The sequence below is a fragment of the Ochotona curzoniae genome, unplaced genomic scaffold (genome assembly GCF_017591425.1).
Source record: "Ochotona curzoniae isolate NIBS_2020 unplaced genomic scaffold, NIBS_Ocur_1.0 contig_1014, whole genome shotgun sequence".
In the NCBI taxonomy this organism is placed as follows: domain Eukaryota; kingdom Metazoa; phylum Chordata; class Mammalia; order Lagomorpha; family Ochotonidae; genus Ochotona; species Ochotona curzoniae.
In genome coordinates, this window is record NW_024464920.1 from 12,134,609 (window position 1) to 12,206,697 (window position 72,089).

At 41.9% G+C, this 72,089-nt stretch overlaps 1 protein-coding gene and 1 pseudogene across 1 annotated transcript; both read right to left on the bottom strand.

Annotated features, from left to right (window-relative positions):
• Positions 1–280: 280 nt before the first annotated feature.
• On the bottom strand, positions 281–46,369 carry PLEKHG7 (pleckstrin homology and RhoGEF domain containing G7). Its single transcript, XM_040978057.1, has 16 exons — positions 45,704–46,369; positions 36,448–36,452; positions 30,198–30,352; positions 27,424–27,464; positions 22,705–22,800; positions 21,805–21,948; positions 18,364–18,459; positions 17,771–17,872; positions 13,544–13,657; positions 8,776–8,950; positions 8,230–8,345; positions 7,805–7,898; positions 6,421–6,500; positions 4,632–4,785; positions 1,350–1,447; positions 281–388 (listed from the first exon to the last, which is right to left on the bottom strand). Exons 1-16 carry the CDS (start codon positions 46,367–46,369, stop codon positions 281–283), a joined length of 2,244 nt encoding a protein of 747 aa, XP_040833991.1.
• A 19,222-nt stretch (positions 46,370–65,591) lies between these two features.
• On the bottom strand, positions 65,592–66,430 carry LOC121154924 (annotated as a pseudogene).
• Between the last annotated feature and the right edge of the window lie 5,659 nt (positions 66,431–72,089).

Below are 72,089 nucleotides of genomic sequence, written 5' to 3' on the forward strand. Positions count from 1 at the left end.
TTGGTTGAATTTATGGATGCAGAACCCATTGGTGCGCAAGGCCACCAATGGGTCTTTGTTAAGAAATTTCTCAAAGTTCATATTTGTTGCAGCCATCATTCCTCTACCATGAGGACTTCCTAAACATTCCTAAACTTTCTAAACCAGATCCTCACATTCTGAAACTGCTTTAAAATGCACATTCCCTTATAGGTTGACACTAAGTGAGTGTTAATAGAAGCGTGAATGAAGCTAAAACATAAGCCCTATTCCGAAGAGGCTTGTTACTTGTGTTTAGTCTTTAAATTTCAGAAGATTCTGAAGGCGACGTGAAGAGGGACACTTTCCTGGTTTCCTGACTCTTGGTGAAACAGGAGATTGCTGCTGCTATTTGTGCCATCCACATTTTCTGTTGAAATAAAAAAAGGAATATGTATATATGTTAGAATACTAAACAATTTCTCATATTTAGATTGATATTTTCCATTATATTATTGAATTGTTCCCTAAAATTGAAGGCTAATAAAACATTTGAATATGTTTCCCATTTTCTCTCTTGCATATAATATAAATACCTCTAATCATATAGGAAAGTGAAAATGGATTAAATGTGGGAGACAGTTGAATAATCAGACGTGAGTAATCAGGGAACCATAACGATGACTAATTAGCAAAAGGTACTGAGAACATTGACAGTCGGAAAGTTGAAGTTCTTCAATATTCACTTTGGGTGCAAACAGAAGTTCTTAACTAATAGAATGATTAGGAAAAAAGAAACAGCCTCAGAGGAAGGTAACCCTGGAAACTGAATTCAGAATGCAGTACTGTATTGATTGTCTTGCCAGGTTTTTTTGGATAGGATGAAAGCCTACCAAGGGAAAGGCAAAAATAGACACTTGCGAGGCAGAGAAGCCAGTCAGGCAGCTGCTCTGTCAACTCCTTCACTGTCAAAACATCAGCTCGTTTCTCAGTGTTGAAGGGCAGACTTGGCAGGACTCATTACGGCACGGGCCCTCACTTGGACTGATATCACATGATTTACACTTTGGAAATTGACTAGAGTATCTTAAAAGTTAATCATGCAATCAAAAGCAGTTCTCCCTCATTTCCTCCAAAACTGTAGAACTCAGAGGTGACTAGAGCGTGACAGGCTCCAGGGACCTGGCCCGCAGGAGGATGCTGTGAACACCGAGGTTTGGGAGCATGGTATGGACCTGGTATCACCTACTGTCCAACTCCTGCCCTTCCCAGAGCAGGTCAGGGAAACACACAAGGCTTTCTAATTCACTGCAACTCTAGAAATGTGGGGGCAAGATTTCTCCATATTTAAACTCTGAAGAATCAAAGACATACCAAATGAAAATACATACTTTGATATTTTCTGTTTGGGCTTGTAATAAGAACGCTGCAACACACTGGTGGTATCTGTTTTCATGTTGGATAAGAAAAGCATTTCTCAGTCCAAAAACTAGAAAAGAGGTGACAAAGACAAAAAAGCCGAATGACTTAATACGAAATCCAATTTCTTCATGTAGGAGCCTGAGGATCGTTTTGGGTTTTACGAGGGTGGAAGGATTGTATAGCTGAGAAAAAGAAAATGTAATTGCAAAGCCAAGACTTAATTACTGTGTCCAAAAGGGGCCTGCTTCAATATGAAAATACTTTGTTTTTTAACTAATGACTTCCGGGACTGGATGACTGGTAATTATAGCTTGCGTGAGGAGAAAAATAGGCTCAGTAGGTCAAAACAGAGAAAAACTATAGATAATAAAAACATGAAAATGAGTACAAAGTTTTTGTTCGTCACACCTTGCCTATGCGTTTAAAGTGAAGCAACATGAAAATAAGGTTTAGAAACCATCATGACAGGGCGACAGTACAAAAGTTCCTCAGTGCCCCCATGAGATTAGGAGTGAACAGCTGACAAATCAGATGGGCCATCCACAGCAGCCGAGGGGAAGTGCCAAACGAAGCAAGAGGGCACACTGGCCTGGTTTCTGTTCTGACCTTTCCCTGCTCGGAGAGAAATGGCAGGAGATGCTGAGAGATAACGTCATGTTTCTAGTAAAGCAGGGATTCTTGAAAAAGCCTCTTTCCTCAATGATAGATACAACACAGGGAATGAAATTTTGCAGGGTACACAGTCTTCTTAGATTAAACCCTCCGCCCTGACTCCTGTTGGGCTGACGCGTCTCCCCTGACATGGTTCTCTGCTGAGGTCTGTGAGTTGGACTCTCACTTGTTTCAGGCAGGCTTCCTCTCAGAATCACAGCAAACGCCAGACGTCCATCTTCTCAACTGCAAGAACTATTCCAGTGCCACAGATTATAGTCATAACAGTTGAAACCTCATAATTCATAAGTCCTATGTATTAAATACAGTCTCTTAAGGTCATGTCATGAAATTCTGCCTAGCTTCTTGGAGATGAAAGAACTTGAATTAAAATTGCTTTCTGGGAAATACATCTGGCTGTGTTGGTTTAACTTCCTGACTTTTTTCCCCATGAATCCTCTGTGGTGAGGCAGTTGTTCTTGGCTAGTTTTGAAAGTATCCTCTGAAAGCTGAGCTGCAGTGCTCAGTTATTCAAGGTCTCCCTTGATATAACTTGGTTACATCCCTTGGTCTGTAATATGGGCAGAAGAACTTTATAAGCAAAGGACTCATAAGGCCAGGCTTATAAAATACAATAAGAAGATATTACATGGGCAGGCACAGTTCTTTATTCCCCTGACATTCTAGGATAACAACTGACACGTTATAAGACAGGTTAGCTAATCAGGAGATATTCACCTGTACAAGGTCATATAGCTTGTCGAAATCTAGCTCAGACCTGAAATAGAGTTCAATGCTCAGTTCTCTTGTTTGGTCTCCATTTACTCTTTTCTCTACAGCTATTTTGTTTCATGTACTATATCTGAGGAATCAAAATTCTAGAGGAATGAGAAAAATGCAAAGAGAAGAGAAGAAACACAGCAGTTTTGAGTCAGAGAGCAAAAAGTGGAAGTACCAGTAAGCATTTTCAAAGGTTTTGTTTTGCTTATTTTAAAAAAGGCAGCATAGAGAACAATCATGTTTTTCCCTAAGCAATTCAGGGATGTCATATTTTTCATAAAATCCAGTTCTCAAAGCTTGCAGGGCCATGACTACACTGAGTCCTCAATGGAGCTGCTCTGTCCTTCCTCCTGGGAGCTGCAGATCCTCCTCCACATGAGTTCATACGTTGTGCCAGAATCTTTGGCCGTTCTAGTCAGACAATAAATTCCTAGCATGGTCTCTTCCGTCACTGTGGTCTCTTTCCCCATGAAAAAGTAGGTGGAATAGAGAAATTTCATCGAAGTGACATCTGGGCCCTGGCTGAAGCTCTGCCGTATCTCCTTGCAGCCCCTGGACGTGGGGGAAGCTTCTGGTGGAGGGAGGTGTACTCCCCAGTGAGGTCTTGCATCCACAGGTACTCCCTTTTACACTTGTTCCAGCACACTCTCTGGCATATGCAGACTGTGGCCTTTAAAGAAGGAAGCGTGTGAGCCAAATTGAATACAAGAGGCCATAAGTCCTGTCCATGTCACCTGTCAGCAAATCTTACTGAAGGAAGGCAGGAGGCAGAAAGCAGCATTTCTGCATTTGGGTTTCCATTAGTGGATCTGTGCTATTGTGGCGATGGCTTGCATCCACTGACAAATTTATGTATGTAAAGCATGTAAGCATACCAATTATACAGTGCTGCTATTGTTTACTTGTGTAGTCATTCAGTCATTGATTCATTCATTCATTATTTAAGGTTATTTGACTATGCACAGCTGCATCCTGTGTTAGTCATCCAAGCCCTGAGCCTCCTCTTTCCTTACTGCTGCTGGGGGACAGGAAGGCAGTCCCTGCCAGCCTCCTGCCTGGCCTCAGCTAGTCCATGAGTCACCACAGCAGGTAAAGAGACCACTGCATAATACTTTCCCACCCACTCGCCATGAGAAGAATGAACTACCCTTTGCCCCTCTGAGGCCCAAAGCTTTCTTTCCTGTTTCTAAGAGCTCCCCTAAGGCCAGCACTGTTTCTTATTCATCTTTGGACCTTCAGGGTCTGCTGAGTACCTAGCTCTCAAGAGACATTCAAGAAATGACTGAGGGCCTTGCGTGGTAGTTTAGTGGCTAAAGTCCTCGCCTTGAACGCACCAGGATCCCACATGGGAGCCGGTTCTAATCCTGGTGGTCCCACTTTCCATCCAGCTCCCTGCTTGTGGCCTGGGAAAGTAGTCAAGGATGGCCCAAAGCCTGGGGAGCCTGCACCCACGTGGGAGACCTGGAAGGGCTCCTGGCTCCTGGCTTCAGATCAGCTCAGCACAGGTTCATTGCAGCCACACGGGGGGTAAATCAGTGGACAGAAGATCTTCTGTGTGTCTCCCCCTCTCTGTATATCTGACTTTCCAATAAAAATATATAAATCTTAAAAAAAGAAAATGGAAGGGCCTTGCTGAAGGCTATGTGTCTAGCAAGTGGCAGAACTGAGTCAGGCAGGTATTGGATTGCAGAGTGAATGCTATACAGACACGTGGGAACACAGTATTGTCTCCAATGGAGACTTAAACTGACTTCTCATCCTGCTACCAATATAAAACACAGCGACGGCAAACAGAGGAGTTGAAGGATGAAAATACATACCTGACATGTGGAGTGGATCAATACTTTTGACTACCAATCGATCTAGTGGAATGGGCTGATCAAGTACTGTACATGAGACACCTTCTTTCACAACTGCCTGCAGTTCAGGAGTGAGTGAAGGACATACTAAGCCAGTGTCCAAGCCTCCAAGTTTCTGAAAGTCAAGGGGAAATTAAAACAACATACAGGTAATAAATATGTGCACATACCTAAAGTGCACCTTTAGGTAAACAGATTCTCAGGAACAAATGCTTGTCTGGATCTGGAAAAGCGTCTCCCTAGGATTTGAACCAGGGAATTCTGATCTCCAAGTACGATGATCATTACCAATGCCAGCTCATGTTTTATTTGGAAAGCATTCTGATTACCATAACATTAACAGGACTGTCTTTATTCCCTGTATCTTCTTCTCCATACAGAGTTAAGAATGAGAAAAGGAAAAACTTATTCTGGCTACCTCTGCACAGGGTCTAATACTACACACTACTAAATACATTGCATGCCATTGAATTTGGAAACAAATTATCTTATACATGTAAGATGTTGAATTTGCAAGGTACTTGTTATATGCAAAACAGCACAGAAGACTGTAAACTGACACCATTCCTTATTTTGGAATCAACCCTGAAGCATGAAGCCAGAACATTGCTGAATGCTGTAATCAATATGGGCTGTCACTAACTCATCTGTTCAGATTTATAGCATGATTTGAACTTGACTCATGCAGACATGCTAATCTGATTAGTTTAAAATAGGAGGCCATACAGATTTGAAAGCTGTGACTCAAGAGTGTCTTGAATACTCACTACCTTGCCAACCACTAACCAGCTAATCACAGACTGATTAATGGGTATCTATTTTATTCAGCTCAAATAACCAGCATGCCATTAGGAATATTTGTTTATTAAAAGATATCAGCTATCTTGCTTTGTGATCTCCTTATCTGGGTGAGTCTAATCATTTGGCAAAGACATGTGTTGAACACCACATTAGACGTCTCTGATGGCTTACACCATTATAGCATAAGGGCAGGTGTCTGCAAGTCTTAGAGGAGCTTCCTTCCTGGATATGACTTGTATACCATTCAGGGAACACTCTATGAAGCAGAGGATTAGACAGGAAGCCTTTTGTAAACCATCAGATCAATAGTTTAATGGTAGCAGAAACACCAGCACAACAGCAGTAAGAGTAGCCCATGGTGCTTAGTGGAAAAAAGTCTCAATGCTCTACAGAAACCTCGTGGCTCTAGCCCCTTATTGATCCATTTGATGTTGACACCAGCTCTCCATTTACTTGACATTTCAAGTCTTAGACAGACAGTGAAACAGCAGGTTTCTCTCCCAGTGCTAGAATCATTGTTTCCCAGGAATGATGTGAGCCTCAGATTGGAATAGGCAGTGGATGCCACCATGGTACATGGCACAAACTGTGACGGGAGGGCCTCTATCAGACTCTGGCAGCTTTCCTGTGGTGGCCAGTTTGGAAGAGGGAAGGGTCAATAATGACAATTGTTTGTGTTTCCTTGACCTAGACAATTCAGGCATCCTTTAAAGTGTGCAGACTTACTTGTTCTAAAACATACATCTTACCTTTGACATTCTTCAGAAACGTAATTTATTTCTGATTTTGTTTTAAATTTAGTAGTAGGATTTCAATACAGTATTTTAAAATGCCTTATTTTTTTAAGATGGCAAACTCCAATTTGATATTAAGAATCCTTTAGCGCAGCTTACCTGGAACCCTCTTCGAACATTTAGATACTTGCAAATACTTGTTACCAGCATTTTACCTTTTTGTTGCGTTTTGGTTTTGTAACTAAGAGGAAATCATCAAAGAGAAACAGATAAACATCCAGGAATCTTGTGCTTTCTGAGGAAAGAAAGAGAAGGTGAGAGGGAGATTTGAAATAGTAACTGGAATGAGAAACAGCTCTAATTGTCTCAGGAGTTCATCCATGTCACCTGGTTTCTCTTAATTACTTTCTTACTCCAAATATAACCACAGTTAGGGGTGTTGGTGGTGGTGGCTAAGGCTTGGATGTGCAAAATGTGGCAGCACACAATTTAGTCCAGTGCATCCTTTAACACCTGTTAAATTTGTTTCCCCCATTCTCCGTTCATATATGAATAGTGTGAAGGTCATCATCTAACTGAAATAGTTTTGTTTTCTCCTTCTAGTTCGAAGTGTTTTATTCTAACAAGCATCAATTCGTTTTATATCCTAGAATTTATTATAAAAAATGGTTATTGAGCCCTTCAATAAATGTGTTCCACTAAACGGTCCAGAAACATGGGTACTGAATATGTACTGCACATCAATGAACAAGGCACAATTCATGCCTTCTAGTTCTCTTATTTCTATTGGGAGCAGATACATGATAAGTATGTAAAGAACATTTAAATTAAGATTAGTTCTGAACTTATTTTGTGGTTTGGACAATAATTTTGGAGTCGTCCCAAAGCCCCATATATTGAAGGCATGATCCTCAATATCTTATGATAATGGTTAATGGATTAACATTAGTAGATTAACATAGAGTCTTTTTATAATTATGGCCTCTTGGAGATTCTAGTAGGAGATCGTTCTAATTTTTTTTTATTAATTACATTGCAGTATGTGACAGAGTTTCATAGGCTCGGGATTCCCCCAACCCCTCCACATACCCTCTGCCCATGGTGGATTCCTCCACCTTATTGCAGTATTACAGTTCAAATTCAGTCAAGATTCTTTCATTGCAAGCATATACCAACCTAATTTATTTTTATTTATTTTGTTTTTTATTGTATTTGAAAGGCAGAGTTACACAGAGAGAAAGAGAGAGGAAGAGAGAAGAAGGGACAGATCTTGGATCTGCTGGTCTACTCCCCAAATGGCTGCAATGGCCAGGTCTGTGCTGGGCTAAAGCCAGCACCCAGAGCACCTGTGCAGGGGGCATCCTCTGCTCTCTTCCCAGGTGTACCAGCAGGGCGAGGCATTAGAAGTGGAGCAAGTGTCTCAGTTTGTGGAGAGAAAATAGATGAAACCTAGCTAGTTACATCATAAGGTCTTTGTTCATGCCAGGTATTTCCTGATCCACATTTTCCAGCACCCGGGACATAAGCAAACATAGTCCCTCTTGCCACGTAACGACAATCCACCAAACTGCTGGGATTTTAAAGCAAACTATGCCTTACCTGCAAGAGTTAATTTTCCTTCATAGATGAGGTGTCTATTGGTTGGTGACAAGATGGTTTCTGCCATGTGCTCTTTAAAAATGTGTTTCAAACACTTGCAAAACAAGGGAGAAAAAGAGAAGTTGTTACTGACATGAAGCAAAAATGTTAAGGAGCTGTGGTAGTCGGTTATGTCTAGAAATGTCAGGATATTTAGAAACTCTAGGGTATGCAAAAGGGATGGGAAGGGACTGGAACACCTCTCAGAACGCGCACCCAGACATGGCAAACTGCCACTAGTGCTGGACCACAGAGACTTTACTCCTGGCTTAACAATTAGAGTTAGTCTTTGAGTGGACAGTTGGTACTTTGATTGTTAAATTTCTACCTGAATGACAAACTCCTGGAATGGGAAAATACAAATCAAAACCCAAATCTTTTTCTACCTCTGGAATGAAAAATCTTTTATCTCTCTCCCAAAGTGGAGGCCACACTATGATGTCCTGCAGATGCTTAAATTTTTGGTAATTGTCAAGCCACTTCACCTTCCCTTCAAGATCTCCTGAAAGACAAAGACAAGGACAACTTTATGTTTAGATGTACTTGACATTGCAGCAGAAACTTTAACCTATGTCCACAGTTATCACTTTGTAACACCCACTGGCTCTGAAACCAAATTATATTTTAGGTTCATTTAACATGTGAAGGTACTTGGAAAAGTATTTTTCTGTATAAGCTTGGTGCTGGAGTTCTCTCAGGGGTCACCAGGATGTGACTGGGCTTATTGTGTGTGTGTGTGTGTGTGTGTGTGTGTGTGTGTGTGTGTGTGTGTGTGTGTGTGTGTGTGTGTGATTTACAGTGTACTCACACACTGGTATCTATGCCTTCAAGGGTCATGATCTTCAGTCAATGGAATCACCTTCTAGGATGGAGACCCAGGTCGCTCTTGGGATTCACAGGGTCCCACTCTTTAATTCACCTTAAGGACTTACTGATGGACTTTTCCACCTTTTCCTTGATGGAGTAGATCATGATTTTCTCAGTAGGATCCGTGCTTCTCTTCCAGATATTCTTCAGCAACAAGGGATACCGAGTCAGCCTGTGTAGTGGAGCTACCAGCAGCTCAGTCAGGTGCAGCCTTCTGCAGTGTTCGTTTTGCTCACACCACTGTGGGAGGCAGAGGGTGGGGGCATCAGAATACCACTTTTGTGCTGTGAAGGCACTAAGAGGCCTGGACACAAGTTCTTAGAAACGTCATTCAGTAATAACGGGATGCATCCGTGAGCTTGCCAGGAAAACTTAACAAGCCATCGGCTGGCCTTTAATTTTAAGAACTGTCTATCAAGCATCTCTCTCTCTGGGCAATATTCAGGGTATGGTAGTGGGGTTTTAGATGTGATTAAGAAATATTAAGAAAAACTTTCATTATGCCTTCAAAAATGGTGATGAAGTCAGAAACTAAGAGCATCATCTATACAAAGGATCTTCAAAAAGTTCATGGAAAATGCATACAAAGAAAAAACACTGCATGAAGATTCATAGTATGCATGAATTTCAAATTTTCTATACCAAAAATAAACATAGCTTTTAATTCCATTCGCACAAACTTCTTGAAATATCCTTATATAACTCCACCACTCAGTCCTTCTAAATGGGGAAATTTAACAAGATCTGCATTCATGGGGAAAGGTTTAAAACTCATGAGTCCTCTATCTCTAAATGCACACTACATTCACATTAAAGCGATTGTCAAGACAGTAAGGTACAGGGCCCAGCATGATAGCCTAGTGGCTAAATGCTCGCCTTGTATGTGTCCAGGTGAGACCATCCAGGCCTGCTGAGATCTTGGAAACACCTGCAGGTGGACGGCACCAGCACTGCCCACCCATTTCCTAACTGATTAAGAGACCACCAATGGGGAGCATCTTACCTGTAGGCTCCCCGCCCAACAAGGAGGGGTCGGGGAATGCTTAAAATCCCAAGACCCTTCCTCAAACCTTTGGGTGTCTCCCCCTCCCCTTTCGAGAGGCACCCCACCTCCCGGCTTTCTCCCAGGCGGTGCTTTCCCCCTCCCTCTCCCTTCCCTGCTCACCTGGTCCCTTCGCAAATAAACTTTTCTGTCTGCAACAGATTCCCGGATTTTTATTTCTGTAATAAGCTGAGGAAAGAACCCACTGGGCATTTCTGTTAACAGGGATCCCATACTGGCATTGGCTGCTGTCCTGGCTGTTCCACCTCCCACCCAACTCCCTGCAGAAGAGGATGGCCCAAAGCCTTAGGCCCCTGCACCTGCTTGGGAGACCAGGAAGATCCTTGCTTTTACACAGGTGCCCTAAAACATGGAAGCAGGGTCTGGTTTCTCTGTGGACTGCCATGTCAAGAAGAGTCAATGAAGGCTCTTCCTCTTCTATGATCCCACCTGCTCATACCAAAGTGATCCTAGAGTCAGCCATTCAAGTTATGAAAGGATCTTAATGTATCTCCATACAACTCACCTGTCAAAATCCTAACCCTCACTGGGCTCCTACCAAAGATGGAGCCTTGGGAAGGTGACAGCTCACAGGACAGAACCTTCATAAATGGGTTTGTACCCTGGTGAAGGAAACTGCAGTAAACTCTCTAGCTCTCTGCCATTGTTCCTCCTGAACAGCATGGGTCAAATACAACTTGATAGTTGATTCCTATTTTAGTTTCTAGTGTAAACCTAATTTATGCCAGATGTTTTGCAAGTCTATATCTGTTTTCCTGAAAATTCTGGGTCAGAACACTCAAATATACAACCCACAAGACCACCCTGTGATTTTGATGGTTCCAATTTCTCTTTTGCAAAGAGAAAGCTCTTTGTCACTCTTCCTGTTTGTAAAACCAAGAACAACAAAACAATAACAAAACATAACAAAAACCCTGCCTTTTATCTCCTAGATTCCTGCTTAGCAATTTGTACTTGCCTCTCATAGCTTGATCATGTATTTTGGTGGAAAAATCACCCACCACATTAGTAAACTTATCAGACCATTTGTTTGGGAAGTATCCAGGGCTCTTTTTAAAGGATTATTGAGGATTACATCCCCTCTCTCTGCCCTGCAGTGACAGGGTATGCCATGAAAGTGAGCATGGGGTACAGGATGCATGGGGTGCCAGGAGCCAGGACCTCCTTCCCATCTCTGGATCTCAGAGTCATCCTCTGTGAGTTGGTGGAGGGCACAGGATAGTCTCCAAGTTCTCCTACAGCTCCAGATGACTGTATTCCTCACGAGGGTTAGGAGGAGTCAGGAAACAGGGGCTCAAGATGTGAAAGGGTGGGAGTGGGAGTAAGTGGGATAAAGGAGAGGGAAGCAGGGCTGTGCAACGCTCTAGTGCTGATTTCCAGCCCGACTCTCCATGGCTACCTGCGGGTCTCCTTGGGTAGCCTGGGAGTTTCAGTACCTGATTTGTCAGCAGCAGTTAGGGATCCCTTCAGAATACCCATCCACAGTTGTTATCCCCCACTGCCATGCCATGGAAGCATGCTCTAGCTGTAGGCATCACCCAATATCCTTCACATTTTCATCAGGTAAGATCCTCAGCAGTGAATAATGGAGACAAAGTTCCAGGCAACTATAGGAGAAGCTTTAAGATTTTGAGAAGTCTCAGAAAAGAAAAAAAAAAAACAGTTGACTGATAATCATAAAAGTAAAGCTCTAAGCTTTTCTTTGATTTCTCTATTGGCTTTTCAGATTCATTTTTTCCCCCAGATCTATTGAGGAAAGCAAAGACCATCTTTATCATAAAAGGACATAAAAGGCCTTTGCATGAATGAATCTCGATCAATGGAGGCTCCTGTTGTATGATAAGGATTATCTGATGTGTTTATCAGAGGTTCAAATACAATTGTTTTAAGAAATCTCTGTTGGTGCGCTGCATCATGGCGCTAGAGAACAGAATTCCTGGGACTTCAGAAAATGTATGTATCTCTTTTAAACCTCGCCTGTGAAAAGTGCCTCATGGTGTTGGTGAGTGGTTTTAATGAGAACAATGTCTATCAGAACTTGCTGACATTGTTAGCAAGTGTTGGTTGAACCAGCTAAAGTCCCCAGTCCACATCATTTGAATTTGTTTCTAAAATATTGGGAAGCATTCGCCTCCCATCCAGGTACACCAGGGTAAGATAAACACATTCCAAAAGCCCACCCTCACGTGGTAGGGAGGGTGAACTCATGCCAGTATATCCATTGGCCAATTTCATGCAACCCATATTGGGCACAGACTTAATTTCTCCAAGAACACTACAGAGCAGAGCAACAGAGGAGAGCGGATACCAGCTGTCTGCAGGTCTGGATTCAAATTCTTTTGCCCCAGACACCACATCTCCCAACAAGTTGCCCAACTTGTCTGAGCACATAATACTACGTTTTGTAGACTAAGCGTGTAGACAAAGAGATTACAGACGGCCAGCACACAGCACAGTGCTTAGCCCACAGCTGAAACACCAGCCACCTTCAGTGTCTGAGAATCCTTGCAGTCAGACTACGGGCTAGAGAAGGAAGATTCACTCTCAACTCCAGGAGTCTCTCAGGCAGAGTCTCTCTGACCTCTCAGCTTTGTTTATTGTGATGCAAAACAGTCCTGAGGACTTGAAAATAGAGCTGGTAGAAAAAGCTCTAGGCTTTTTTTGCCCAGAGCCATTTGTATGGCTAAGTGATCTTGTGGCAGTCACTGTGGCCAGGGAAAGCAGTGGAGAATGGCTAAAGTCCTTGTGCTCCAGTACCCAGGGGGCGATATGGAAGAAGCTTCTGGCTGCAGCTCAGCTCTGGCCACTGCAATCATTTGGGGAGTGAACTAGCAGACAGAAGATCGCTCTCTCAGTCTCTCTGTCTGCTTCTCTCTCTCTTTCTGTAACTGACTTTCAAGAAAAACAAACAAATCTTAAAAAAAAATCTTTGCATCTCTAGATCTCTTTAGATGATACACGTACTTCACACATCCCCGTAATCTACTTTCCCATATCACAGTTGATAGGGGATTTCCATAATGACTCCTGGAGGTTTTAAGTTAATCTCTCCCCTATTTTGGAAGGGAACAGAAACAGACTTGCATCCTCCCACTTTGGGAACTTAATCAAGAATCTCTTCCCCAGCAACCAGGTAAACACATTCCCAAAGCAGCATGACCATTTCCACACAAGTAAGTCCACACGACTCTGTTTTTGATCAAGCAGTATAAAAAAGGCTGAACTCCCAAACCAGGGTCAAATCTCTTCTCCAAGCTCATTCATGTGTCCTTGTCCAGGCTTCCTGGCCGCTCAGAGCCAAGGCAGAGGCCCCCAGAGTCCCAGCTCAGTCAGCGGGACCTGAGGGTACCTCTCCACCTGTCTGACATGATCCTCTGGCAGGGTTTTCAGATGACCCAACCATTTGGGCTCTTGCCACCCACATGGCAGACTCAGATGCCAGGGTTCAGGCTCCTGACTTCAGCCAGGCCCGGCCCTGGCCATTGCAGCCATTTCAGGGGAGAAACAGCAGACGGAAAAGCATACTCATTCTCTCATTCTCTCTCTGCCCCCATCACACCTGTCTGGCACTCTCCCTTTCAAATAAAGAAAAACAAACCATTAGAGCAAAACCTTTATGATGTATTTATGAGGAAAGCAGACTTTTAGCTAGAAGACATTGTTGGTTATTTACTTTTCTTCTTTCCCCTTTAATTCAGGTGTAATAATTCCCCAGTACCCATTACACATCAGGCGTTTCATAGAAAATATCAGAGAAAATGGCACTTTACTTTTAAGTAAATGCTGAAGTCATCTCTGTGTCTGAGGCTCTCGAGGTAGAAGATGGCAGCGGAGTAGTTCAGGCAGTAGGTCTGGTGGCTGGGACAGAGGCGCCCGCGGAAACACTGCAAGACAAGAGTGTGAAGGAAGTGGCAGGATGCCGAGCCACTCAGCTCCTCCTCTCTCTCCACTTTCATCAGTAACTTCAAACAGGCCCTGGACAGGCCATCTTCACGACAAACTTAAAAAAAGAGGGCATGTGGTTGGTTCTTGGATATAGATCCTTAGTTCTGCTTCCTGGAAGGCAGTGCTGATGGCTCAAATATTGGGTGCTTTTATTTTATTTTTACTTTAAAGGCAGCGAAACGGAGAGACTGAAAGAAAGTTCTTCTGTCTGCTGGTTTACTGCCCAAATGGCGGCAATGGCAGGAACTGGGCTGGTCTGAAGTCAGGAACTTCTTCCAGGTCTCCCAAGTTGGGGTGCAGGGTCCCAAGGCATTGGGGCATCCTTTGCTGCCTTCCCAGGCGCTTAGCAAGGAGTATGGGAAGTGGAACAGCCATAACATGGGCCGCCTGTATAGGATGCGGGCAGCACAGGGTAAAGGTTTTAGCTTCGTATGCCACGGCGCCAGCCCCGAATATTAGGTTCCTGACACTGACATTGCAGCCCTGGATTGGTTCCTCTTCTGGTGGCTCTGGCCACATCCCAGCTCTGTTCATTGCGAGCATTTGGAAGGTAACGCAGAAAGAAGCACGCGTTCCGCTCCCCTCAGATAAACTGGGGGGCTGGGGGGGGGAGGGAAGAAAAAAAAACACCCAATATTCCCATAAAAAAGTACCTCTTCAGTCATCTTCTCTCTGCTGCACTGAAAGAAAACTATTTCGAAGGATAAACAGGCAAGGAGCTAGTTTCCGTGAGCTGCGACCCGTGCACCCTGTAATGTCAGGCTGCCTCTTTAACTCTCGGTTTCAGCCACCCCTTCCCAGAATGCCGGGGTCACATCCGGGGTCAGGGCGCATCCTCCTGAGGCACCGCGGCCGGCCTATTAGCACAGGTGGGAGGAGCGAGGACTGCGTGCCAGCTGCCCTGGAGGCTTCCTCACCCTCCGGCTCTGGAATGTTCTGGGGGAATGTCCTGAGGTGCCGCCGGCTCCTGACCAGGACGAGGACGGTTCCCGCTCTGCCGCGCGCCCTCGGGCGGACCTTCCCCAGGAGAGGTAGAGTTTTCGGTTTTTCTTTTCTCTATGGGCAATTTGTTGGCCTGCTCGTGCTGGGAATTTCTGTGTGGGGAGGCACGGGCTTGGACGTAAATTTGCGTTTATTCCCTTCACTGCCATACCAGCTATCTTCGTATTTGCACGCACATGCGCGCACACACTTGTACAATGGGATTTCTGGATGTAATTCACCTGCTTATTCCTACCTTGCAGAGGCCCGCACAGCTACTTGGGCCCTATAATAATGTAAATCTTCGTGATTTCCAGGCCTGCGTTGGTGATGGCAGGCTTACACAGACGGGGGGAAAAACTGCCGGTGACCCTTTCTGCCAAATGTTCCGCAGACGTGTCCCTTAATTTTTTTTCTACTGGTTTCGAAAAATATGGACATTTGAAATGAAACTGCCCTGGAGCCTTGTTTTAGGAGCATGCATTTGGTTTGGAAATCTTAACCCAGCTGCTGCTGAACTCTATTTTTTTTCTTATTCTGATTTAATCTTGGACTTATGATAGTGGCTATGCACTCATACGCCACTTCAGAATCATTGTTAGCACAAGGCAGACTGTCAGTGTTGGTATTCCTATGTGCAAAAGCCAAACTGCGTATCCTATACAAGATGCCGCTGCTGTCTGTAAGTGGCTGTCTTGGGAATGACCGTTCTTTTCTCCTTCTTTCATGGTTATTCTGTCTTTTATGTAAATACGTATTCTTCTTTTAAAGCAGAGTCTGTGTTATCTGTGTTGGAGGAAGGGGAGGGGTTGGAGGTAAAGAGAACCTAGAAAAATATTTTGCTGTAGAGGCTCAGAGGACAAAATTCGGTGACGAACGATGTCAGAATTGGGCATTCGCTCATGGTTAGCAGCCAGGGGGAAGGGGTACGTTCTCATGTTCTACAGCTTGGAGGACTGTGCACTTATGTAGTAATATCACTCGAGCAAATGGAGGAGCCTCATGGCTCCAGACATTGAATAGTAACAGAGAAACTTGCGTGATTTGATCACTGTAGACATGTGTTGATATGTCATGCTATTTATGTCACGGAAGTACACAGTTACCATTAATCAAGAATTGTTTAAACATGTTTTAAGGAGGAGGGAATACTAACTAACCTGATTTATCACATATTGAATACATATATCGAGTTACCACACTATACCGCATAAATTGTAAAACTATAATAATTTTTTTTAAGGCAGTCATAGGAAGGAAAATGCTGTGGACATTCTCTTAGGGGAGAGTTGTTGACAGCTTTCTGAGAAGACTCAGGTCTTCTTGCAGGACACAGATGTGCTAGGCGTGTCCTAAGTGTGAGGCGATGGAGAAGCGGCTGAGAGCAACAGTCACGACTGGGCAGGTTTAACCTGCTCGCTCTATAGCCAACACCAAGTTATCGGACCACTCCAACTCTGTCTTCACTCAAGGCCTTCCTCGGTTGGCTCACGAGTAAGGAGCTAGTGTCACAGCTGGGTGACCCTGATGGACATTTACTGTTCCTCAGAGCCCCTTCCGGGGGTGCACTGCCGGCACCTGCTCCTCTCTGGGTGAGCTTGGCCATCACGAGGCTCTACGACTGATGACAAGGCATGTCATCGGAGGCTTCAGGCAGAATCCTGAAGACTCAGTGAACACCTTGCTTCAGTCTCTCGTTTGTGAGTGGCAGGGGCTGAGAGCTGGTAATGAATGTTCCACCCACGTGGGTCCTGGAGTCAGAACAGTCAAGGGTGGAGTGGAGCATAAATGAGAGATGAAGCCCAGAAAGTCAGAAGCAGGGGCTGCTTTTTGCTGTGGCATATTTGCATCTAACCTGACCAATACAGAATCTTTTAAATCGAGGAAAATTTTGTAAAACCATCTTTGCATACTTGCAATCTAATATAGAACGTAATATAGAACATTAGTAACAAGCTCATTAATTTTCCATTCTGGAGCAGACTATAAAGGCATTGATGTGTTTCGATAAGAAGCTAATTTTTCTCCAGACTATTAAAAATGAAATTTAAACTTGTTCTGATGCACGGAATTGACAGAACCTGAAATTTTAGCTAATTTCTAAAACTGCACTTTTTTTCTCTTGTTTTGCCAAGTTCTTCTTAAATTTATCTTCATAGTTGACTGATGCATATTTCAGTTTATATCTAATTTTCTTCTTGTTTTCAGTCTTGATAAAAACTCTGTCTTCCTCGTTCAGTGCAAGTATCAGTTCCCCAGGAGGTACTCCCTACCTGTAACTACTCCACCATCTACTCAAACTAGAATATTTCCATTACATCCTTTTAATGAGTAGCTTCCTTGTTTCTTCAGCATTAATCTGTATATTTGATTAAATAAACATCAGTGCCATAATTAGATTCATTTCTCCCCCACTAGGCTGGATATTCCTCTCAAGAGCAGTGAATTTTTCTAATTCTGCGTATTATTCAGTCTGAGGTATCTCAAATATGTTGTTTTTCGCAAATGAAATGCATTGCTTCCAATATTGCTAAATGCAAACAGATGGACATTGGATCGAAAACCTCACAGTAACAGCAGTCAGGGAAGAGGTCCAAATAACTACTGGAAAAATGGGCAGCATTTATCAAGCCAGGACTACAGGTTTTCTCTTTGTTCCTTATTACACGCACAGAAATATTATCAAGAATGCTCGTGGGTTTGAAGGTTACTTTTGTTCCTTAATGAAAGTGTGGAATTTCTATTAGAATAACTGAACCTTGTAATTAGTGTATATGAAACTATTGCTGTGAATATTGCCTTAAATTTGAGATACTTGAAAACTTTGGAAATGACTTTTCCATGCATGCAGATTATTGTAGCAGGCCACATGACAACAGAAAAGAAAAGTGGAACCTGCATACTATTTTTGAAAATATTGATTAGTAAGGAAAGGCTTGGTTCCTTTGTCCAAGGATGGCAATAGAACTTTCCTGGGCAATGCATACACAGCATTGAAATAGCCAAAACCACTTTCCTGGAAAGTGAGTGAATTAATAGCATGGAATTGAGATCTCCCAAAAGGATTTTACCTTTGTGAGCACAGAAACAAAATCCATTGGTGGTATAGTCTCAGAAGCGTCTATATAATCCTTGAAGACTCCGAAAAGACTATTTGCAAAACCCAGGCTTGTCTAAGGCCAGAGAAGGAAAACAAAAGCAGACACACATCCATGAGGAAGGAATAACAATTCGATGAACTTCAAATATCATTTTTACAGATGTTTCCATTTCCAATCCCAGCAAAACTCAAAGATTGATTTACCGCCTCGCTCTTTTTAAAACACATTCTTGTTGCTACTTCTCTGTCTTTGAAAAATAATATTATGTATTAACAATATCTATAAAAAATGGAAATTTGTAGGAGAATAAAACTGATGAAGTTGATGTCTACCTCTTAGGCATGGAAAAATGAAAACAGCATTAACCAGTAAATTCAATTTATTGGAACGATGTCAGTTGACATTCAGACTTCTAGTTATCCTGTACTCTTGGGCATGTGGAGATGGAATATGGGACGTGACTTACGGAATACAGAATACAAAGAGAAGACCAAACATAAGTTTTCCTGAGCTTCAGGAGAGCTTTAAAACATAGCTACTGGCATCTTTCTGTTGTTGCTCACCTGAGTTAACTCTTCCAGGTTTGCAAAAAGCCTCCATAAATTCACATCCAGGAGATATTCATGAATCTGCAGATATTTTAGTGTATTCATAAAGACCTTAAAAAGAAATAAATGTACATCACTTTGTTTTTAAATTTTGAAATAAGCCCTTGACAAAAATATTAAATATTAATATCCTGAGCATGATTTTACAAACCAGAGTAGAAATTAGTGTTCTCAAGGCTTAAGAATTAGTCAATCTAAATAAGACATCATGAAATTTAGGTTTCATAAAATACTGGGAATATTGCTGTTGCTTATGTGGTCCTAAGGATATTCGAACATTAACCGCCTAACAGCTTTGTCTCACGGTGCTACAAATCCCATTTCTTTTCTTGCCAGAGCCATAACTTGAGAAGCAAAACAAGGCTCATGCCATGTTCTCTCATGTTTGTTCCTCTGCCAAAGACCCAAAGGGCCGTCACTTTCAAGGAACTAAAAGTAGGTAATGAAGAGTGACTATTTCAGCACCAGTAAAATGTTTTCATTTGGGTAAAGGCATTTTACACTTAAGCAAGTATGAGCATCTTTATGTTTTATTCAATTTGGTGCTTTCACACAACATGCTGCCAAACAGCAAGTCAAGTAAGAGCTCCTGTCCTGTTCCACAGGTCTTTTTCTGTATGCCAAAGAGAGCTGAAGTCCTTGAGAGGCATTTACAGTTATCAGTATCTGTAAGAAGGGAAGCATTCAAAGGGGATGGGTCATTCGGTTTTAAACTTTTCCATGAGAGGTGACAGGGCTTTGGATAGGTAGTCTTCTCCAATTCTTGTATTATTTCATGAATGCAGTGAGTTACTTACACTGGCACCAAAGTCTCCTGGCTGCCTTGTTAGTCCAGAGTTGGCCTGGAACTTCTGAGTCATGGCTCTGTGACAAAGCACCAAAGTATACATTTCTCACAAATCTCCAAGTCCTTCTGACACTGCTGTGTAGAGGACACAAGTAAAGAACTGACTTAGGGCTTTCCAAATCTGTGGAGTATTGATTGTCTGGAACCATCAACATCCAAGCACTTGAAACAGCTCGTTAGAGGAAACACTGTTCGTTAAACTGGGGCCGCTTAGGGAAAAAAAATTGTTTTGACAATCTTTGCTTCAAGGAATTTTTAGGAATTTTTTTTTTTTTTTTTTTTTTTTTTTTTTTTTTTTTTGCCCTTGAAAAGCAGTAAGTCGGGCCTGGCGTGGTGTCTTACTGGCTAAAGTCCTCGCCTTGAATGTGCCAGGATACCACATGGGTGCCGGTTCTAATCCTGGCAGCTCTGCTTCCCATCCAGCTCCCTGCTTGTGGCCTGGGAAAGCAGTTGAGGACAGCCGAGTCTTGGGACCCTGTGCCTGTGTGGGAAACCTGGAAGAAGTTTCTGGCTCCTGGCTCTGAATCGGCATAGCACGGGCCGTTGTGCTCACTTGGGGAGTGAACCATCGGATGGAAAATCTTCCTCTCTGTCTCTCCTTCTCTCTGTATATCTGACTTTGTAATAAAAACAAATAAATAAATTTAAAAAAAAAAAGCAGTGAGTCTTTCCGTATATTTGTTTTACAAAATTTTAGTTTACAAACAACTTTGGGGCACTCACCTTGATTATTTAAGTGAATATATACCTTAAATATATTAGAGTTTGAAAATAAAGTTTAAGTCATATTTTATTAAATGCAAAATGCTATTTTGCAAAATCTGTGTAGCAAGAGAATGTTCTGTGCTATTCACTGGGATAAGAGACAACATAGGTCAGGCTTTATTCCTCTGCAGTGAGCATTCACTGGTTACCACCTGACTTCAGTGCTTTTCCTCCCTAACAGAACCCTGGGTTTGACCCTAATGTCGACTTGTGTCATGCTGTGCAAATTCTAGAAAGCAAGCTGATCTTATTCTTGGGGTGATCTTGATTGCCATCAGACCACTGGCATGCACTTTGTGTGTCTAGCAGTGGTAGTCAGTTGGGGTGGTCACAGTCTGAGCATAACGAATCTTAAGACTTTATGTGAGTACAATAAGCTCTTGAGTTCATGGACAGCAACTCCTTTCTGGCTGTGTGATAAGCAATCATAGCATTAGGCTAATATCATCAAAAGCAAGGCTGAGAGTTGGGAAGAAAAAAAATTCTTGGCTTTTAATTCCCTGGTCAATCCAATCTTGAATTCTCTTCCACCTCTGGACTTTAGAATCACATTAAAATCCTGCACTATCCAAGCCAGCTTTTTTTGTTTCTTGTTCTTGTAAGTATCCTGATATAGTTTCTGAGCTTCAATTTTTTCATTGAGTTTCTGTAATTTAATGTTTTCTATGTAATTCTGATAATTCTTATTTAGAGAAATGACATTTATACATAGCAGTTGGTAAATTTCAGAGAGAAGCAAGTTGATCATCTCAAGGATCTTAGGAGATAGTCAGAAAAGATACTGTTATTTTATTTCATAGTTCAAGAAAGAGGTTATCAAACTGTAGCCTGTGGGCAAGATCGGACCTCTTGCCCACTTCTGTAAGTGGTGTTTTATTGTGACAGTCATGCACATCCTGTACCCATTATTTCTGGCTGTGTTTCTACTGCAGTGGGAGAATTGAGTCATTGCTGCAATGACCATACAGACAACAAAGCCTAAAGCCCTTCCTGCCTGGACCATTCCAGAAAACGTGTTCACCAATCCCTAGTTTAGAAGCTGGAGGGCTAGGTTTTCCTAAGTGTGTGTGATGAGTCAGAGGTAGATCCAGTACTGGAACTCAGGCCTTCCAGTATAGTGCTTTTGAACTGTGTATGATAGTAATCAGAACTCAAAAGTTGTGTGGGCAGAGACAATCTTGGGAGCAGGTGACTTGTCCTTCCTTTACCCGAAGCATCTGACTTTTTTCTCTAGCCCTATGATTTCTTCTGTTAGGGATTTTCTCTGTGTCTCACCAGTTTGAAACACTGTACAATCTCAGGGCAGTCCCTGATTTGAAAGACATCATGAACATACTGCTTGAACATGCTAACATCAGAAATCTGTGACCACAACCCTGCAATCCATCAAAAGAACATTCCTGACACTATTTGTGAAAGAGCAAGAGTGCCAAAGAAGAAGGAAGCAAAGATTGAATGAATGGGCTGCCTCGAGGGTGATTGTTAGCTCTTTGAATCAAAGAGTGCGTAAACACAGAAGTAAACAAGGCCAAAGGATTGGATGTTTGGAGGGAAGGAGGTTCATCCAGTCTTGACAGGATGTGTGTAAGAGAAGAACGAAGAAACAACCACGTAGTGTATGAACAAAAGTGAACAATAAATAAAATTTTAACCCCTTCCCAACACAGATGGGAAAAATAAGACCTCTTTCTTTTGTGTTTGTTTTGTTTTTGAAAGAGAATGAAAATCAGGCCCCAAAGAATCGACTGTTTCCCAACTGCCTCCAAAATTAAACGCAGCCTTACCATCTTAAGGACTAATAAATGGTCCAAGAAGTAAGTGCATTCACTTGTGAAAAGTTCCCACATAGCTTCCTGCTGCTTTCTCAGATCTGATTGGTCATTAGGAAGACTCTGATGTGTTTCCATGACATCATTCCAGGTCTTATCCTATAAATGAGGAGAAAAGAAGCAACGTGACATTTCCACCTCTGGGCTGACTTGTCCACTGTTTGCTTTGGCCTCTTTAGGTTGTGGTTGTGTCACTTGAGGGTAGCTCCTTGAGCCACCCCAACCACACATTCTCTGTGTTGCTCTGGGATGACATTCTTCCCAAGGGAACGTATGGTGTGCACAAAGTAGTTTTGGTTTCAAGTGGGAAGAAATTTGAGTTGGTGGCATTTTGAATTGTGCCTGAGATTTTCATGAGTTTTCAGTTTGTTGCAAGATTGGCAGCTTGAACAAGCCAAAACTCAGAACTTGAAAGTCCATGCTAGAGTCTACTGTCAAAGCCTGTTGAAATTAAACACCAGAGAAACCGAAATCAGAGCTTGGAATCTAGAGATTTTTAGAAATTTCCTTATCAGAAATGACTTCAGTTTCAAATAAGGAAAGTGAGACACGGAGAGGTGAATGGGAACCTACTGCCAGCTTGTCTGCAAAGCCTCAGGCTCTCTAGAGCACTCACACCCACCATCTCCTTCAAGTGAGATGACTTCCTCCGTGACTTCCTCCAGGTCGCTGTGTTTAGAGCAGAGCAGACCTGGCCTGCCTTGCCCAGCCCTGGGTTCCTCCCTTGTACACTTCCAATACAATAAACCAAGTGAGAGTCTGACAACTTTGTCCTCATCACCATCAAAACAATTTTTTTTTTCAAGACAGCAAAAGAAGAAGAGGAGAGAGTACAAAATACTCCTATTGAGATACCTTCACGCCGCAGAACTCATAGTCCCTGCTGTCTGTCGTCTTCATGGAGGAGAGGCAACTTTCCAGATCCAGCATGTGCTTGTGTCTGTCTTTGCCCTGCTTAAAGGTGGTCAGAAAAAGAATTTCAAACAGGAATCCTTTATGGACACAACTTTGATAACCTCAGCTCCTGATGTTTAGGAAAGCAAACTAATTGCATAGTTTGATCTTAAGTCACCAGCCACGGACATTCCAAAGCCAACACTGAGTTGTAGCCTGACACATAATGACCAGAGTGTCAGAGCTGGGGGGCAGGGTTCTGTGAGACCTGCCCAAGCCTCTCATTTTACTAACGGAAAAAAAACTCAAGGCACAGAATGGTCATGTAGCAAGCAGGTAGACTGCAAGGGCAGCACCCATCCTGTTTAGAGCTCTGGACCACAGGTCTCCGGGATCAGAAGCTACCTTAAACTGACTCATTCAGTCCTTCATGTAGTAAGTGATTAAATAATACCCCAGAATGGTAGGGGAGCTTTCCTGCCAAAGAGTACCTCAATGTGCTAAAGACTCTAGTTTCCTTATGATGGAATCATCTACTGATTTTTTTTTCAAATTCTTCAGTATTAATATTTGTCTTAAAAATCTGATTGCAAAGGTCATACATGATTACTGGAAATGATTTGAAAAACAAAGAAAAACACAATGAAAATTAAAGCTACCCATAATCCTCATTTACCCTTGGATAACTGTTAAAAACATGTCTCAGAGCATACTTATAATTTTATTTATTTGTTAATTTGAGAGGCCAGAGGAGTGGATTGCAGGAGTTCCCTTCCACTGGTTCACTTCCCTGATGCCTGCAACAGCTGAATCTGGTCTGGGACTGAAGTTGGGAGCCAGGACCTCAATCCAATACTCCCATGTGGGTTGCAGGGAGGGATGTAAGTGCTTGAGCTGTCATAGCTCTTTTCCAAGTTCTGCCTTTGCACAGAGCTGGAACTGGAAGCTGGAGCTGGGAGTCACACTAAGGCATTCTAATGACAGTGTCTTAACCACAAAGTTGAATAGTCAATCTCATTGGTTTTTAAATGTTGTCATATTTACATTATTTTGTAGCTGTCTTTTAAAACTTAACAAAAGAATACTTCAAAAGGCTAATGGAAATAGAGATAACTTTATCTTAATGCACAGGAATCAAAATCTTTGCATGGAGAAGCCAATGCTTTGTCATAGTAGGTTAAGCTGCTCTTACAGGGCACTGGTTCCAGACCCAGTTTCACTACTTCTGATTTAGCTCTCTGTTAATGTTCCTGGGAAAGCAGGGGATAGCCCAAGCACTCCGGGCCCTGCAGCCATGTGAGACCTGGAAGAAGCTCCTTGCTTTAGCCTAGTCCAGCTCTGGTCACTGTGGCCACTTAGAGTAGATGAGCAAATGGAAGACCTCTCTGTGTCTCCCTTACTCATTCTAAGTCTTGCTGTCAAGTGAATACAATAAATCTTTTTTAAAAATTCTGTTCAAAGATGTATTTTCTGTTTTTTGAAGTATCCTTGTATCATGTGAGCCTTTTAGAAATCCATTATTTTGCAACATAGTAAATTGCTAACATAAAGAATTCATCTTACCAACTGGGAAGGGGCTATCAGATAAAATGTGTAAGGCTTTCTAAAGTCAACCTGGCTGTGTTTCAGAGGAATTTTTATCACATAATTTTTCCACTTGTTCTATTGCCTCAGTTTGCCATGAATCTAAATGATTTGATGGAAGTTAATGAACATGGTAACCAAGAGAAAACCTGGGGTATCTGCTGTTGAGCAAGGAGAGACTCTAAGACTGAAAAGAGATTGTGTAATAGTTTTGGAATGTGCCAAAGGGCTGGGGTGGGGTTGGTTTTTCTGGTAGGGTTATGCACTGAAAGAGGGAGCCTTTTGTAGGCTCATTAGCTGCAAAGCAATCTTGGAGCCAGTTGGGTCCCTCCTACAACACTTGGGACATAGGCCTTGTGTTGATGGCTGAAACCATAGCAACTGAATGTTGTGGCAATAAAAACAGCAGCAGCCAGTTGGAAGAGGAAGAAGCTGAGACAATAGGAGCAGCACTGGAATGGTGGGAAGTGGGTGCCAATGCTGGGCTTTAAAGGGCATTCACTGTGGCCCTTCGTGGGTCTGAATAGCCTCTTAGCCAAATTGCTTGGTGGGTATTTCTGTGAGAAAGGAGACACGTCTCATTGGTCACCTTAACTCTTAGTGTAACAAACTTGTGTGTTGTTGTTTCCACTGGGTTGGCACTGATTAAAGAAGGAAATGAAAAAGACTAGAGCAGACTAGGTGGACTATTGGGGATGAACCCTGCCCTGCTGCTTCTGAGCTTTGTGCTCTCAGACAGGCTGGCCTCTTGGAATCTCTATTTTATTTATCTACCCTGTTGGAGAGTGTGAAGATTTACGATCTCCTGATGACATACAAAAGCAGGGGTACATGTCTAGGGGTACATATTTGTCAAAGGTGCTGTCTGCTATTACTAACACTGATCGTTGGAAAACAAGGAAAAAGATAAGGACAAATCTGGAATAGGTTACTAAAATATACTGCAGCTTAAAAGTGTGTTTGTTGTGTTTATGTGGATTATTATTTAAATAGATATGAATTACTTGATAATTGTGCCAAAGAGGCTGAAGGAAGTATTTGTATTGATTTTCAGAGAAGGATAGTGTATCCTTGTGAAAGTGAAGCTTCAAAAAATGAAGCTCTGTCCATTGCAGAGAGGGTTTCATGTTTGTAGAAACCCTTTGGCTATCTGCCTGCATATCCACAGGATTTGTACTCCGCAATTCAACTAATACATATCATATATAATTTCACAAAAGACCAGGTTTCTTCCTTGTCATCCCCTCTCCCCTAAAATGTAGTATAACAGCTATTTGAGTTGCACTTACATTGTGTTATACATAATAAACAATCTAGAGATGTTGAAAAGAGCATATATGAGGGAATATGCTTAGGTTAAATGTGAATTTTGTACTGTTTTACATAAGGGACTTGAGCATCCTTGAAGTTTAGCATCCACTAGGGGGCCTGGAATCAATCCTGCTTAGATACAGAGGGTTGACTAACGATTTTTCCTTTGTGTTTCCACCACTGCCCTCGGACAGAGTACACAACCACTAGCACATTACTCCAGCCCCAAATTTATGTGTCATTGTGATCTTGGTTGTGCATTAGTATGGGGCAGTTTGAGACTTTAGATATGTGGCTTGGTTTGTTGGCGCAGGTTGTTTTTTGTGAACAGTAGAGGCTTTTCCCCCACAGCCTTAAAGATAGCTCTTCCTTAGCCAAGTTCTGTCCTGAAAGCACCTGCTGACTTCCTTGCCCTGGGGAAGACTATAGGAAGCCTGGGAAGAGGTGACACCTCTCCTGGGGTCAGATTCATTTGTTGACCAGCCCCACCTCTGTTTACATGAGGAAGGAGCTAAGGAGTGGCCATAACCATAACCGTGGGCCTTGTCTCAGACCTGCCAGGAAAATGACTGGGGAGCTTTAGTGATAATGTTACCAGTGTGCTAACAATTTATGATTTGCAGCTTGTAATATTTAGACCATGTTCCATGTATACTGCTTAGTTTTTTTTTTTTTAATTTGTAAGTCAATCATATGCTTGGCTGTGAGAAGAATTAGTTTTTCCAAGTCCTATTTAGAAAATGTACCTTATAATACAGCCAGTAGTTACTGTGTGAGTGTCCAGTCCTATGGGCAGCTCTGAGTGTATTCTGATTGATCAGAATCACCTGGTGCTGACTGCCTTGGAGTTTTTATAGGAAATGAGCTGAAGCTGAGGAAAGTTAACTCTTTTGGCCAATGTCATAAAGCAGTTGAGTGAAGCAGTTGGGGTTGGAAATTCAAAGGACTTTTAATTTAATTAGTGGATTTTAAAAAACACCAATGCTGTATATGATGTCAACCACAGATGACAAACTAATTAGAGGCCCATGGGCAGATTTTTATCACAATTGGGCACAATGACTGTCTCTAAGGCCCTACTCTCACTGTGCATATGTCTGCATTGCCACTATATGGCTAAGAGAACACAGGACCAGTCACTTCTTATCAGAAAGAAAGGGTGTGGATTCAGAATGATCATGAATGTGCCTCCCCTCCACCCTGGCATGTCAGCAGCGAGGTCTTAGCTGTGGTCATTCTTACCCAGCACTCAGGACTCATGGACTGCAGATTTAGACTGGCAACTCTTCAATAATTGAACCAGGAATGAATTTAAAAACCACTCAGACTAATTTAACTGGCTTTCCCAGAAGTAGAAGTGTATTTGTGGAATCTGTCTCTGTAACATTTCATTAATTTTTCAGTGCAGCCAATGTACATGGCAAGAACTGCAAACGGGGCCATGCACTTGGGCAATTTACTTCATTCAGTGCGCTGTTTCCTAAGCCATCTCAAGTTAAAAATTAAGTGTTGTAAAGCATCATGATACTAGAAATGTGTTGTTGTTTATACATGTTTTTGCAGAATGCGTAATCCATTGACAATTAGTACTGTTTTGTTGCATATAGTGACACCACTTGGCATATGCTAGAGACAATACTGAGGATACAGTGATTCACATTTCAGGTGCCATCTGCTTTTATGCAAAGGTAACACAGAATGAAAAGGGTTTGGGGCACATTTTCACTTTTTGTTTTAAGCTACAGGAGATTTTACAGAACCGAAAAGATGATGTGTACTACTCACCACTCCCCTTTTGGAGAAAGGCCATCTTGTTTTTTTGGATTCTGGTAAGTGAAATTAAAGAAAATTTATTATTATAGAGTAGCTAGTGGCAGATCATTGCAGTGTTTTACCAAACGCTCCTTATGAAAACAAGTCAAACAGAATTCCTCCTGCTTTTAATTTTCCTTCTGCTCAGAATGCATAGAGTGAACATTTATGTTCTTGTTGATGAGCAAATGATGTAGAGCTGCGGCTTAAAGCCTGGCATTCTGTGAGCCTTAAAGTGTAATATCCTGCTTCTTTATTAGGGTATTATTCATTCCCTTGCTCTGTGTTAGCTGGAGGAGAAATCTATCAATTCCAATAAGCGGTGGGGTAATTCCCTTAACTCAGAGAATTATAGCACTTTGCTTTTGTACTGTCCCACCGTAAAGTATCCTATCCCAGGCAACCACAGTAGCCTGATCAGATCTGAGACCTGGAGATTACACCATCCAAGAATGTTTGGAAGTGATTCACCAAACACTCCTGAGATAGGGGACATGAACACATAGCCCCAATTTTTAAGTTTGGGTCTCCTGCCACTAGTGGCCACCATTCATCAATAAAGAAGTCATTATTCAGTTACACATTCTTTTTGTGACCAGAGAGTAAAGAGATGAGATTCTGGCCTTTTGATTGTCATGTTTGTATTAATTCATAATGATAAGAGAAATCTGGTTGTCATCTCTTGGGTTTAGGTGCGATTTTCTGAATACTCAGTATTCACGATAGTTGTTTCGTAGGTTTTTCTTTCTTTCCAATTCCCCAGGAGACTGTATATGACCCTTCAGTGGGATGAAAGCCATAGCTTGTGTATCATTACTGCCCAGGATGTGCGTAAGGGACTTTTCTTGGATAGCACCTCCTAGCTAATCTCTCACTTATTCTGACCACTTTATTGATCTTTATACAGGCAACATTAAGTGGACTCTCCCTTAGGGGCAAGCCTGCTTCACCATACTTGCAGTTAATTTTCAAAAGACTGATGGCAAATTATTATGTCTAATTTAACTGCAATGATTGGAGTACTTGGCATATTTTTCTCCTCTAGTTTTCTAAATTTAAGGGTTTTTTTAGAGCCTTGAAGAGTTCTGTAAATATCTAGAAGGTGACTTAATTGTTAGCTATTTTATAATCTTTCACTATTTGTCTTAAGTATAAAGTTTTGGGTAATCAGAATCTAGTTCTACAATATTTATAGGTGACTTCTCTGCACATCCTGAGTTTGGTACATGGTATTTCCATTCTTAGTTTCTTCCAAAGAGGGCATGGCAAGACAAGGTACAGGATCTTTTTCTGTTGTGAAATCTACCATGATTTTTGGCATACAACTGCTTGAAGAATCTTATGTGGGCAATGAGCATCACACAACAAATCTAATCTCTACAATGTCTTGGTTCTTACGCTTCAGCTAGTGTCAGAATCACTTGATGCATAACTGTCACTGATATAAACAGTGCTGGTCACCATTCCTGGACTGTCTGATTCAGAAGGTCCAGGCAGTCCCCAGAGAACTCATTTCTGACAATTTCTCAGGTGAATCTGCAACTGTTGGTTTAGGATTAGCCTTTGGGGTCTCCAGTTATTAACCTGTTGAGAGCTGTGAGAGGCATCTTGAACCTCTGTTGGTGGAACTTGGTTTAAACCAGCTCTCATTTCTAGGATGTATCCTCAGCAAATGATTTAGTCTCTCTTGGCCTGTTCCCTTGGGTGGTTGTATCATATTAGACAATGGGTATTGATTTGGATTGTTGTATTGCTTCAGACAACAGAGCTGAAAGATCTGTAAAGAATGAATATGATAAAATGAATGCGATAAAAATATGGCTTATTCAGGGATTGCTTTGGGAATCCACCTACAGAAGACCACAGCTATCCATCCCAGTGGATGACTGATAGAGACTGGTGGAAAGAGTGCTAGGTCTGTAGTCTCAAACTTGTGTCCCCTTTCTCTAACAACAGCCAACTGGCACTGTGATTATGTCATTCTTCTTTCTGACCTCTCTGCATGCTTAAGAGTGAGGAATGCAAACTGCTTTCAGGTGTTTGGGGCATCAGGGGACATCTGAGATGTGCTCTTTGGAACCTATTTCAGGTTAAAGCTGACAATAGATATTGCTCTTCCAAGTAAGTATGATTATGTGTAAAGGAGTATGCTAGGGAAAAAATAAAAAACCAGATTGAAAACTACCAATATGGATGATCTTCAGTATCCTCTTAGGCTTTGATTTGCCTACCCTCAAAATCACAAGGGAAGTTTCTTAGACACTAGTGTTCTTTTCTTTCACAACTGGGATGAAAATACAGATCCACCAGGAGGTTGTCTGTTGTCAGCAGACACTAATCTGCCTCTGGCACTCTATTACCATATGCCTTTGTTGGAAAACACCAGTGCAGCCCTGAAGACAGAAATGGGTACAGAAGTGAGAGGGAAGCTGCCACCAGCTTTGTGAGAGTATTTTGCTTTGAAGTGGCAATCGTCATTAGTGCAGCTGTCTCAAGATTTGGACCTGTGACAAATGGTTTGATAATAAGATATCTGAGGGAAGATCCATGCCTTACCCATCTCTTTTAATAGCCTGTCCAGTACCAATGGTAGTGGTCACTTGGTTCTAGTCATGCCTGAAATAGGTTGGTGCCTGTTCTGATTGATGAGTCTTTGGGTTTAAATAGTGCTATAGACAACCCCCACTGCTCTGACAGTATCTGTGCCACTGAAGGCCTGTAATAAAGACAGGTTGAATCAGCAGGACCTGAATTCAGCAGCAGCAGTGGGTGGCACAGGTAATCAGCAGCTCCATCTGACACCAGAAGGTCCCCAGGGAACACTTCAAGTCCAGGTAAGTTCAGCACCACGGAACTCCGTCTGTGCTCGTAGAACCTGTGTCCAAGAAACAAAAGACAAGGGCTTACTTAGAGTTGGGGGGCTAGGAGGTTCATCATGTACACCCCCTGTGGTCACAAAGTAGTGGTTGCTGGTCCCCTGATGCCTACCCTATCAGTAGGACTTGGGCCATTACAGGCACCAGGAGTAGGAAGGCTGTGATGACATACACATCCCACATTTATTGCCACCTTTTTGAGCCTTCTTGGCATTTTATGAATCTAATTCAAAGCAGTGGTGTTCATCTAGATGCTACATGTTCTGACTCAGGGTACTAGAAGTAAGATCTCAAACACAAAAATCTTAGCAAAGGGTTCATGCACTCTGCTTCAGAAGAGAACATGAGAGCAGCACCAGCATCCTTAGCAATCACAAACTGGTTGTTCAAGTTGGCACATTAACTTTTCCCCCAGAGAAACAATGAGATATATTATTGGAAAATTTAATAAACAGAGCAGTCTACTTCCTCTTTTCTTCTGCTCTGTTTTATAGAATTTACTGTCTATCAGAGATTCACAGAGTAAGTGGTTGCTGCATCAGGCATAGTGAGGAGCAGCTTCACAGCTGCTGAGTATTTGCTCACTGATGTCAAGGGAGCAGAGATGGTAGGGGGTCTGTCCTGCTAGAAATCAGCCTGATAGCACTGAGTCAGAAGGCTCCCCCTGGCTTACCCATCGGAACTCTTCCCGAATTCCATTTGGACCATTCTTATGGATGGGAGATGTGATTCCTTTTATTATTGACCAACACAATCTTTAAATCCTCATTTCAGTGAATAGAGAGGAATTTTGTTTTGATTTAGTAATAAAAACATCACTAAGGAATTGCCTGGGAAGTTGAGAGCCTGGGTTTGTCACACCTATTTGAATATTAGGATTTGCCCGTGGTCAAGCAGTGCCATCAGCCTTCACATGACCATACTCCACCAGTCTCCATTAGTCTCCCCAACCCATTCGTGCCTCTGCTCCTTCTGCCTTCCTGCCTGTCTACTGCTGAAATCCCTCCGGGCATTGTAGTCGCGTTTTGTGTGTCTAACTTGTACAGGAAGATAGCCTTTCTGCTGTACTTTTGACTTCTTGTACATGCTGGGATCTCATGCCCTCTTTCTTGTCAATAAGTTTGATACAAAGGTTCTTGTCAGATCATTTAAAGACCATTTTTCTATGACCAGTCTTGTTTACATTAGCATATCCTGTGGTATTTATTATAAATAATGAATCCCTTAGGATTCTAAAACAGTCGGTCAGAGAGGGTTCTCTAGATTTGTGATTTTGCTCAGTTTTCCACATATCAGATGTACGGAACAATTAATTTTGTTTAATATTTTAAAATAGGCCTTTCTTATGTTTTGGTTTTAAAGATTATTTCCAATTTCAAGTCTTTAATTAAAAAAACTTTTTTGAGATAATTTTATTTATACATGATAAAGTCATTTAGGAATGTTAATTAGTGAATAACTTATATCCCATAATTTTCTATAAACTGTGTAATGTGTAATGTGTAAGGATGCTTTGGACTCTAAAGATAGTTGGTTCTTAGTTATAATGTCTCCCTTCCTCGAGAAGTCTTCTTAGAGGCCATTCCTCGTAGCTGCACTCCTCCAGCACTCCATGAGAGCTGGTCCTCAACATCCTCTGTTTGTCCTAATGTGATTGCCTCTCATTTCCCTTGGTGCCATTCTGTTCACTGTCACTAAATATGTCTCATGCAAAATTCAAGACTGGCATTTTGGTACAACAGATGAAGTTACCACCTGCAATACCAGTGCCTAAATGCACCAACACCTGGTTTGTATCCTAAATGTACCGTACCGTTTTCGATCCAGCTTCTTGCTGGTGGTGTGCCTGGGAAAGCAGCAGAGGATAGACCAAGTGCTTTGCCTCCGAAACAGAGTGGGAGACCCAGATGAAGCTCTCGGCTTCAGCCTGGCTGTTGTGGCCATCTGGGGTATGAATCAGTAAGTGGAATATCTTTCCTCCCTCCTATCTCTCTTCTCTCTCTCTCTCTCTCTCACACCCTCTCTCTCTCTTCCTTTGTCCCTCTCCTGCCCTCCCTCTCGCCTTCTCTCTCTCTTCTTTTCTCCCTCTCTACCTCTCCCACCCTCCCTCCCACAATCGCTGTAATTCCACATCTCAGTATAAATAAGTCTTTAAAAAAGAGGAGCTGGTGTGGTGGCATAACAGGCTCATTCTCTGCCTGTGGTGTGGACATCCCATATGAGAGCCACTTTGTGTACTGGCTGTTACGCTTCTGATCCAGCTCTTTGCTTATGGCTGGGGAGGTAGGAGAGGATGCTACACCCTTGGAACCCTGCACCCACATGGGAGACCCAGAGGAGCTCCTGGTTTCCGATTAGCTCGATTTTGGCTGTTGTGGCCATTTTGGAGTGAACCAATGGATGAAAGATATCTCCGTCTCTGTCTTTTCTTCTCTGTGTATCTGCATTTCAAATAAAAATAAATATAAACCTTTCAAAAAAGTATAAAAGAAAAGAAAAGTCAGGGATTTAAAATAAAATTATGAATCATGCTAAATTAAAATCTGACCTGTCCCTGTCACTTTAAGATACTTCAAAAGCTCTTCATCTTGTACTAAATGAACAGATTTTAAAACTGTTTATACAGAGCCCAATGCGATAGCCTAGTGGCTAAATCTTTGCCTTGCATACCCCAGGATATAATATGGTTTGTATTCCAGCAGCCCCACTTCCCATCCAACTCTCTGTTTATGGCCTGGGAAGGCAATTGATGGTGGCCCAAAACCTTGGAACCCTGCACCCATGTGGGAGACCTGGAAGAAGCAGCAAGCTCCTAGCTTTGGATCAGCTCAACTCTGGCTGTTGTGGCCATTTTGGAGTGACTCAGTGGATGGAAGATAGCTCCATCTCTTCTCTGTATACTTGCCTTTCAAACAAAAATAAATACAAGCCTTTCAAAAAAGTATATAAAAAAAGAAAAAGAATCAGACAAAATTAAAATCTGTCAGTCTCTCCCTGCTGTTCTATCCACTTCTAATTTGTTTTACTCTAGTGGAGTTACATTAATATGGAAAGCCCATATTCATGGTGATAAATTACAGAAGCTAATAGCTTAGCAAAGCAACTGCCATACAACAGGTGTCCAAATACATTTGTTGAATATATAGACATGTTGACTTACTGTATAAAAGGTCTGCAGTGATTCTGTTTTCCCATTCTGAATCACAGGAATAATTAAGTACATGTACTAAAGCAAACTGCAATCTGATCCCATTAAAGGTGGTAAAATTCACTTTATCAGTTTCTGCTTGGTCCTGGGTGCTTCCTGACATAGGGCACCTCTTTGGGAACACAAGGGTTGCTTTGGAGTTGAATTGGCACAGAGGAAGCTGAGGGGAGATAACTGGTTCGCACAGAGCTTGGGTCATGACTTTGGCTTTCTGCCTTGTGTCTTCGAAAGGGCATGATATGATCTCTGTGGACATGGAATGTTTGGCCCATCCATACAGATCATAGGTTAATAAAAATACCAAGAACCATGGCCATAACCATATAGAGATGTAGGAAAGTTGTTAGAACATCTACAACTAGTGATATGAAAAGACAGGGATGGGTATGGAAAGTTTTCTCCTGCATCAACTGTTCCGGTAGTGGTTTGAAATCCTGGGCACTCTGAAATGCTCTCTCATTTCCTCAGCTGTTGCTGGGATTGCTGGCTAATGCTGTTAGTGCAAAAGTTGCAGTGAATTCAGCAAATGTGTGCATGTGTATTCCAAAATGGCATCTTGATTTCATTTTGAATTTTAGGATTGCCTCTTTCAAAAAGTGGTGTGATTGCAGCATCCTTCTGTCTAATCCAGGCTTGATTACTCACTGGAAGCAATAAGTATGATGAATTTAGAATTCTGAATTCCGTCTCCCCCAAGCAAAATGGAACCTTGGTGGAGTTAGGAAGGCAGTTTTTTTTTTTTCTTTATTATTTTGAGATACCTGACTTCCTCAAGAGATTAAGCTTGGAAATGAACTAAAGGCAAAATACTTGACGGTGTGGCTGACAACTCACTGTAACCTAACTTCATGACAATCCTGCATTTATTTTTTTGGAAAGACACAATTTAACAAATATCCTTGAGGAATTTCTCCCTCCTTCTCTCTCTCTCTCTCTCTCTCTCTCTCTCTCTCTCTCTCTTTCTCTCTCTGAGTCTTGCTTATTCTTTGCTTCGGATAAAATTGTGGACCCCATTAACTGGGCGTCTAATGGAGATTAGCAGCCATTAGGGCTTGACAGCCATCCCCCTGGCCCTCCCTCTCCACTCCCCATTCAGAAACCCCAATTCAGTCACGCTTTCACTAACCCTGAGTTGCGTTGCCCCAAGCTGGTCAGATCAGAAGGAACTAATCCCATGGTTGCTGGAATAATCTTGTCTCCCTTCAGGTACCAGGACTTCTCTTTATTCTGCCTTCTGCTGAACATCTGAAGGTCCATGGTGTGGGCTGGGGCAGCAACAATTCAGAGAATGTCGGGAATTCTCCCCCCACTGCTGAGCAGGCCTCCAGTCACCCAACAATGAGGCTGCTCTCTCAGGCTGTTGAGAAGATGCCATCCAATAAAGCTCAAGTGTATAATTTTGTAGGCAATACATTAGTCTGGATGGATATCATGCTCATTTAAGATCAGCTGTAATTCACTCAGCACTGATTCTTCCTTGCCATCTGATATTTGCCTTATTATCATGTTAATTTTCCGGGGTCACTCTAGGAAATATGTATTAATATTCTCCTAAGCCAGAGGAGCCTGAGGCTTTCGGGCCTGGGAAAGGAACTTGGCCAGGGTCATCTACGTGTAATGAGTGACAGAGCCAGTCTTGTATGCAATAAAATATGATTGTCACAGAAATTCACAGCTCACTTATAAACAGCATGGCAGAGTGTTCCTGAATTTGACAATGCTGCTGAAAGTCAATATAGCTGATTATATTCAGTAATAAAAAAATAGTTGATTATTTACAGTAAAAAATTTTTTATCACTCATTCAACAGCAAGTATGATTTCCTTTTTTTACTTTATAAAGTAAATCATCGTATGACAAGACAATCAAAGATGTGGTTAAAAGTGTACAGAAAAATGTGTTGCAGAGGAAGGCATGTCAGCATTGATAGATAAAAAATATTCTTATTTTTCAGAATTTTGAGTTGTTTGCAGTGTTTTCTGTTTTAAAAATCATTGGATTTTTATTTATTTATTTTGTTATTCTAAGAAGGTGTACACTGAGGCCCAGTGCAATGGCTCAATGGCTAAATCCTCACCTTGCAAGTGCCAGGATCCCATATGTGTTTAAGTTCATTTCCAGGCTATTCCACTTCCCATCCAGCTCCCTGCTTATGGCCTGGGAAAGCAGTAGAGGATGGCCCAAACCCTTGGGACCCTGCACCCACATGGGAGACCCAGAAAAAGCTCCTGAATCTTGACTTTGGATCAGCTCAGCTCTGGCTCTTACAGCCACTTGTGGGGAGTTAATCAGTGGATGCAAGCTCTTTGTCTCTTCTCCTCTCCATGAATTTGATCTATCTTTCCAAAAAAATAAGTAAATCTTAAAAAAAAAAAGAAGGTGTTCATTGGGTTTTCAAAATCAAATATGCAGGTGTGACCCTGAAAGACTTACAAGTATAAAGAAGACAGAAAGATACTACCAGACATTTTAAAGTACAAAATATTTTTTTTAAAGTTGGGTATAATGATAATAAATCATTTTAAGTAAGAGGGAGATGTGAAGAGTTTAATGGTGTCCCTACCCCTTACAAAGCAATATGCCCACATCCTAACTCATGTAGCTAATGAATAGGACCTTAAATTGTTAAAAGGGTCTTAGTGAAGGATTTTGAGGTAAGATTATGCAGAATTGTCTGAGTGGGACCTAAATTCAGGGACCACTCTATGTGAGACACCAAGAGACAAGGCATGAGAGCAGTGAAGGCAGAGACAGAGATGATGCAGCCAGGAGCCGAAGAATGAAGACAGGCAAGGTCCTCTGCAGGCCTGTGTGGCTGAGCTAACAATATCACATGGGATTTCTGGCCTCCAGGGCTAAGAGAGGATACACTTTGATAGTTTTGAACCACTTGGTTTGTGATAATTCTTTTACTGCAGCTGCAAGAAACTAACCTGGCACAGCACCATTATGCAGCAAGAGCAGTGAATGTAGCACCTAGTTTCCTGGCTGATTGGCATTTACCAAGTGTATTTGACCTCTGATTGTCCATGTGTGAAAAACAATATGATGCAGAGATCCTTTCTGTTTCACACGATCTCATGTCGTGGTTGAGGATTCAGGAGATACTGCCAAGTCCTCGTCGGGGACCAGTGAGTCCCCGGGGGTGGTCTTTGTGGCAGTATGTGCTACCTTGGCAGAAATGTTTGAAGGCAGATCACTGAGAATGCGACCCCTTTAGAAATGTGATAAATAGATCATCAATAATTTTTTAGGGTTTATTAATTTTTATTCGAAAGGGAGAAGGAGAGAGAGGGAAAAATCTATCCACTGTTCATTTTGCAAGTAGTTAAAATGGACAGAGCTGAGCTGATCCAGAACCAGGAACTTCCTTCAGGTCTCCCACTCAGGTGCAGGTCCTAAGGCTTTGGGCCATCCTCGACTGCTTTCCCAGGCCATGAGCAGGTTGCTGGATTGACAGTGGAGCAGCTGGGACATGGACACATATGGGTATCCCATGGGATCCTGATACATACAAGGTAAGTAGTTAGCCATTGAGCCATCACACTGGGACTGATCATTAATATTTTAAAATATTAATTCCTGCTATTTTTAATTTTTAAATGAATTCCTGCTATATAATTTTTAAATAAATATTCCTGCTACACAGTGGCTTCAAACCAAGAACTATTCATCTTTCATTTCCAAATGCAATTGTTAAGGATAAAATCACGAAAGATGTTCGAAAATATAGGGATAATAACTTCCCTAGAAGGATACATGTGCCTTCATGGAATAAAAGCATTGTTGAAAGTAGTACATTTTGGATAAGTAACAACCTTATGCTTTCCTTTGTGATATGTGTCATAGTTTTTTAGTGAGTTCCACTCCTGAGAATCTATAGTCCTTGTCTGAAAGTTAAAGCTCATATAGGTTTTTTTTTTTTAAGCTAATTTCTTTTCATGAATTGTTCAAGACTGTTAAAATGTCCCATTTGCTGGAAATCCAAGCATGAATGCAGGATGGATGAGGAGCTCTGAGCAGTTCCTGGGCACTATTCCATCAGTTTGGAGTGGACAAACAGGAGCCATGTCCCTGCTACACTGATTTCAACAAAGAACAAAGGCACTCCCAGGAGTCTCAAGGTGTATGGGAAACACCCTGAGATTTGACCTTTGGACTCAAATCAGCATTATCATTGAACACACACATGTTCCCATCACCAGGATAGCTGCTGCTGCCTGCCTAAAGTTCTCACCTGTCTAGGACACTTCTGTCATCTCTGGATAAGAACCAAAACACTTTTCAATGGGTAGTTGTGGTATAACGGATTAAGCCACTGCTTGTGATGTTGGCATCACCTATTGGAGTTCTTGTTTGAGACTTGGCTACTCCTCTTTTGAGACAGGTTTCTGCTAATGTGCCTGGGAAGGTAGCAGAACATGTGCTAAGTACTTAGCTTCCTGCCAGCCATGTGAGACACCAGCATGGAGTTCCTGGCTCCTGGCTTTGGCTTGATCCAGACCTGGTTGCTGTGGCCATTTCAGCAATGAACCTGCAGATGGAAGACCTCTCACTTTCCATTTCTCCCTCCCCCTGTCACTCTACCTTTAAAATAAATATTTCTTAAAAAAGTACATATATATCTTAAGAAAGCTAGAAAGTAGGATCAAGCGATAAATATTTGCAAAAATTCCCAGAAACCGAAAGTACAGTCAAGAAATAAGCACAGGGCCCAGTGGCACAGCCTAGCGGCTAAGGTCCTTGCCTTGAATGTACTGTGATCCCATATGGGTGCCAGTTCTAATCCCAGCAGCTCTACTTCCCATCCAGCTCCCTGCTTGTGGCCTGGGAAAGCAGTCGAGGACGGCCCAAAGCCTTGGAACTCTGCACCCACGTGTGAGACCTGGAAGAAGTTACTGGCTCCTGGCTTCGGATCAGCACAGCACCGGCCGTTGTGGTCACTTGGGGAGTGAATCATCGGACAGAAGATCCTTCTGTCTCTCCTTCTCTCTGTTTATCTGACTTTGTAATAAAAACTTTGTTTTAAAATAACAACAAAAAAAAAAAACAACAAAAAAAGAGAAATAAACACAGAACAATAAGAAGAGTAAGAAGAGTTGAAAGCATCTGTATAGAGACATGGACTTGGAAGAGAAAGTTTGTAACACACAAAGAGGTACACGCAGTTTCCCCTACAGGGCATGTGCAAATCTAACTGACCAATCGACTTTACTTTCTCCTTCCTTAAGTATTTATTGAGCTCCCACAGGTGTCAGGCAGGATTCCTGCCACTGGGTGTGAAGCAGTGAACAAAACCTATTCTAGAGAAGCTGATTCTGGTGGAAGAACAGAGAGAGCTTGTGCTCAGTTTTGCTGGACCAGGGAGGTCCCGCTGAGGCCCTGGTCTTCTGAGAGATGAGCAATATACACGTGTCTGGTTGATGCCTTCCCCACAAGCTTTCAAGCTCTGAGTGAGGTGGGGTAGAGCTCCTTCCTCTCAGTTTTCCAGAGTTGACAGCCAGTGCCAGGCATATAATAAGGTTTTAAACACAGTCTGTGGAGGATATATTTGTATTTTGAACCTAAGTTCAGATGTGTCAGATATACTGTGACCAATTATTTAACTCTGGAGTTTCAGGATACTTTTATCTTTCAGCTTTTGTTTATCTTAAAGGCTGAAAAAGATAGTTGATTCATCCACTGGCTCCCTCTCCAGATGCCTACAATAGCTTAAGCTGGGCCAGCTGATGCTTTAACACCTGGAATTCAACCTTGGTCTCCCATGAGATTAACAGGGATTCAAGTACTTGAGCCCTTGATGGGGGCAAGGCAGGCAACTAGTTAGGCTAGTGGACCTACAAGGCACAGGTCACCACCCCATGTGCGATTATTCTATGCTCCTACTTGTCCCTTGGACGGACCTCCCCTCCCCTTTATTAGGATACTTGCTTCATCTGGGACCTGGCAGGAAGGTGCAAATATGAAGATTAAGTTCCATCTGGAATTTTATGGGAGCATAATAAGATATTCTAATGGCTTTATGCCTTCAGAAGCAACCCACTCGGACATCAGGAAAGAGGCCAACAGCTCTGTGGAGCTCTCTCCATCTGAAATCAGAAATAGAGGAAGTGAAGGTGAACCCTGTTTCCCCTTTTCCGTCTGCGCCCACTCCCCATTCACAATGGATATCTCTCTGTGTGGGGCAACGTAGGTTCAGCTAGGCACATGTTTCCTTTCTCTCATTTTGAATAAAAGTGACTTTATATATGGCAATACCAAGAGTTCCTATCTTTGTGCATGACACCCCATTCCACCAACAGTAATTATCAGCTGCCTGCCGGGGTGCCCATTAGCAGACAGCTGGAACTGGACACAGAGCTAGGACTTGAATCCAGGTACCGCAATATAAGATCGGACATCCCCAGGAGTGGCTTCACATTACACTTGGCCTGCCCAAAGAATATTTTATGAAGTCAGGAGTCTAGTGCGATGGCTCGATAGCTAAATCTTTACCTTACAAGGACCAGGATCCAATATGAGTGGGGGTTCATGTCCTGGCTGCTGTACTTCCCATCCAGCTCCCTGCTTGTGGCCTGGGAGGGTGGCAGAGGATGGCCCAAAGCCTTGGGACCGACACCCTTGTGGGAGACCTGGAAGAAGCTTCTGACTCCTGGTCTGGATCAGCTCAGCTCAGGCTTTTGTGGCCACTTGGAGAGTGAACCATTGGATAAAAGATCTTTCTCTCTATTTCTCTTTCCATAAATCGGATCTGCCTTTTCAATAAAAATCCCCCCCCCCTTTTTTTAAAGTTGGTAACTTGAACATGTGAAATTCTAAACGCTATCTATAAAAATTAACTGGCTATTATTTGAGTTATTACTTAACAGTTCAAAGGTTTATGAGGTGGATATTCTTTGTATCTCTACTTTATGGATAAAGTTTTAAAATGCCAAGTAAATTGCCCAAGATCTTGTAGCCAGACACGATGTAAGATTCCAACTCTACGAACTTAACTCACAATATGCTGTTCTCCAATGAATCTGATGTTGGGGTAAGTTTTACTTGGCATTCAATATTTATTTTTCTAATTTCTTCTTCAAGTTAGATACTCCAATACATTGTCAATTGTTTTTTATGTTAGTGCTGCCCCATTTGCTCATTTGGATATATTTTTCCCAAATAATTGCAGTCTTTATATTCATGGAAATATAATATCTATATTTCCCTTCCCAGCTTCAGGGCTGATTTAAAAATTAGGTGAGACAGACATCTCTGTGAATATAGAATTTAACTAAGGCTGTTGCCATAGTGGGCTAAGGTCCTGCCTGTGGTGCTGGCATCCCATATTGTCACCAGTTCTAGTCCAGGCTGCTATACTTCTGATCTAGTTCTCTGCTAGTCTGGGGAAGCAGTGGAGAGTAGCCAATTCTTTAGGCCCTGGTACCCATGTTGGAGATCCAGGAGAAGCTGCTGCTTAGGATCAGCTCAGCTTTGACCCTTGAAGCAATTCAGAGAGTAAGTCAGCTGATGGAAGATCTTTCTCTGTCTCCCCTCTGTATATCTGCCTTTCAAATAACAATAAAATAAATATTTTTAAAAATTAAGGGAGCTGGGAAGGGGGGTCTCCATCCTCAAAATTTCCCTCACTTGCTCCCTGCTGGTTAAAATGCCATCAACAAAGCTTCATGGCTTGACTTTATGCCATGTCCTTTGTTTAAATTCAAATAGACTGGAGATAGATAAGATATTGTGACCTGAGCATTCTGCCAGCCTTCATCCTTCCTTCACTCATATTTTCCTTTGACAAATGTTTTTGGAGGTGGATTGTAGTGAGCTGGGTGCTGGATATTCACAAGTAAGCAGAAAATACTCTGTGTATTCTGGAAAGGAAGGAAGAGAAGTGAGATCTCCAACTACAGGTTCACTCCCCAAATGCTTGCAACAGCCAAGACTGGACCAAGCTGAAGCCAGGAGCCAGGGGCTAAGTCTATATCTTCCACATAGAAGGTAGAGGCTTAAGTACTTTGGTTTCCACTTGCTACCTCCCAGAGTGTCCATTAGCAGGAAACTGAACTGGATGTGAATACAGGCAAGAAGATAGGCAGAAGTCAAAGGAAGTTCTGGAGGAAATAGCACTACACCTTCGCGAAGGCCTGCTTCTGAAACTTAGCCAAATTGCTGTTGTAGTAGAGCCACTGTTCAGCTCCAGGGCCAGCTGCAAATATCCAACATGGCTGCTGACTGTTTTTGCTGCAACCTGCAGTAATACTGTAACAAACTACCATGGCTGATAATCACATTCTCATGCACGTAATGCCATGATATTTTCAAGACTTGTGAAATGGCCAGAGATTGAGGTACTGCCCAGTTTCTGAATTTCCTAGAGAGTTCCTCTGGAAGCCTTACTCCCTAAGCCTACAGATTCCTTAAACAGATGGGCTTAGAGCCCCATCGGTTGCATCTGGAAATGTTTGCATTTCTTCCTGTTGCATACTTGCCTTGCTAATAAATTTTGTTCCTCTTCTAACCTTTAACCAAATTTCTTTGATGTGGGAGAGAAAAACCTGTAGTCTATGTCCCCTGCCTTATCAGAAGCAGGCACTCTGATATCACATGTGGCTGTTTGAAGCAGTGATTCTACCACTGTGTCATATGCCCACTCCTTAATGAAAGTTTCAATTTGGGGAGCATATGAATGTGATAGAAATATAGTACAGTGTTTACATGCTGTTTTGAAGCATTTGTGAGGTACAGAAATGCTCAAAAGGGAGGAATGGACTGGTTCTATTTGCAAAGGTGAGACTACTTTAAGAAGTTAGAGGGCCTGGCATGATGACTCTGTGGATAAATTCTCATCTTGCACACACTGGGATCCCAGATGGGTACCAGTACATGTCCTAGCTGTTCCACTTTCCATCCAGCTCCCTGCTTGTGGCCTGGGAAAGCAGGAGAGGACGGCTCAAAGCCTTGGGACCCTACACCTGAATAGGAGACTTGGAAGAAGCTCCAGGCTCCTGCCTTTGGGTTGGCTCAACTCCAGCTGTTGCAGCCACTTTGAGAGTGAGCTAGCAAATGGGAGATCTTTCTTTTTTGTCCTTCCTTTTCTTTGTAAATCTGCCTTTGCAATTATATATATGATTTATTATATATTTATATATAGTAAATATATTTATATATTATGTACACATATACTATACATTACATTATATATCATATATAGCATTATAGTATATAATAATATAATATATATGATATAGCATGGGCATAATATGTTAATTTTAATATGTATTGCATTATATAGTAATATAACATATGCAATATATTATATATAATAATATATGTCTTTTAAAAGTTAAAGGGAATTGCAACTAAGAGATAAATTGGACATGGATGTTGTTGACATGGTGCAGATACTGCCCGAGATGCCTGAATCCATTATGAAGTGTCTGGGTTTGAGTTCCAGCCCAGCTCTGGGAGGTAGCATGTGATGCCCAAGAACCTTCTGCATGGGAGTCCTGGGTTGAATTCCAGGATCCTGGTAATGGCTTGGCCCAGCTCAGGTTCTTGCAGGCAACTGGGGAGTGAACTAGTGGATGTCTGCCTTTCATTCTCAATATCTAAGTTAATTAATTTTGAGAGATAGTTAATTTGGTGGAAAACAAGTTGAAGTCCATGCATATGAGAAGTCTTTAAAATATTCTTGGAAATCAGTATTATGCAAAAGCTACATGTGGAAAACATTATGTAGTTTCAACTCTGAAGCCAAGATCTACTTCTCACTCACTGATACGTACTTTTTCTGTCACTCAAGTTTATTTAGATCAGGGAAAAGAAACCCTGGCTACCCTTTTTTACAAGCCAGAAGGCTGGAGGTTGCTCTTTTCAGATTTCTTTCTCTTATTCCCTATTGGCTGTGCTTTACAATGTCTAAGTGAAATTTTATAAGTATCTCTTGCAATTAGATATCTAAGTTGTTAACTTCACTTCTTTCATTATAGTTTGATCTCTCTTCTTCTGATATCTGAGCAATTCTTCTGCTCAAGTTCATTCTCATCTCAGTTGCATGTGTACACATCATCTCATCAATTCATTCAATGGTTTCACACCGTTTTGAGGGTAAATAACAAAATTTCAAAACATCTTTTTACTCCCTGTATGAACTGACTATAATCATCATCATCATCATCATCTTTCTCTGAGACCACTGTCTTTTTCACTTTGATACATCCAATGTAAGAACATTCTTATCTTTTGCAACTATGAAAGATACTGTGCTAGTAACCTCATTCCACCAGTCATTATATCCATTCCCTTTGCTGTGCAATATTTTAGTGCTTTTTCACTGTTGGTGACATATAATTCTTCGACCCTGAGTTGAACCTCTTGTCCTGCTTTGGCAAGTCAAATTAGGCAAATACGGAGCACTGGGTCTCAGCAGTGTTGCACGTTTCCTCTTGTCTTCTTGACCTCTTTTCACCATAAGAACATGCGCAGGAGCCTCCTGACCCAGTGGGAATGAGGACTTGGAGGAAGGAACCACACAGCTGAGCCCAGCCTAGATCAGGTGACTCCTAGCAGACATGTAGCTTTGTAAGAAACACTGAAGTGTCTAGTGGTTTAAGTATAATGGGGTATTTGTTGTGTAGCAAAAACCAACGGATAGACTAACGAATAATTTGCATTTTTCCTGTGGTTTTGTGAATACCCTCTGGCTTTGCTCATGCATCTAGATAGACTAGGCTTAAAGTCAACAAAGACTGCAAAGATGATATCATTCTTACTGCAGGAATAGCAAATTACTGCTTGAGGAGTGAGGACAAGTAATAAGACAATGACTATTTCACCCAAGAACTCTTCTGTGAAGTTTCAAACAGAATGAGAGCTTTGCTGCCAATCCCACAAATTGGAGAGTCTGAAGTGGGCATGGACTTTTCCTTTGCTGCTATAGAAACTCTGTGTCCCTGGCTGGGGCAGCAGATCTGCCAGGGAGCTGGTTTTGGATGTGACACAATCCACTTGCATTCTAGATAAGGGCAAAGTCTGTCGTACAGACATTTTAAAGGTCATCCTAGATTTAAACAGGACAGGTTGTCCCCTTTATTTTTGCTCTCTGAATTTTTCTTGAAAGGCCGTTGCTTATTTATGGTTGTGTTTTTTCTTTTTCCATTTTCTCTATCAGACAAAACCTAGTATGAGGTGGGTATTAATTAAGTCACAGAACCAGAGCCTTGACAATTCAAAGGGAAAACCAGGAGTGTATAACCAGTTCCCAAAAGCCAGTGTGCTCTTAAAGGATGCTCTGAAAATTAAGACTCTTACTCCCCTACGATGAAGAGATACTTGGGTATAGAAAAACCGAATGTGTTGATCGCTGCACCAGTGGGTACCATCAAATAGAAATAAAGATATAAAGTGAACAGTTAACAGATGTCATAGCACTGGAAAAAAGATGTACATACCTGGATCGATGTTTTTTTTCTACCTGAAACAAAATTTAAAAATATTTGTTTTGAGTTTGCTTGAAGTCATCCAAATCCCAACACAAATATTTGAATGTAGAAGCAATGAGCTATCCAAGCTAGAATATTTTTGCAGGAGGTTTGTTTCTTGGGGGGATTACAAATAAAATATTGAATAATTTTCCCTCCTTATTCTTTAAGGCAGCTACATCAGGTCATCTTTGAATGAAGTACATTTGCAGGAGGGCCACGGTCAGTGTCCAAGTTCTGACAGTGCACCTGCAGCCTAAGGTTGGGGGAATCCTTTAAAAAGTGCTCTCAGGATATAGAACAAGGTAGCTTAGACCACCATTGTCTTTCTTCTCTCAAGTGATTGTCCTCCTTTTATTTCAGAGCTATTTTTTCCTAATCTGTGTGTTCTTCCAGCTGTGACTTTCTTTCTGTCTCCCATCATTGTGCTATGGGTAGTGAGGCAGGAGATTAGACAGGAATAAATGAGCTGGGAGATTTTCCCAAACTTCTGTCTCTGCCACCCTGCACTGTGACTCCATCCCCTTGCCTGCCTATTCAGTATGTCCTTGTTATCCGTGATGCATCCTTATCTCAGACTAGGAAGGAGCTGGCTCGACTAACTCATGGAAGTTAAACTCCTTGTGGATATGCCTTAAAACTCCCTACAAGCCTCTCATACGCTAAACTCTGCTTTTTGTACTCAGAGAGGTCACTACCTGTGTCCCCTGAGGATTTGGGTGACGTGAGGTGAGCAGAGAAGCCTGCGGAAGGGGCCCCTCATGGATGGTCTGAAGCATGGGCAGGGCACACTCATCAGAGGGTTTGGCTGCGGGTTCAAGTGAGTTGCCAGTGTTGAGCGCTCTCTGCACGGAGGAAGGCAAGCTTGTCCCTGGTGTCAGGGGTGATGTCAGCTTTGGAGAATCCTTTGGGTTTCCAGGCAGACTCTTGGAAAGATTGTCTGTAGGTCCCCCAAAGCTTCCATCGGTGCGTGTATCTAAGGCATCTTCCCGGGGCGGTGAGGGCCACGTCCTCCAGCCCCTGCCCCTCAGTCTCCTCAGAGTGGGAGAGGTAGAAATGCGGCCCAGGGCTTGCCGGTCAAACTGGAGAAGATTTCCCTGGTTCTCTTGATGCTTATTGGATAGGCTCCCCGACAGTGGCCGAGGAGCGGCCTCTGTGTCTTGTGGCTGCTCTTCCAGGCAGGGTGGTTCTGCCTCTCTTGGGAAGCAGAAAGAATCTTCTGTTGGGTGTGGCCAGGAGTCACAGGTGGAGGCGCTGTCCTCCGCCTCGTGCTGGGCTTGCACCGGTTCTTCCCTTGAAAGCGACTCTGCCTCGGGCAGCTCTTCATCCTTTTCCGGAGGGAAATTACGAGTGGGTCCCTGCATCTTTAGTGAGGAAGAACAGGCTGTGGGCACTGGAGGAAATGAAGGAAACTGAGGTGAGAAAAAAGTGTCTACATTTCACAACTAAACTCCTGATTCCTCATACGAGATTCATAGAGCCCCGTTCACTCTAGTATCCCTTACATTATTATATTTTGAAGATAATTAACATGTAACTCTAGCCTTTTCGCCTAAATAGTCGGCCATGTATTCTGAGATCAGCAATGATAGTTTCAATAAGTCTATAATTCCAAAACAGATTCTAAAATAAAATGCATCAATTTGGAATACTCTGTGAATTAACAGTCTTGGATAGTCAAAATGAAGGATAGCTAATAGTTCCCATTTTTAGTGATACCTAATTTTAATTACACTAATAACCAATTTTTGCTACAACTTTTTCTATACTTCTTCAACTTGAAAAATAGAGAACACTGGAAATGAAAACACTGTTTTGCCCTGACCTCATTATTTTAACTATCATTCTGCACCATGGTGGAATGCAATGACAATTATTCTATTTACTGTAGTTCTCCAGAGGATATAGTAATTGGTACAGGTTTTTATAGCATGAGATTATTTGGTTCCACACTAAGTGGCTCCACACTGATGCACTACACAATTTTTATTCGTTAGTTCTCATGCTTTGTATACTTGCCTATAGTCTGTCTGGGGCACCAAAGTTCATTGAGTTTGCATAGGAAGACTTAAAGCTATTCAGTTTGCTTTTAGCAGCAAAGAGGAGCACAATGCTATGACACTGTCATGACTGTGGTAACATTGATTTGGGAAACTTCATGGTCACTTACATTGGCCTGCTTCAAAGTCACATGAAACACACTGGATCAGGATTTTAGACTCGAGAATTGTTGGAGGAGCTAGTTAGAGAGCAACTGAAGTTGATTCAATTCATATTTGCAAAAGAAATCCAAAATCCTTAATGGTAGATTTGCTTTAATATTTTGAGTAGAGGTCACAAATATAAGAACCTTAGATGTAAAACTATAATGCATGAGGTGCCTTTTTTTTATGAACAGGGTGAAGGAAAACTAGCTAGAAAACTTAGATTTAGTTAAGATATGGCTGAACAGATTTTGGTTTTCGATGGCCGATTTCTGGCTGCTGCTCTGCAGGTTGGTAGGAGCCTTGCTGGAGACACGGTGCTTAGGTCTCTGCAGGCCTGGAACACTTGCTGCTTCAGGAAAGAGTCATTTCCTCATTTTCCCAACAAGCAGATGGGTGAGTTGAGGACTGGAATTACAGGTACTTTCACACATGTTTACAGGCCTTGGGTTCTATTCTCCTTGACAACATTCTAGGCAGCAGTAATAGTGAAGGAAAGTTTGCCAAGGTGCTTGCATAATGGTTCTATCAGAACTCTGAGCCCCTGCGTTTTCCCTTTGGCCTTTGGCTTTCTTCAATCCTCCTTTGAGGGGAATAGAAGAGGTGTTCTGGCTTCCTTTCCAAGGATCCTGTCACAGAGCTTTGACCACTGAAGGACTGTTTATGTTCTGCTGGATTTAAGTGTCGTTTAAATCACTGGCCAGTTATCTTCAGGGTCAGACTCCAGGCTCAGCTGTCAGGAGTAACAGCCACACAGGAGGAGCTGAAAGTACCATAGGGCTTTGGGAGGCGGGCTGTGGCTGAAACAGATCTGGTTTTTCTTTTAGCCACACCACCACCACCCAGCTCTGAAACCTTGGACACACCACTCCTCTGCCAGCCTCTGCACAGAACTTACGGAAAGAGCATCAGCCTACTTTCCTCATAAGCTTGTTGCAAGAATTAAATGAGATAATGGCTGAAACTACCCTTGTTTGGACAGGTGAAGATTGAAAAATTAACCATAAATACTTTCCTGCCAAGCCTTCTCCCTTATACTCTCTGAAAGACTGGATCTGTACTTGATTGTTATAAAGAAAATCCACTAGCCTTTGGCCTCCCAAGTTCTATGAATCCAGCAAACACCTACTCGCATTGTTGGGGAACAATCTCACCGTACCAGAAATTAAACCATGTGGATTAATGATTCACCGGTTCTAATGAAATCCGGAAAGACCAGTAAGACAAGACTGAACAAAGCTGGGAGCAACAGGATCGGAACAAAGGGAAAGTACAAGACGGAAATTCAGAGAGCAGTTGAAAGTTGCCTTCTGTACCTGTTAGGTGGTCTGCCTCTGAAAGTGCCATTGTCCAGGTGGGTTCTGACAATCCAGAGTCAGCATAACCACAGGGGGAGCTGCCAGGTAAAGGCTGGAGCAACAGGTGGCACACTGGTCACCTGGACCCTCCCTGGCTGAGTGCAAGCAACCTTGATAGGAAATGAGGAACTGGCCTCTCCCACTCTTGGAGATTTCCTAGTCATTTGTTTATGAAAAAGCCTAAAGGGAAGCATGTTCAGAATTTAAGCCTGCCTAGGAGTCAGGTGATTTGATTGCACTGAACAATGGCTAATCCAATCCAGAAATACACAGAAGTGTTTTTTTTTTTTTTTTTAACATTCCCTTAAGGTGTTCAAGAATTATCATTGATAGTTCTGGGAGGAAATTTCTAGCTTTCATTCTTTGAACTGTGAGAGTCACTCACTCCTTGGAATCTCTCCTTGCATCTTAAAGCATTTTGTGTTTATCTGTTTTATTAATAAGATGTTTTCATAAGCATTGAATAATAGACAAAACAATCATGGCTTCAGGAAACACATGCATGAACATTAATTTTCAAATTATTAAAATGCAAATGGAAAAATATTTGTGTCTTCTAGCATTCTTACTAGATCAGTATCACGAAGAATATCTCCAGGAGGAGATGATGCACCTGCGTGCAACACGAAAACCAATTTCTATACATTCCTTATAAGAACAAATTCACTGTAATTCTAATTAATTCTAGTTTGAAGTTTCTATTGCTTCAGATCATTACAGACACTTACTGCAGTGCTTCCCAAGCTGCGATGCTTAGATGAGCAGCATTAATGTCACTTGGGAACTTGCTAAAGAAGAAAATTCCCCAATCACAAATTCTGGGGAAAGGGAGGTGTTGGACTCACCGGTTAAGACACTGCTTGAGATGCCCACATCCCAGATCAGAGTGTCCGGTTCAAGTCCTGGCTCGTTTCTGATTCCAGTGTCTAGCTGCTTGTGTATCCCAGGAGGCCACAGGTGACGGCTCAGGTACTTGACTTCCTGCCACCCACGTGGGAGACCCCAGTGGACCTCTTGGCTCCTGGATTTGGCTTGGTGCGGTCTTCACTTGAGTCAGTGGATGGAAGAGTGATCTCTTGCTGTTTCAGTCTCTCTCTTGAATAAAATGCAAATAAATGAACAATTTAAACAAAAATAAACTCTGAGGGTGTGGCTAGAACTCTCTGTTTTAAGAAATCCTTACATATGTTAAAATTTCCGTAGGGGCAGAAGAGGCCTTATGATAACCTTAGCCTTATGATAACCCTTGTCTCAGTGTTTAATTCTCATACTGGTTTGTTAGAGCATCATTTACTTACAACATTGATAAAGGAGTTTGTCTTGCCTTCATCCGTATGGCCGCAATTACTTCCACTAAGACAAAGAAGAATTATCAAAGAATACGTATTTTGTCAGCATGAAACCAGCATAAAAACAGTCTGAGCTCTTGCCAAGCCTCTCTCGAGATGAGTTCCTTGACTTCAGGAAGGAAGAAAAATTACTAAAGTCTTTTAGTGTTTAGTTTGTGAAAAGAAGGTCGTCCCTTATCCACTAGTCCCCTCACGTACTCATGTTGTAAAACTGTCTCTCTTCGGGGACAATGATAGTGGAATATTTTATTCCAATGCAAAATTGTCCAACCTCTGGTTGTAACTTAAACAAGAAAATTAAGTGTCTACGGAAAGGTCACAGAGAATGATCGGGAAAAAATAGTGCCGCTTGTAGTGCCGCTGAACCCAAATGGCTGGAATTTTTTACCTGCATGTTGGCATCAGAGTGCATTCTGTCTGTGATGGTACACTTGTGATAAATGATGTTTTTCTTCTTAATTCATCAAGGAGAGAGGGACAAGGAAGCATTTTGGGTGAGGGCAAAGCTCTAGGGTGAGTCTCTCCTTAGAGACCCTAGGGCATCTCTGTTGACAGCAAATGTTGGGGGTGGGAGGGACACTCATTTCTCAGTGTGGGCCACAGAGAATCTCTCTAACTGCAGGGGGAACCAGTTGCCTCATCTTTTACCTTGAGATGTTGTGGTTGGGGTAGAAAGCCACTTGGGGTCATTAGGAGTATGAAGTCAGAAGGGTAACAACAGCTGTTACCGTATCACAATACAGCCATACCTGGGGGTTGTGATGGTTCTCTGGCTTTTCAAAGCACTTTAATTCAACATTAGATTTTAGAGAACACAATGGGAATACAAAAAATCAGTGTGGCAGCACTGCATCCGTGTACCCACACTCTCAGATATGTCAAGGGCCCAGACAGGCTCGCTGTTTCACACTGCAGAACTTCATCTCAATCCAGTTCACCTCAGGCTGTGCCACTCCTTGTGGTCTCTGATGCAGGCTAACATTGGTGCCTGTTGTATTTGTGGAGCTTCGTTCCTTCCAACAGCATTATAAATAATGACCATGTACTAGAAATCCATTCAACTGACAGGCCAAAAAACAAAAAATCATATGTTGATATTGCTGAGGCTTATGACTCTTCTGGGCATGGTGTGATAGCCTAGAGGTTAAAGTCCTCGCCTTGAACATGCTGGGATCCCATATGGGCACTGGTTCTAATCCCAGTGGCCCCGCTTCCCATCCAGCTCCTTGCTCGTGGCCTGGGAATGCAGTTGAGGACGGCCCAAAGCTTTGGGACCCTGCACCCGTGTGGGAGACTGGGAAGAAACTCCTACCCCTGGCTTTGGATTAGTTATGTCTCCAGGATCCCATAAATATGTCTAATTATTATTTTCAATTATTAAAATCTTAAAAGTGTTATTGCATATTGCATATATGTATAAAATGTACTATATCCCCAAAATATATAATTATGTCAGTGTTTCAAAAAATGGTATGTAGAGCCCAGCACGATGTCTCAGTGGCTATTATGTGCAGAGGGGTGCCAGTTCAACTCCTGACTACTCCACTTCCCATCCAGCTCCCAACTTGTGGCCTGGTAAAGCATTAGAGGATGGCCCAAAACAGTGAGACCCTGCACCCTTGTGGAAAACCAGGAAAAATCTGGCTCCTGGCTTTGGATCAGCTCAGCTCTGTCGTGGCTACTTCAGGGAGTGAACTAGCAGACAGAAGATCTTTCTTTTTGTCTCTCCTTTTTGTAAGTCTGCCTTTCCAATAAAAATAAATAAATCTTTTTAAAAAATGACATGTAAACTGTGAATCTAGAAAACTTTCAGGTTTTTATTTTCCCATGAAAGTTTCCTTGTGCAAAGAAAATTCTCAGTTAAATTTATGTGTTCTGCTCCTGTTCAAAGAAAGGCTTAAGTTCCAGCCACAGTGCTATTTAAGATGGAAAAGGCATGAGCTGTTGGTTTAGTTTTATCAGTGGTTTCAGGTATCTGCTTGGCACTTTGAAGGTATCCCCCACAGAGGGAGCTGTGATAGGAATTACTTAGTTTGTCACAAACCGAGGTACATGATTAACACAACCGTATTTTCTAAAAATCAAAGTCGAATAATTAATGAGGTAGTTTCTTTTCTCTGTTCCTAGAAATGTCTATTTTACAGAAAATTAGCTCTATTTTTATAACTCATAAGCTATTCTGGTAGCCGCTGTGGTTGTTCTATTTGCTATTCCATGCAGTGGGACGTCTTTGCTTGGCTGGTGTTGATTTATGAGCAGGAGATGCTTAGGCTGAGTTCCAAAAAAGTAGAATATGAGTTTATTCTAAAATATCACAAGACAATTGGAAGAAAAGTGAGAAAAACAAAATAAAATCATCAAATTATCTTGTTTGGTGAATGTAAAAGACTACAAGATACATCCATGGGTTTTGTCACAACCAGAACATGAACTTTGTGTCATTGAATTTCTGCAGCATCAAAAACTCCCCGGAATGTTAAGGCCTCTGAACTTTTTTTTTTTTGCAAAGGTCCAAGTCTGAGGCCTTCCAGCATGGCTGCTGTTGTGTTTCTGCTGCCGATTGTTTCCCTCTCCAAACAGATGAGCTTTCCATTGAGATTGCATGTGTTTCCTACACGTTCATTGTATGTCCATCCACCCTGAGGACTAGAATATCTAACCTTGACTAAGCCATAAATGCTTTTCAATCTCTGGGCTGCAGCAGTTGACTTAGGAGGCAGGCTTGTGAGCTAATGACTTGCTTATCTATGTGAGCTAAATCAGAGTTTAATCAGTATGACTCTTGGGAAATTTGCTAAGAGTACTAGATGAAACACTCTATCCTGATGGGTATGGAACAAGAGACATGTGGCCATAGAAACAGTTGGAAGATGTCATGAAACTATATGGATGGAAGTGCCAGACTTTATGAGGATTCCTCAAAAAGATTGTAGAACATGTATATTAGAAAAATACCTATGGATGGATCTTAATTTTTTTTTACACCATAATAAATTTGTAGTGACTTATTGTAATAACATATCTGAACAGAATCCGGGTTGAAGCACCAAGAGGGATAGATACTCTTGAAGACAGGCTTGTAAAGACAGTGAGAGACAGAGATCTTCCATCTGTTGATTCACTCTCCAAATAGTCACAGTGCCCAGGGCTGCAGGCAGAATCCAGGAGCCAGGAGCTTCTTTTGTGTCTCCCAGGTAGCAGGGGCCAAAGCATTTGGATCATTTTCTGCTGCTTTCCTGTGAGACATTGGTAGGGAGGTGGTTTTGGAAGTGGAGCAGCTGGAATTGAACTGGAATCTGTAATGGGATGCTTATGTTGCAAGCAGCTGTTTCAAACATTCTGCCACGAAACTTGTCCAGGCTTCTTCCGGAAGGCCAGCAGGCAAAGTCTTCTTATACAGTCTGATAAGATGTCTCCTCCCAGATATACTGTACTACATAGTCCTCTGTCACCTGCTTCTGTCAGTTAGAAGCAAATCACAGGTTTCACTCAAACTGGAGGAGAGGCTGTTACACAAGAGCATGACTTGTGCCATTGAGATTTTTGTCTGGCTTACACGTTGCTAAGCTAAGATGTATCTCCTCTCTTTATATTAGTGATTACTTTGATACCAGATTGGCCTGAAGAATTATTTTAAGTGCTCTGAGGGAGAGAAGCCAGAGTAAGAAAGTGAAAATAAACGAAGCAACTGAACCTCACAGAAAGCTGTGAAGCAGCCCAGGTTTCACTGCTCCTGGCTGCCCTGGCTCTGCACCAGGCTTTCTGGGGTTGCCAACATCCAACAGAGGCACTGTGAGTTAATTCAGCCACTTATTTTCAGCATGAGTTGCCTTGGATTGTACCCTGATAGTCAGCAGAGCTTCCCAGTAGTGCTAGACTTACATGAATGCCTTTGTTCATTGTTGACAGAGCCAGCAGCAAATTGTCTACCTTGGAGAACAGGCTTCAAAATATAATTCATTTCTGAATTGCACTGAAGTCCTAAATGGCTGCTGATTTACTGAGTACATTTCATTCAGCTCAGCTCAACCAGTTTTTAGTTTTGACATCCTTAACCCTGCCCTCAACAGAGGTCTGTCTGGAAAGAAGCTAATGATTACAGTAACACTTGGGAATGGGTTGCAGAATCTTGATGGGGAGAAAACAAACCTGTGGGTTTATATTTTTAAATGTAGTAGAGGCACAGCAGGTAACAAGGCTGAAAGTTATCTGATTGCTTGCTCTTCTTGAGATTCAGGTCCCATTCTAAGACTCCGTGTGGTCTGCCATGCTCTCACCTCAGTCATAATTCCAGCATGGTTATATCAAAATCATCTCCACAGTAGCCAGTTGTGGTGTTGCCAGCAGGTAAGTAAGGTTTCAAGTGGAGGTAACCAGAAGCTGCAGGAATCCTGGTAATGGAAAGTCATCAACTATTTACTCCTTTGATAACATCCTTGAGGCCAGCAAAGATAGTGGAGGGAAAAGAAGCAAAATGTGGCTTGTGACCAGACGCTAACATTTCTTTCAGCTGGTTGAGTTTTCTCAAAGGACAATGTTGAAATTTTCTCAGGTAAACAGACTCTGAGAAGGGCCATGATACATTATATTTGGATGTAAAGCATTTTATTTTTACATTTATTTATTTTTGTTGGAAAGGCAGATTTATGGAGAGAAGGCTAGACAGAAAAATTTTCTTTCCACTGGTTTGCTCCCTAAATGGCTGCAATGGTTGGAGCTGAACCAATCTAAAGCCAGGAACCAGGAACCTCTTCCAGGTCTCCCACACAGATGCAGGTGTCCAAGATTTTGGACCATCTTCTGCTTTCCTGGGCCACAAGCAGGGAACTGTGTGGAAAGTGAGCAGCCAGGACATGATCCAGTACCCATGTGAGATCCTGGTGTTTTCAATGTGAGGATTAATCAATTGAGCCATCACACCCAGGTCCTGTATATAAAGTGTTTTATAAATACAGTATGGGGAGGGGTTGGGGGAATCCCAGAGCCGATGAAACTGTGTCACATAATGCAATGTAATTAATAAAAACATATATATATAAATACAATAAACATTGTTTCCAGAATAGTTCCCAGTCACTGTTTAAGATGGAATCTTTTGATGACCAAAGAATGTGCTACCAGATATTTCTTGTTTCTTTAGCAGGCAGGATTTTTTACAAATCAGATTTAAAGCATTATAATGAGTAATTGATCTGGGCCTGATATTCTATCAATGGTCAGAACATTTGCTGAGGAATGAATAGTGTTCAAGAGCAATTATATCAATTACATAAATAGACATTTGCAGTTTTTTGGTTTTATTTTTTTCAGCAAATGTTCCTGCATTTGTTTGCTTTATGTTTAGTTAAACCATGAGTCATCAAACAAAATCAGGGAAGATTCCTTGTATCCAGTGTACAATGTTGGAAAACCCAATGATTTGTAATCCTAGTTTGTGTTTTTCTAGGTAAGGGGGGGCGATTCTAAATGTTATGTGCTTTGGCTTTAATACCATATCTAATATGGGTGCTCATGCTCTTTTTCAAGGAAAGATGAGGAGGGCTGAGGGCTGAATTGGCATTTGGGTAGGTCAAAAGGGATCAACTATATTTCAAATCAGTTCAAGAGAATAAACGTGTCAGGCAGGGGAGGATAGAAATTTATTTATTTAAAGAAACTGCTTTTAAAAGCTTATAAATCATCATGCTATTATTTTTATTCAGTCATATATTTCATCTTTCAGTATCATTGAGTATACTGTGTATACACCTTTTCTTTCAAAGATTATTTTTATTATTATTTTCTTATTGGAAAGGCGGATATACAGAGAGGAGAGACAGAGAGGAAGATCTTCCGTCCCATAATTCACTCCCCAAGTGAGCGCAACGGCCGATGCTATGCCGATCCGAAGCCAGGAGCCTCTTCCAGGTCTCCCACGCAGGTGCAGGGTCCCAAAGCTTTGGGCCGTCCTCGACTGCTTTTCCAGGCCACAGACAGGGAGCTGGAAGGGAAGCGGGGCTGCCGGGATTAGAACTGGCGCCCATATGGGATCCTGGGCATGCAAGGTGAGGACCTTAACCACTGCGCCACCGCACCGGGTCCTGTGTATACACCTTTAAGCATTTCATACTGTTCTGTAAAATGGAATGGCAATAATGGAATCATGCCTCTATTAATCTCACTGTCACTAATTTACAGTGGAGTGTGGTTGTTCCCCTGATCTTTTTCCCTTTCATTCAAGTTGGTTTGATTTCTCTTTCCCTCTTCCTGGAATAAAGCTCAATTAATTAGAGAACTACTTTTCTAAAGATTTACTTTGGAAGACAGAGTTACCGAGAAAGAGATTGAAAGACATATATTTTCTGTGGTTTATTTGTTATGTGATTGAAACAACCAGGGCTGGGGCAGGGCACAATCAGGCTTCTCAAATGCCATCTCAATCTCCTACATGGGATCAGGGACCCAAGACATAGGCTGTCAATCTGATGGTTTCCCAGGTGCGTAGCAGGTGGCTTAATAGGAAGTACAACAGCTGGGACACAAACAACTGCTCACATGGGATACCGGTGTCTAAGCTAACAGCTCACCCATTCTACCACAGTGTTGTCCACTGTGGTAGAATGTGGCTACCTGTGACTGGTCAGAAGGTGACCGGCATCACAGCCCAGGCCATTCAAGAATTACAATCTGTTTGCTGCTTGATCTCAAGCTATGAAGATAATGTTAACTGGGATTTACCATAGTTATTATTACGAAAGAGCATCTGCCCCAAAGTGAAGCAAGCTCAGGGAATGAAAACAATGCCTGTGGGATGCTAAAGTCATTCTAACCTATAAGTTGGATTGGGTAAATTTCTTTCACTAGTAACCTAAAGGAGCCTAACTAATAATAAGGAAGTAACACAGATGTGGAGATGTTCAGTTTATATATTTAAGAGACAATGGAGACAATTAGGCCTATAGGACGACTGTCTTTATGCTTTGAAAGAATTGTTACAGGGTCCAGTGTTAATCTGCTGCCTGTAGTACCAGCAGGCAAAGTTTCCTTTTGCAGAACCAGCATCCCACATGGGTGCCAGTTTGAGTCTTGGCTACTTCTGATTTAGCTCCCTGCATATAGATCTGGGGAAGAGTTGAAGAGCTCAAGAACTTGGCGTCATATCCATATGGGAGAGCCAGATGAGAAGCCACTCTGTACGGAGGAATACGTTGTAAGGGTGGACAGCCTGCTGCTGCTGAGCTCATTGTCCAGGCAGTAATGGGATGGGAGGCCCTCATCGAAGGATCAGGGTCTCCCTCTTGTGGGGTAGTGCAGGAATGGTGGCCCAGTGGGTGGACATCTGTAAGAAAGGAAAGGGTTGTAAGAGAAATGAGCTGAGCTAAGGTGATTGGGGTGGGGCTAGGGAGGTTATTGATCACTTACATTGGACTCTGCCTGGGAAACGGGGTTGTTTTGACATTAGAAAATACATGCATTTCATGTAACTAACAGCAGACGAGAAGAATCATGTGGCAATTGCTTGTTGCAGTGTTCTTACTTCATTCCTCTGTCTTCTCCATATTCCAGTTAAGCGTTGTACTCGATTCTAATATTTCTTTTTTGAACTTTAGAATTCAGTTAGGAAGCATTCATTAACCTAACTTTGCTTTTACTAATTCTAATTTAGTTTACTTATCTTCCAGTTCTATTCAGCTGTTGAACTCATGCAGTGAGTTCTTAATTCCAAATATTCTATTTAGTGTTAGAATTTCTGTTTTAATTTTTTTTTTTGTAGATTGGAATTCTGCATTGAAATTTTATCTTCACTTTCATTTTGCCTTTCTCCAACTTTTATGAACATGTTTGTTGTAGTTGTTTTCTGCAAATAAGAGGGTTATATTCAGACCTGGTTTTTTTTGAACAGTGTTCTTTGAGTACTAGCCATTTTCATGCCTGTTCATGTGCCTTATACTTTTTTATTAGGTATGACATACACATATAAGTGATGCCGTTGCCATGGAGTTCTTTCCTTTGCTCTGTTTGGCAGCTAGATGAAAGTGTTAATCGTCTTAATTAATCATCCACTCAGATTTTTACCAGTATTAAGGTTGGGCATAGGCTTTAGCTAAATTCATTCTCTTTCAACTTATCAGGTATCTCAAGCATGAGGTCTGTGCTCTACTTATTACAGAGCACTCCCTCTAGTGGAATTTTATTGCCTATGCATCTTGAGACCATAGATAAACAAAACAAAACAAAACAAAACAAAACAAAACAAAACAAAACAAAACAGTTTTCATTTACTTGAAAGACAGTGAGATAGAGACAGCTTGATTTTGCATTTTCTTGTTCACTCCCCAGATGCTCCCAACAGCCAGAGCTGGGCCAGGTGGAAGCCTAGGGCCTGGACCTCCATCTAGGGCTCCAAAGTATGTGACAGAACCTCCAATGCTTGAGCTATCATTGGCTACCTCTGAGGATTTATGTTAACAGGTAGCTAGAATCAAACATAGCATCAGAACTTAAACACAGGCACTCTGATACGGGGTGCAGGCATCCAAGAGGGCATCTTAAACACTGTGCCAAATGTAGTTCCAGTCCTCAGCTCACGCTGGATTCAATGTATGTCCAGGTAAGATGATAGCTAGCAAAGGTAAGAGATAGCTGTTCATAAATGGAAATCTACATTCCCTCTATGCTGCTGGAGAAGGGCCTGCTGTTTCTTACTGTCTCCCACCTAGATGAAAGGGATGTCTTGGTTCCTGTAAATCATAGCAACTTTACCAGCCACGTGTAACCTACATTCATATAGGGTCAGCATCCTTAAAACCCTTTGTGTTGCTTTGAACTTAAAAAAGAAGTAGGTATGCAAACAGTGTTGGGCATTTTGTTTTACACAAAGATTTATTTGTTTTGTGGGGAAAGCAGATATACAGAGAGGAGGAGAGACAGAGAGGAAGATCTTTCCATCCGCTGATTCACTCCCCAAGCACCTGCAATGGCTGGAGCTGAATCAGTCTGAAGCCAGGAGCATGTAGCCTCCTCCAGACCTCACATGCATCTGCATGTCCTTAGGCTTTCAGCTGTCCTCAACTGCTTTCCCAGGCCACAAGCAGAAAGCCGGATGGGAAGCAGGGCTGCCGGGTTTGGAACTGGCACCCATATGGGATCCCTGCTAATATATCCAGCCAACCTAAATGTGCGGAATTTTGCTTTGAGGGCATTTTCAGTGAGAATGACTATCAGACCCAGCCAAGTGGTTCAAAAGCTCAAACCAAGAAGGGCAAGAAGAGCTCTGGCATGTCCTGGGGTACAGTGGCTCGAACTGCTGAGAGGATAAACAGCAGTCAGAGCCACAACTGTAATCATTTGTCTGCTTTGGTTCATTGCTGGGTTCAACTCTGTCTCTCCTCATGCTGCTCTCACTACGCCATGTGTCTCTGAACAAGTGTGGGTTACATGGCAGGGGGATCTCAGGTGGGAAATAAAAGGCTCTTTGCTTTCACATCTCTTCCCAGAAACAGAGTCTGCGGATCTGCCTTTTAGAGAGGAGCAAGGCATGACTTCACCTGCTCCTTGGCAGATTATGAAACTCTTGAGTTGCTGACAGTCACAGAAACCACTGAGGTTCTTTCAATTTTGTTATCCTAGTCAGTTTTCCATCTGGAAGTCCCAACTTGTTTGCCGCAGCTCCAGTGTGGAACAGGGACAGTGATAATTTGCATATGCATATCTGAGTTGTGATTAGCAGTGTGACATAGTGGTTAAAGTTCCAGCTTTGATGCTGGCATCTATTTGGGCCCTGGTTCATGTATTAGATGTTCCAGTTCTGATCCAATTCCCTGATAATGGCCTGGGAAAATCAGTGGAAGACGTCTCAAGTGTTTGGGCTCCTATTGTTTGTGTGAGAGACCCCGGTGAAGCAATTGACCAGTTCTGGGTGCGTGTAGCAGAGAGCAGGTGCACTAGGTCTCTCTCCAATACAGCCTGTAAGGAAGGCTGGAAGGGGAGTGGTTATGTAACCAAGCAGCACCTCCTCCCCTAGAGTCTAGGGAAAGATACCTGAGCATCATTCGGTCCACAGGTGGGCAGAAACGATTACACAGGCAGGGGAGGTATGGCTTCCAGACTCATGACCCTGAACTAGCTGTCTACCTTGATCAGCATCAGAAGTCATCACTCCCCATCCTTTTTCTGTCTAAAACCTCTATCTCCTTTGGGCTTATCAGATCAACCTTGTAATGAGACAATTGTACCAAAGCATTTAGTGCATTATTTCTATAGCTGGCACTGAACTAACAGGAAGAGAGTCTTTGTTAGAGAGACCCTGGTGAGGTGCTTGTAAGCAGAAGATGTCATTGATTGCAGAGGGACCCAGGAGGGCCAAGACAGTGTTTGCTCTGCTCCGGATGAGACCATAGAATCAATACCGTAGTACCTTGAGAAAGAAAATGGAGGGAGAGTGCAGGAAACAAGATGGATAGTGTGCAAAGTAGAAAAAGCCAGTCATCAGTGGTGTGGTAGGCTTTCTCAGGGTGAAGTGGTGGGTAAAAGTTTGATGCTTGGTTATGTCTTCGAAACAGAGAAATGCAGTATTGAATCTGAACTTGAAGTTCAATCAAAGTAAAATGCATTACTAGCTATTAATGTCTTCTCTGTAAATTTCCAGTAAATTTTACTGTAAACAAACTTTTGGCGTGTGGTTGTGTGCCTGTTTGGGTGTATGTGTTTGTGTGAAATGTGAAATGGGACTGAGTTTGATGTCACTGTTGCAGCAGTACCAAATTCTATTCTTGCAGACACAAAGGAAGAAGCTGGCGTGAGACACAACCGTGTGAGCAATCCATTGGGACTGGTAGCAATCTCAGCAGTGGTTCAAGCTAAGGTTATGTAGGTTGCTTTTTTATGGCCTGCTTATCTTGCTATTTTTACTAAATGACGTGCTCTTGGGAGGCAGAGCTCATGTAGGGTTTGTTCATCTGAAACTTGTGATCCAACATTAGCCATAATAACAAAAATGAAAACAGCAATAGGACATTGTTATCTTGTATACAGTGTAACAGTGGGTTTAACTCTAAGCATGTATAAGTGATGGGAAGAGATGTGGACTCTGTAGTGTATATTTAGGTGCTCTGGCTTGGGAGTTGCTTAATAATTGGTACAATTTAGCAGGAGATCCTTCATCCTCAACTTTTCAAATGAGTGCAGAATTTGAGGACAGAAATGCATGATTGTGATGCTAGTATGGTCCTTTTCTTGTCCAGGAACTCGATTCTTTTGCAAGAAGTATCACAGGGGGGCCCAGCACAGTGGCCTAGCGGCTAAAGTCCTCACCTTGAATGTGCCGATATCCCATATGGGCACTGGTTCTAATCCTGGCAGCTCCACTTCCTATTCAGCTCTCTGCTTGTGGCCTGGGAAAGCAGTCGAGGATGGCCCAAAGCTTTGGGACCCTGCACCCACGTGGGAGACCCGGAAAGAAGTTCCTGGTTCCCGGCTTCGGATTGGTGCAGCACTGGCTGTTGCGCTCACTTGGGGAATGACTCAATGGATGGAAGATCTTCCTTTCTGTCTCTCCTCCTCTATGTATATCTGACTTTGTAGTAAAAATAAATAAAATTTTTTTTTTAAAAAGAAGTGTTGCAGGGAAACAGAACAAAATAGGACGTTTTTTGTGGACTTTGTGGCAAACTCAGAAGGTTCTTCAAATGCTGTTTCCTGGCACAGGCCTTTTACAATAGCCTCCAACTTTGTGGACTTACTGTCTCTCCTCCACCTCCATTTCACATCACTTGGATGTCAAGAGCTAAACATCGGCTTTGATGAGCCCATTGTGCCTGCAGCTAAGTAGCAAGGCCTGGCCAGTTCTCTGCAGATAAACAAAGTTCTCTTGGAGATGGCTTCAGCAGTTGGTTGTACTTGCTGTGCCGCAGAGGAATTGCAGAGCTGGCAAACCTTGTGGATCACTTGGTACCAGTGCTCTCATTTAGCAGCTGTGCCTAAGGAAGCGTGATGTTCACCTGCACTGCATCACCTTGTTGTTAATGGTAACCTGGCCAACTGTTTTTCCATCTCATTTACATAGATTGCTCCCATGAGCCTGAAATTACAGCAAGTGAAGTGTTCTGAGCACAGGGTCAATCTGTTAGCAGTTTCCCCAGTACTGCTTGTTTCTGGGATGTGTAAATGTAATCCCTAAAGTGTGAAAGTCAGTGCTACACTTGCTTTATCAATCTGGATATTGTATCTGCTCCCCTTCTGATGAAGTGAATAATATGCACTCTTAGCATTTCAGTGTGTCCAGATTTTAAAGGTCATTCATATTTCAGCAGGTCCTGAACATCATCATAGTAATAAAGTAAGCCATGAGTTTCAAAACCTTATCACTTTCAAATCTTAAATGGAAAAATATGGCAATTACAGGGGCAGAAGCGAACATGTGTGTTTGTGTGTGGATGTCTGTCTGTCTGAGGGGGAGAGTGGAAGGCGAGGAAATGTGTTCTTTATTGCTGGTAGCCATCTCTGTGCCTCTCATAGAAGACAGTGAAGGCTTTGTTTGAGTAGGGTTAATCTGCACATGATCAGTATTCCTACTTTCTGACATGAAATATGAGCATCAGCTTTTCCAAGCTTGAGCGTCAAGTTTCAATGCATGAAAATGAGGGAAATTTGTCCACAAAAAGCATTTCTGTATGAACATTTCTCTATATTTCTCATGGAATGGCAATTATAATAGGGGAAGTGACAGACACTGTAAAAACTCAATGATTACTTTGTGACCAAATAACTCAAAATTATTTCTGGTTTTGTGTTTTTTTTTTATTCTTAAAGATTTATTTATTTTTATTAGAAAAAAAAAGGTATACAGAGAGAAGGGGAGACAAAGATCTTCCGTATGGTTGTTCGTTCCACAAACGCCCGCAACTGCTGGAACTGAATGACTCTAAAGCCAGGAGCCTCCTTGGGGACTTCCATATGGGTGTAGGGTCCCAGGCTTTGGATCATCCTGTGCTGCTTCCCCAGGTCCTAGCAGGAAGCTGAATGAGAAGTAGAGCAGCTGAGACATGAACTGGTGCCCACATGGGATGCCAGTGCTTAAAGGTGGTAGGTTATTGAGCCACAGTGCTGGCTCCTCTGGTTTTGTATTTTGTTAGGAGATAGATTGTTCCATATGCTTCACGTTTACTCTGTTTAAATTTAATAAGCCACTTTTATTCTTCTACTGTATTATGTACCATTACATGTTTAAGTTGATTCTTACTTATTTGAGAGACACATACAGAGAGACAAAGACGTAGATCATCTGTCTGCCAGTTTGCATGGCAAATGCCCACAGCACTCAGGGCTAGGACAGGTTGGAGCAGGAGCCTAGATATCCATCTGGGTCTCCCAGGTGGGTGGCAGGGTCCAACATAGTTAGATATCACTTACAGCCTTCCAAGGTGTGAAAGAGCAGGAAGTTGGAATCAGCAGCTGAGCTGGGGCTGGAACCCAGGACTCTAACATGCTGGGGTATATACTTCCCAAGAAACATCTTTAATATTGTGACAAATGGCCATCATCATTTAATGTCACAGTTTTAAATTCCCCATGAATAAACACAACTTTTAAAGTATATGATACATTTCAACAAAATATTGTTCACTTATTCATTACATTGAGCTAATAAGTTGTGTCAATAAAGGAAAGCAAACTCTAAATTTATGTATACATATAAAGGTATAAATTGGAATAAAAACAAGTACGTGTGCCCAAGTCAAGGGACTCAGACATGAAGATGACAATATAATCCAGATGTTATGCTGTTTTAGAAGAGTGGTTGAACCAGCCACGGAGGCACATCACAGCAGGAAATGCGCAGCTGCTCGCACTTGGGGTCTTCCATGCTCTGCGCACAGAGTACCTGCTCGCTGTGGGTGTGAGCGACATACAGATATTCCATTGTTCCTCCACACAATAGAGGGGCAGAAGATCATTTAAAGGTGAATTTGCTGAGAAGATTTAGAGGTCACCATTTAGTACCCAAGCATTCAAGCCAAGGTACTTCCCTTGTGGCGGTGGCCTCTTCATAGGGCTACAGGAGAATAGTCCAGTGAAAGGAAGCACTGGCTACCTGGCTGCAAAGCAGGATAAGCCATCTTGGTAACCTCTGCATGTTGCTCAAAGGGATTTCTGTATTTGATCATTAAATCTTCTCTCTCCTGATTTTACAAATGAGTGTCCTGTGCACAGGGACTCCTATCCTCATCTGTGAGCAAGCAGTTATTTCACCCCTGCTTTGCGGAAGAAATATTTCTAAAATTAGCCAAGTATGCCTGACAAAATGATAATTACAGCCTTATCGGAAAACCATATCTGAAACGAACAGAGGAAATGACAGATCTTTCTGGCCTTACAACATCCCTTCTCTTAATATTTTCAAAGTAGGAAAACAAAGCAAAACAAAACAAAATAACAACAACAAACAGCGAAATTACTCAAAATGGGTGATAAACATTGAATGGCTTCAACTTACCTTTGCTAATGCCACATGAAAATTCATTTCTACCTCCTAAAGATGCATGAAATTCAGAGGGACTTTGTGGAGATAAAATGAGGCAAAATATGTGAAGTACTTCAGAAAAGGCCCTCCTAGCAAGTTTTCAGTAAGTAGTAGTAACACTGTTAATAGGAATTTAAAATTCCTACAACGAAGGAAATCTGCTAGGAGTTGTAGGAATATTCAACGAAAGTGCCAGTTCTGAAGGACCTACCTGTGGGCTTTTAGGAACATATTTCCTGGTTATTGATATCTGACTAGCAGTGGTTCTTGCTTATAGCTAATCAAAAGTTTTCCTAAACTGATGTTCCAGCAAACAGTATTTTAGGCTATGGCATTACATGGTTTGAAGAGAAAAACGAGAACTCCATGGTCATACAAGTTTGTGAAAACTTGTACCCCAATTACTCACTCTAGAGATTCATAGAATGTAAGTGTTTTTGATATTTTCTTTTGAAATCCTATAGAAAAAAAGGTGATTCTGCATGGATACCTTTATTTCCCACAGTGCTTTGGCCCAGCGTCTTGGCATCACCTTCCAGATCCCTGAACAAGCAGAGATCCTTCCTGAGATAGGGCTTTCTAATAATACTTCCTCCGGGGTCAACAAGTTCCTTGTTCCCTGTTCACATCCACCTGTTATTCTTCTTCACCCCAACACTGCGTTATTGCTAGTTTCTCAGTTTTCCCATTGTAAGAGTGTCAACCCTACACAGACCATATGGCCTGTGTATTTTACAGAGGGATTTTTTAATTTAGTGTTTCCCCTACCCCAGTAATGTAAGATCCATGAGGTAGACTCTTCCTCTGAAATAATAAAAATGAAAAAAAAATGCTGTGATCACAACTCGAGACTGACCTTCAAATGCTTTTTTTTTTTTTTAAGATACATGGGATTTACTGTCATGATCACACTATTACATCTAGCAATCAACAGCAAAAACCAAACCCAGTGAAAGTTACATCTATATTAAAACTATATATGTTGGAATACTTTACACTTTCCACAGAACAGAAACTGAAATAAACTATTACATAATGAGTAACAAATGTAGTCCATGGGTTATCTTGTCCATTTCCATGAATATTGTACTAAGCATGTCTTCATTGAAGCAGCTAGGCCCTGGCTCGCTATGCTTGCCTGAGGCACAAATCTATTAAAATCTGTAGCTTCCCTGTCACTTCTCTCGCTCTCCTATTCTGCTAAGTTTTGTGTCCTGGCAGTCATGAAAACCTTTTCTGCTGCCATAGTTATGGTTGATGCTGCAACTTCCATAACCACCTTTATTTTGTAGTTTGGCAAAATAATGGCCACCATCACTGTAAGGGTCAGAGCTTCTGCCGCCAACGTTTTCTCCCTCCATGGATCCAAAATTTGGAGATTAATTGCTGTAACTGTAAAAAAATCATAATTCTGACCAACTCCAAAATTACTTCCATCATTACCAAATCCATTGTATCCATCCCCACTGCCATCATGACCGCCACCATCTTGGCTGGCACCAAAGCCACCAAGACCACTGAAGTTGCCTCCATGGCTAGAGTTGTCACTGCCATCAACACCACCTCCACAGCCACCACTAAAATTTCCAGAACCACTTTGACCTCTTGGGGTGGATGACACACTGGCCATCATCTGCTTGCCCAGGGCCTGCCTGCACAGTTGTGGCATCTCTGAATGGTACTTTTGTCCAAGAGTCATGGTCTTTGAAAACCACAAAGCAAATTACCACTGCCTCATTCAGTCATTGTTTCAGTCACTTTGATTTTCCCATACTGTCCACATGATCTCTGATGTTGTGGTCTTCCGTGTCTTCTTTACTGCCACCAACAATGATCTTTTTCAGTTATGTGGATTCTTGGCCTCTTGAGAATTCTCTTGACACAGATCTCTCTGACTCCACAACTCTTCCATCTATTTTGCATGGCCTTGTATTCATAGCTGCATCCACTTCTTCCATGGTGGTACAGGCAACAAACCCAAAGCCCCTGAAGTGCTGGTGTTTGGGTCTCTCATTACCATTGTCTGTGTGCATTCTTCATTGCTCAGAATGACTCCACAGACTCTCACTAATTGTTTCAAAGCTTAGACCTTGAGTGAACAGTTTCCACAGTGGTTTAAGACTCTCAGATGTGATGGTTGTGAGAATAGAAGGGGGTAGGTTGACAAACATGTTCCCTGGAGTACTTACATGGTCTGTTTTTGTCAGATATGACTGACCAGCAACATTGCCTTAGCAGATATTTTTGAGGGTTGTGCAATATCGCAGTTCAACTTAAGCAGCAGGATGTAGGAACAGACCAACCACATGTCATAATTTGAGCCTGTTCTCATAAAGTCCTTCTGTTGAAAATATAATCCCAGAAATCATAAGCAGAGGTTCCCATGTTGTATTAGTAGGTTTACAACAAGAAGAAGAGAGACTTGGATTTCCAGTCTCGCTCTGTCTTGCCATTTGATCCCTGCTGTCATGTCATGGCACAGCAAGAAGGCCCTCAGCACCTGTCTCCTTGATCTTGAACTTCCCATCCTTCAGAAGAGTGAACTAAATACATTTCCGTTGGTTATAAGTTACCCACTTGGTGATATTCTATTACAGCAAGGTAAAATTGACTAAGAAACCATGTATCCAGAGGAGAACTAGAGTTTAGCTATGTCCCTGAGGTAATTACTAGTGGTAAATGCTTTCACTATGAAAAGTGTCCTAGACTGGATGAAAAATTAAATGACTGCCCTATGGAAGAAGAGTTGGAGGTAGGCAAAGACAACAGGCTCTAAAAGGAGACTATTGAAATATGTGATTGAGAGGTATGGGATTTGGAGAAAAGGGAAGTAGGGAGGAAAGAGAAAAAAGTGGGGAGAGAGAGTACAGATGGAGTCAAGAGAATGGCAATTACAGGATGACAGTATTTAACAAATATGTGGATATATAGGAGCAATGGAGACAAAGGAATTATGGGTAACTTGCAGTTTTTGTGGGGCTGACCAGATAGACAAAAGACTCTGTAATGGAAGCTGGGCACAGAGGAACAAGAACAGAACTCGATAGATGGGTGCAGAATGGCTCTGGGTCTGTGTGTGAGTAACCCACTATTGAGAAGAGGTGAAATAAACAGGAGGCTGAGTCAATGCATCTGGGTTCTGGGAGAGATGTGTTAGGACCGAAGATAGATTGAGAAAATCATTTCACGGGAATGGTTAAATCACAAGGGTGATAAAAATAGGCCTTTCTACTTTATTTATTTATGTATGCATTAATTTATTTACTCCTGCTGCTGAGAAGTGGATCTAAGGTGGCTTATGTTAACAAATAGAAAAAACCCAAAGCATTCAAACTAGAGAGAATCTATAAATAATAAAGGGGAAAGGGAAGGAGAGAGTTTGCTGAAATTCCTGAAATATGGTAGGAAAAAGCTTAGATATAAAACATGAAGATGCTCTAATGGTGTTGGTCTGAGTGTAGAGTGAAGGAGATAAAACTTCCAAATAATTGTTTTTACCATTTCTTTTCCCGTTAAGTTTTCTTTCTAGTTGTGGTACTGATCCAAATTTCTTACATTCTGCCTCCCCCCCAACCCCAACCCTATCTTGTACTGCCTGGGTATCTAGATGAACTTGCTGAAGAACATTTCCTATCTAGGACATAGAATCTCCATCTCTCTCTGAGAGAGAGAGAGGGCGAGAGAGAGAGAGAGAGAGACACACACACACAGAGTGTATGATTATGGCAGAAAAACAGCAATCTTCCATTTATAGGCCTACCCTCTAAATGTCTATAGCAGGCAAAGTTTGGATGAAGTCAGGAGTGTACAGCTCCATCGGACTTCTGTGTATAGCAGGGACCCAGTTGCCATTGTCTGTTGGCTCTCAGGAAATGTATTATCAGGAAGGTGCATTGGCAGTCAAGTACCCAGGACCAGAATAAGGTGCTGCTTACGAAATATGGGAATCCCAAGCAGTGATGTGACCACTGTGGCCAACACTCACTACAGAAGTTCTATTCTGATCCATGATGCTCACCATGTTGTACAAGGAACAGTCATTGAGAGGAAGATGGAGAAAAAGGAACAGACTCTTAGGTGAGTCACATAATTTGGGACTTTGCATTTCATCTTTTCTTCTCCTTTTTCTCTTCCTCCTTCTCCTCCTCCTTCTTCTAATATTTATATATTTTTATTGGAAGGGCAGATCAGTTCTGCAATGGCTAGAGCAGAGGTAATCTGAAGCCCAAAGCCAGGAGTTTCTTTTGGGTCTAACATGGGTGCAAGGTCCCAAGGCTTTGGGCCATCCTGTATTGTGTTCCCAGGCCATAAGCAGGGAGCTCTATGGGAAGTGAAGCAGCTGGGACATGAACTGGTGCCCGTATGGAATCCCAGTGCTTGCAAGGTGAGGATTTAGCCAATTGAGTCATTGCAACAGATCCTCATCTTTAGCTCTTATATTTTTGTCTTGCTTGAAAGTTTGCTTTCTGCATTATAGACCAACAATCAGATAGAACACTTCACCAAGACGACCAGTCACCAAACTCAAAAACCATCTTGATTTAGTACAGTTTCCAACAGGTGATTCTACTAATCTGAAAACTCTTCTTGTTCTTCTCCCTGCTCCCTCTTCCTTTTCTCTTGACCTCTGTCTTGCTCAATCTCTCCACAATCATGTATATGAAACATACTTGATGAATTCGATTTCACATATGTTTATTTTCATTTCCTCCACAGTTTTCAGAAGGTGCCTCCAAATAAAATTATGGTCAACCAAAGAGTTCATAATTATCATCTTCATGACTATGTGGTTGAGATTCTCTGACCAAATGACTTTGTATCCCTGGCTGCTGTTATGACTACACAGTGTCCATTGTAAAACTGAGGCTGTAAATTCTTCTGAGGCTTCCTTGGGTTTTTGATTTTATCCAGAGATTTCATCCATGCTATAATTCCTATCCAGAAGAGAACAGCATGCAGCCTCAGTGTGAGGGCCAGAGACTAAGGTTCTTCAGGTCTATCCAAGGACTCTGGGTTTGGGTACACCCAAGAGTGGTTGAAGTTTCATTTCCAAGAACCCTCAAAGGAAATATGTAATTCAAGCCTAAGGTCAAAGCTAATTCTTATATATATATAAAAAAAACACTCTTCCAGCAGTAGCCTTTATTTTAGAAATGAAATTATCCTGAGCTATATTTTCCCTTTCCAGTTTTTTATTTATTATCTAGACTACCATTTTTCTAACCTACATTTAGGGCATGTGAACAAAAGAGGCAGATAGCAGAGCTTTCTGTAATTCTGGGGGGCTCTGAAACTTTTCAAAATCTTCAGTCTGTTCATCCTTTGGCAAGTGTCTGATTTGGCCAAAAGAGAAGAGTGTTTGAAAACACCTGTGTTATCCTAATAATGTTTCTTGGCTAGAACTGAGAGGATTGCTTGTCATTTAGCTAGTGAACCCCCAAACCACCATCTCTTAGCTGAGTGGTTAATGGAAGAAAAGGGAAGGCTGTCATTTCCACTATCAGAGTTCAGAGTTGTAACAGGGAAAACACAGCTGCTAATGACAGTGAGTTAAGTTCATTTGGGAGATTCAAGGGGCAGAAACTTGTGATTTCCTTTCCAATCACATTTTTTTCTGTACTCAGGGTCATCCATCTACTGCTGTCAACTGCACACTGGTTGGCAGCTAATTTCAGCCTTGTTAAAAGCTATCAATTATTCTGGCACTTAATAATGTCACTATGGTATGGCATTTAAGGTCATGGCTCATCAATATCCCAAAATATATCACTAGGGAGGGGGTCATTAATAATAATGAAAATAGTAATAGAAAAGTATTAAAATATTCACTGCTATTTAGCCTAGTTTCTTTTATACTCTTTTATTGTCTTTCATAATTTAAGGCCCACTGGTTTTATTAACCTGAGAATAAATTGGGACCAAATCCTTTTATGTGCAAGAGACTTTGAAGTGAAGTTAAGAACTATATTCTAGTTTGGATGACATCTCAGACAAATTCACTGCTCACCATAGACCTCAGTTTTCTGATGAGGGAGCAAATCATTTTTCAAATGATATGTACAGATCCTTATAGATAAGAGTACTTTCATTTGTATAAAAACCACAACCCATGCATGTGTGTTGAATTAATTTTTTTGTCTTTTCTTGAGCACTTTTTCCCTTAAGTCTAAAAAATTCACTCCAGTATCACACAGAAGTTGAGCCGGGTTTTTACTGCAGGAAGCACCAAGTGAATAGATATCTCTTAGTCTCTAGGGTAAGATCGGGGGGAGGGCAGGGAGAGAGAACCGGATAGTGTGTCAAGTCCTTGATTCTCAGGAACACAAGTTCAGAAGAAGGACAGTTTAAATACTTCCAACTTTATAGTGCTTTCTTTATATCTCTAGATGATATTTAATACATTTTAATCATTATGTCATGTGATATCTTTTAAACTTTTTTTGCACCAAAGCTTGGTTTTAAATTCTGCTTTCCAAGTATGCATGTAATTGATTAAACATTTTGAGAAAATGTGCTTCAGGTAGGCAATCCTTTGTTGCAATCCAGCTCTTCTTTCAGCTTTGTCATGTGGCTCCACCTTGGCACATGGATCACTTGCCAATACATGATAAACCTGGGAATGGACAGCCATGGATGTATAGTGACTAATTCAGCTAGTGGTGCAAGTGGGGAATGACATAAAATCACATGGAACCATGTAAAGCAGAATTTACTAAACTGGAGTTTTCTAGAGATGTTAAAGTGGCCATGTCTGTTTTTCAGTGGGCAGGAAATAGTTAGGAAAGGGAGGTGATGGCTGAGGATTGGGTTATGGCTTTAATGGGGAAAAAGAGGTAGAGAATAAGTAACACAGGCTTAGTCTGCCAAGTGGAGCTACTATTTGAGAAGGCAAGGGATAGAGAGAGGGAGGTGATAATCTTGGAGAGGTTCATAAACCAGATGAGATAGAAAGTTACATCTTTTTAAAAATTATTACTATCATTGTTGTTTTGACCAGGCTTAATGATTGTAGAGTAATGAAAGAATTGCACATCTTATCATTGAAATCACAAACAAATAGCATTGTTCAAGACCACCAAGTCCATGATATCTTGCTGACTCTTACTCTTGCTTGTTAACCTCTTTGTAATTATCTAATGCAAAAGAAAATAAAGAAAAGCCTAAAATGCCTATGTTGTCCCAACACTTTTTGTTGTTTCTCAGAATCCAGACAAACTTGTTCAGGATAGCAAATCTATATGAGATCCATTTTCCATATTCCATGTTCATATTCTTTAATGGAAAGTAAATGGCCAGTAAATGGACACATGGGATGCTTATTTCTTTTCTTTGCTGCACAGTCTGCCTTTGGAATTGGTGCCTGTGATGGCTACCGGGGCTGTTCCTTTCATGATGGCTTGTGATAGCCTTTTCATATTGTTGCAGACAAATCACTGCTCCAGTTCCTTGATGCTGTGGACCAGCAACTGCTGCAGGTCCTCAATGCTTTCATAACCCAATACTAGGCATCAGGATGTGGCTTTTGAATCTTTTCTACATGCTGTGGTCACTACCTCTGAGTTTTGGCCTGCTACACTTAATCTGGGAATTTTGATTTCATTGCTATTAAAGTTGATTCTCTTCTTGACAGTCACAGGCCACAGGATCTAGAGGGCCATGTTGCTAAGCATGAG

Bases quoted from the DNA above. Each gene is read 5' to 3' on its own strand.
- PLEKHG7 (XM_040978057.1), bottom strand. From the start codon at position 46,369: ATGCAGGGACCCACTCGTAATTTCCCTCCGGAAAAGGATGAAGAGCTG. The intron at 8,951-13,543 runs GTAAAGTGCCAT...TGCCTCCCACAG, and splicing joins ACTTCAGCATTTACTTAAAA to TGGTGTGAGCAAAACGAACA. The intron at 6,501-7,804 runs GTAAGGCATAGT...TTCTTTCCTCAG, and splicing joins AGGAAAATTAACTCTTGCAG to AAAGCACAAGATTCCTGGAT.